This window comes from Terrapene carolina, unplaced genomic scaffold (genome assembly GCF_002925995.2).
Source record: "Terrapene carolina triunguis isolate 2854851 unplaced genomic scaffold, T_m_triunguis-2.0 Scaffold88, whole genome shotgun sequence".
Taxonomy (NCBI): domain Eukaryota; kingdom Metazoa; phylum Chordata; order Testudines; family Emydidae; genus Terrapene; species Terrapene triunguis.
Window position 1 is genome coordinate 2,455,334 of NW_020664439.1, and position 70,675 is coordinate 2,526,008.

At 44.3% G+C, this 70,675-nt stretch overlaps 2 protein-coding genes and 2 non-coding genes across 7 annotated transcripts; all 4 read left to right on the plus strand.

The window, feature by feature from the left end:
- The first annotated feature begins 5,901 nt into the window (after window positions 1-5,901).
- Window positions 5,902-30,995, plus strand: ATG16L1 (autophagy related 16 like 1). 4 transcript variants are annotated; one of them, XM_024216819.3, is made up of 20 exons: window positions 5,902-5,965; window positions 6,525-6,674; window positions 7,664-7,757; window positions 11,698-11,803; window positions 12,421-12,494; window positions 12,700-12,951; window positions 13,556-13,621; window positions 16,361-16,447; window positions 16,947-17,003; window positions 17,198-17,245; window positions 17,969-18,071; window positions 19,065-19,170; window positions 19,588-19,658; window positions 22,192-22,263; window positions 25,036-25,156; window positions 26,030-26,135; window positions 26,969-27,118; window positions 27,532-27,579; window positions 29,572-29,673; window positions 30,074-30,995. In XM_024216819.3, exons 2-20 carry the CDS (start codon window positions 6,560-6,562, stop codon window positions 30,165-30,167), a joined length of 1,872 nt encoding a protein of 623 aa, XP_024072587.1. In that variant the 5' UTR covers window positions 5,902-5,965; window positions 6,525-6,559; the 3' UTR covers window positions 30,168-30,995. The 4 variants fall into 4 exon arrangements, with proteins under 4 accessions (XP_024072587.1, XP_029766954.1, XP_024072588.1 ...); XM_029911094.1 differs by lacking the exon at window positions 5,902-5,965 and having other exon boundaries at window positions 5,972-6,674; XM_024216820.3 differs by lacking the exons at window positions 5,902-5,965; window positions 17,198-17,245 and having other exon boundaries at window positions 6,462-6,674.
- LOC112118510 lies at window positions 18,382-18,656 on the plus strand. The gene has a single exon (XR_002909057.1).
- Window positions 20,495-20,761, plus strand: LOC112118509. The gene has a single exon (XR_002909056.1).
- Window positions 30,996-35,527: 4,532 nt separating the features above from the next.
- On the plus strand, window positions 35,528-65,733 carry SAG (S-antigen visual arrestin). Its single transcript, XM_026650174.1, has 16 exons — window positions 35,528-35,609; window positions 35,716-35,868; window positions 36,852-37,018; window positions 37,618-37,678; window positions 37,789-37,833; window positions 38,201-38,394; window positions 40,993-41,052; window positions 42,438-42,505; window positions 42,690-42,825; window positions 43,279-43,363; window positions 45,153-45,225; window positions 50,450-50,587; window positions 50,919-50,996; window positions 52,685-52,708; window positions 53,168-53,232; window positions 65,296-65,733. The coding sequence occupies exons 3-16, from the start codon at window positions 36,902-36,904 to the stop codon at window positions 65,499-65,501; spliced, it is 1,350 nt and encodes a 449-aa protein (XP_026505959.1). The 5' UTR covers window positions 35,528-35,609; window positions 35,716-35,868; window positions 36,852-36,901; the 3' UTR covers window positions 65,502-65,733.
- The last annotated feature ends 4,942 nt before the right edge of the window (window positions 65,734-70,675 follow it).

Here is a 70,675-nt window from a genome sequence, read left to right on the forward strand (position 1 = left end):
GGGGGGGAGGGCGGCCAGAGCGCCGGGGGAGGGTGGCGAGCCCGGCCGTGGCCCCGCTCTCCCCGGGGGCCGGAGCGCCGCGCCGCCCCCCTCCAGGTGCCGCCCCAAGCACCAGCTTGGTGGGCTGGTGCCTGGAGCCGGCCCTGGCCTGTTGTTACTGACCCATTCAAAGTCATGTGAGATGGTAGCCATTTTGGGAATGAGGGCTGTGCTTCAGGAGCAGGGAGGAAATGGGAGGAAAGAGAGAGAAGATGTGGCCAGGAAAGAGAAGGGCAGAAGAAACGTATGGAGGGGAGTCTAAAATTATGTCTACTCTACACGCCGTGGGAGTGAGTCCCAGCTTGTGTAGACATACTCAATGAGAGCTGGTGCAAAGATAAATAGGAGTATATCTGCGGTGGCATGGGAAGCGGAGGCACAGTTTAGCCCTGCCAAGTACAAACCCACCTGGACATACATATGTGCCACCGTTGGCCCTACCTGTGCTACCGCAGCTGCACTATTTATACTTGTACTTGTTGAATTAGCGCGAGTATGTGTACACAAGCTGGGATTCACACCCCTAGTTAGCAGTGTAGAGGCAGCCTAAGTGAAGTGAGAGGCACTCCAGCAGAATGGAGAAGAGTGAGAGGGGTCCCCAACACAGCAAAAGGATGAACAAGAGATGGAGGCTCAAGTTGAAATGGGAGAAGCTGGGTGGGAGAAGGTGGTGGATACAGTGCTAGCTTAGACGGAAGGCAGAAAGATAAGATAACCTAAGGAAGCAGGGGGCAGAAGTGCCAATGCATGTAGTTTCTGAGGAAGGGGAAACCTCCCCTATAATAAACCTGTTCAAGGATACACTGCAATGAGTGGCCAAAGCTTTTCCTTCTGCAGGCCACTGAGGCACAGCTTATGCCCAGAAACATGAGCTGCTCCCTCTTGCCTTAGCCTGCAGAGCTGCATGTGTTGTTATAGAATATATGATTATACAGTCCTTTTAAAAGTCACCTGTGGTGCATGCCTCCTCCTGTGGCTACAAGTTCCACAGGCTGACTTGACACTGAGAACATATTTAGATACCCAGTTTTTGCTGTCTGGCTATTAGATTGTAAGCAATTAGATGCAGGGACAGTTGTCATTTGGAATTTGATTGCGCTTTTAGAGGGGGCATTATGCTTCAGGTAGTACATGGGGGTGGCAGGTTTATGACTTTGTAAAGTATAATCCCTCCCTGAGCTTCCTGGAGTATAGGAGAGGTGCGTGGATGGCAACATCTTTTAAATTAGGTTAGGCTGCTGTAGATAGGCATGACCCACCTTGGGTGATGTGCACCACAGGTACACAAAGGGAGCAGTCCCTGCACATTTCTGAACACAGGCACTGTGGCTGGCCTAGAGCAGTACTGCATGGAGGCTCTTTGCAGTACCTGTCCCCTCCCACTGTGAACATGCCCAAAGGACAGGTAGTCTGGCCCATTGTCTTGTTCAGCGCTGTACCTATTCTTAGCACTTGACAAATAGTGCCCCCCCCCCACTCACTCCTCTCCTCCACCTCCCTGCATGAGGGGGCCATGGCCCTCTGTTCCAACGCCCCGGGTCTGTCTCCTCCCCCTGGCAGTTTGCTGTGGAGTTAGGCAGCCTCTGAGAACTACAATGGGATGGGCCCTGCACATGAGTCAGGCGGCCGAATGCCTATCTTCCCCCTGACCCTATTCCTGGATTGCTCTGGGGCTCAGGCAGGAGATATGTGACCCCTAGAGGGAGGCAGCAGTGTGCATGGCCAGAGGCCAAAACATAGGTGCTTGGGAACTTTTACAGCAGAAATTTAAGCACCAAGTGAGTTTAAGCACTACACGGTTGGCAGCAGCCAAGTGGGGGTTTTGTGGATTGCAGTGGCACCTAGATCAGGGGTTAGGCACTTAAGTACCTTGGTGGATCCAGGCCAGGCTCAGGGAATCTTGAGAGACACTCATTTAACCTTTCCTTTTTGGAGCATTCAGCACATAACCCTTCAGCTAGTGTACTGATTTTCAGTAACTATTTGCATGAACTTGTTTCATATGCATTAATCATCTTGCTTAAAAATAAAATGTGAAGGCATGCAAATTACTGAGAGAGTCACAGCAAACAAACTGGGGCACACGCTCCATGACACACATGCACCAGTTATTTATTTCATCCAAACCCCATTAAAGTGTCATGTACTTCTTGGCTTTGCGAAAAAACAACAAAGCCTTTGTTTTGTTCTTGGGGAACCTATTTATGTACACTCTGAATCATGCTTGTTGAAATGTTTGTTTTTTTCCCCCCTACCACCTATTAAAAATTAGAAGTACCAGTAGTTGCTCCAAATGCCTCTGTGCCCTCTCATCACTCACAGATTGCCTGCTGGACAGAATAAGTTTTGTTAATTGTTTCAAATATCCTTATTTTGAGTTTACTTGAATTCCCAACTTTATAAAGCCTGATTCATGCACAGAAGGAATGAAAGCTGAGCAATCTCAAGAAGAATATGCCAAATTTTTTAAAGACTGGGTGACCAAATTTGGAGCCTAAAGAAGGGACCTGATTTTCAGAAGAGCTGAGCATTCAGTAGTCCCTGTTGAAGTCAATTACTTCAGAAGGAGCTGTTCAGTGCTTTTAAATAGTTCACTTTTTTAGGATCCTAAATCTTCACACGTGCTTAACTTGAGGTACTCACATATTGGAAAATCTTGGTCACATTGTGGAATTGCAGTTGTAGGGTCCCTGTTCTCTCAGAGGAGTGGGGGGCCATTATTATAGCACACACTAGCCCTAATCATGGACCAGGAGCCCACTGGGCCAAGTGCTGTACAAACACAGAACAAAAGGATAGTCCCTACCCCAGAGGGACATACATGGGAGTACAAAGAAGCAATGAGACGATAAAAAGCAACAGAGGGTCCTGTGGCATCTTTAAGACTAACAGAAGACTTCTGTTAGTCTTAAAGGTGCCACAGGACCCTCTGTTGCTTTTTACAGATTCAGACTAACACGGCTACCTCTCTGATAATGAGACGATAATAGTCAGCATGATAGGCACACCAGCCCCCTAACTGCTCTCAGTCTTACCATGGTTTCCAAGGATATGGAAGGGAAAAGTGTGAGCTACCACCAGCCTCCTCTATGATCCTGTTGAAATGGCAGATAATCCTGTTACTTTCTGTATATACAGCCCTGTGTTGTGGTTTGTCTGTGGCTTCCTGCCATAAACATGCAGTGTCTGGCAGTGGGCAGTGTTGTGATAATTGGGCCTATAATTTTACCCTATTTGTGAGTGCAATTGTGGAGTATATGAAAGATCATAAAATGTTACAATACTTCCTATTTACATTTATTATTATAAGTCAAGTTGCTTTCAGTAATGAACATTACGAACAGGTGCGAGAACCAGATAGAGAGATTAAGTTAGTCCAAAAAAAAAAAAAAGGCCACATTAATATAATTCAAGGACTATGTTGAAATAATGCCTGGTAAAAACAGAAGATGGGGAATCAGAAATTAATGAACCAAAATTGGTGTGATGGATATTAGGCCTGACTGGTGGACAAAATAATGAGAGGATGGGCTATTTCATCCACCATTTTCTTTGTGAGTCCTTAAAGAGAAAGACTGGGGGTGGGAACTACAGAACAGATAGAATCATAGAATATCAAGGTTAGAAGGGACCTCAGGAGGTCATCTAGTCCAACCTGCTACTCAAAGCAGGACCAATCCCCAGACAGATTTTTGCCCCAGATCCCTAAATGGCCCCCTCAAGGATTGAGCTCATAACCCTGGGTTTAGCAGGCCAATGCTCAAACCACTGAGCTATCCCTCCCCCGAAAGGCTTCTGGAGTGAGCTTCACCATTGCTTGGGACCCTGAGCCGCCTTCATTCTAATCCTGAGAGAGCATGACCAGACCGGACCAGAGAGACCTGGCCACCTGTGATGAAATGGGACCAGACTTTAATAACAACATTTCCAACTCATCCCAATTAACTTCTTTTCCCCAAAAAGGCAGTTATTACTATGTTTGAAATAATCTAAGAGACTGTCAAACAAGGGTGTTTTCCTTTTAAAAACTCTCTCCAGCTGAAGGGAAATGGAGCAAGAAATGTTAAAATGGAAACGTTACTTAATGCTTCACATTTCAAATGCTTTAACTGTTTTTCTTTCTTTTCTGTATCTTTAATAAACATTTTAAAAGATTTTTGATGGTGTATTTGACATGGTACAAAACAGGCTGAGGTCTCTGTATACCAAACCCGACCTTGTTTAATGTTGGACAGGAACTGGATTATGTTAATATCTGTGCCCAACAGAAGCCACTCCAGCATAGATGACCCATGCCATCTCCTCTGTACTTCATTCTAGCTTCTTTTCCATCAGAGCTCTTTATTGCATGACAGAAGTAGCTTCTTTCTCCTCCAACATCAGCTATCCACTCTCACCTAGCCAGGTCCATACTAGAAAGGCTTTGCCAGTATACCTATAGCTGCAAACCCTCCCAGTGGAGATGCAGCTTATAGCAGCAAAAAAGTGCTTTTGGTTGGAGAGCTGATACTGGTTCCCCCAGCGAAATGAGTTAGTCGAACGATATAACTATGCCTGCACTATGAGGATCACTAAGGCTATGTCTACACCAGAGGTTCTCAAACTGTGGTGCGTGGACCAGCTCCATTTAGGTGGTCCACAGATATTTCCTTCTAAGGTGCACGCCTGGGCGGCCGCACACAGGAGAATAAAGGGCCACCCACCTAATTAGTGGAGCCACGCAGGTGTGATGTGAGTCCACTAATTCGGTGCCTGGACCCTAGAGAAGACGCACATGTAAGGTGAGGTGGTGGCCCTGGCCGGAATGGGGGTAGCTGGGAGGGGGCAGTGGTGTGAAAAGAGGGGGTGGGGGGAATTTGGAACATGGAGGGCTGCAGTGGCCAGAGAAAGAGGCAACTTTTCCCAGCTCCAGGACTGCAACTGCCAGGGAGAGATGGCCCTCCTTCCTAGCCTCAGCTCTGTGACTACCAGGGCAAAGGAGAGACCCCCCTCCTTCCCAGCCTCAGCTCTGTGACTACCAGGGCGAAGGAGAGACCCCCACTCCTTCCCAGCCTCAGCGACTACCAGGGCAAAGGAGAGACCCCCCCCCTTTCTCCCCAGCCCCAGCTCGGGGGCTGCCGCGGCATCGGCAGGGAGGCACATCCATCACATTAGAAAGGCAAGACTACGGATATTAAAATATAAGTTGTGTGCTTTTATTTATAGAACACCAATTCCCCCCTCCACCACCACCACCACCCATCACTCCCCGGCCTCTCCAGCCGAGAGCCTACACGGGCAGAGGGTGCACCACGGACCCGGCCCGTCTTCTCTCCACTGCCACACCCCGACAGCAGGAGGCGGCGAGGCCGGGCCCAGGGTGCGCCCGGAGGGCCTGGTCTGCCCCGCAGGCGCTGCACCGGGCTGAAGGGGTCGGTTGGGCCTGTGCCCAGCCCCGCAGGAAGCAGGCGGGGCGGCTCGTAACGGGCGAACTCTCTATGCAGGTCAAACGCCATCCCCGTTTCTCTGCTGCTTTCCGCGCCACCCCCAAGATGGCAGCGACCTTCCTCTCTTTGTGCCACCTTCAAGATGGCGGGCCGGTGAGAGACCGTCTATCGGTACCGCCTCTAAAATGGCGGCTTGGGGAGGCCCCCGCACTTGCTATTTTGTGCCGAGGTGACCAGCTTGTTCGCCGGATAGCGATTGCGACTCGCCCGCAGCGAGCCCAGTGAAGGCGCCGCCCGTGCTGGCAGAGCCTGCGGTGTCCGCCAGGGCCCTGACTGGAGGCGGCTGCTGTCCGGGTCCGGCAGCGGCGGAGTCAGCTGACAACGGCTTTATTGTGCGACGCGGAGCGCTCAGGCCCCCCGGTGATGTGCGGCTCGGGAGAATGGCGCCGGTGGGGAGCGGCCGAGCGGGACTGTGGCTGTGGCCAGGCTAGGGAGTGGTGGTGAGAGGCCCCCGCCTGTCGGAACTATCCGGGGAGCCGGGCCCTGCCGCTCCCGGCCCGTCCCTAGGCCCCTCCCGAGTCTGTCACTGTCCTCTCCGCTCGCCCTGCTGCCAGGTGCCCTCTGCCCCGCCTAGGCTGTGCGCCCCGCTCCCCCCAGCCTGTCCCCAGGTGCCCCATCTCCCCGCCCTGCTGGTAGCTGACCACTTCCCTCCCCCCCCCCCCGGCTCTGCCCTCTGCTGCCCCGCTCAGACTGTGCGCCCCGCCCTGCTGCCAGCTGCCCCCTCCCTCCCCCAGTCAGTGTGTCCTGCCCTTACTCAACCCCTGCAGTCTGCATTTCCCTTCCCTGCCCGAGTGTGTCTGTGCCCCTGCCCGAGTGTATTCCCTGTTCCCTCCCCACTACAGTGCCCCTGGTCCCGTCTGCGTCTCTCTCTGCCTGTGCGCCCTTCTTCTGGCCCCTCCAGAAACCACGAGGTCCTGAGCACTGGGAAGTCGCAAGACTCTGCGTGCGAGGGTGTTTGTGGCAGGAGTAACTTGCTTAGCCTGGTTCTGCTCAGCTCAGTAGAAAACCGGGACGCTGAGGCCAGTGCTGGTGAGATGACTTCTGGGCTCAGAGCTGCGAGTTTCCCCACGTGGAAACGTCACATTGCAGAGGAGCTGAGGCGCCGGGACCGGCTGCAGAGACAGGCCTTTGAAGAGATCATCCTCCAGTGTAAGTGTGTGTAACGAACCACAGTTTTGCTCTACAACCTCAGTAGCATACTTCTAACCATAGCATTGTTGGTGCCCGCTGCATCCCACAGTTCCCGAAGTTGTTAATGTTATTAGCACCCGAAAATGGCGATATGTTTGAAAACGTTGGGCAACCTTAACCATGATCGTTACTGTTGCACTGCGTATATTGAAAGACGAAAGCACTGGTTTGTTGTTCATGCTTAAGTGTGGTATTTTGCATTTAATATGAGAGACAAGCTGGTTTCAGTTCAGTCCGTCTGCACTGTGGATGGTCTGAGAAGTATCTTTTCATCTTTTAAAGTACTTCCTCTAAGACATTGTTCAGGTATTTGTCGGAGTGAAGCTAGCACTGGTGTTGCCTATACTGACTTTTAGTTGGGGGTGTTAAGTCTCTAGTGTTGGTCTTATCCAATATAGTTGGCTTTTCACTTTGAGCTTGTTTTTTGGCCATCTTTTACCTATAGTTGCAACATGAGCAAATAGAAGCAAATGGCTGGTCCCTAAGTGTTGTGCTACCATGCTAACCCTAACTCGTTACTTTTTTCCCCCCTGTAGTGTAAAATAGTCTTCTAGGGCTGTATTACAAATATTAGAGGGTTGGTTGTGTTCTACAGGCTGCGTTTTGGTTGCCTTTGCCTAGGATGAGTTCAAGGATGGATTCTTCAAACCCATATTCCCATGAGAAGTCCCACATATATCAATAGTAGTACATTTGAGTAAGGACTACTTCTGAATAAAACTTTGCAGAATTGGTCCCTACTGTCTGTTTCTGAGAGGTTATCTAAGCCTGAGTAGGAATAAAACCATTGTCTACCAAAGTCAAAACAGGGTGTTGTATCACAGTGTGACATAGTGTCATATGATGAGTTGGTGTAGGATTAACTACAAGATCCTGAAATCTTATAAATGGGGAAAGCTGGTTTTGCTCCTCACTTGTTTTTTAATTGTACTTTCTTGTCCTGTTAGATAACAAGCTGCTAGAGAAGACTGATCTCCATGCCGTGCTGGCTGATAAGCTGCAAGCAGAAAAGTATGACTTGCAAAACAGACATGAGATCAGGTACTTGAAATTCTTTTTCAATCAAGATGAACATTTCAATCAGCTGTCTCTCATACACTAAAACTTCATGCATATACATCCAGTCTCTGTAGGTTACTACTATAACTTGGAACCAAATATTCCAATAGCTCCTGATAAACCTAGATTAGGTTGTAGACCACTTCATTACAAGGTCTTGCAATTGTTACCCAGTTTAAGTCCATTCTTGTGGAAAGCTATCTTACAAATAGATTTTCAGACAGATAATGGTTTATTTGGTCATTTGTAGCAGCCTCTGTATTTGATACGGCCTAAATTGGACTATTATGCTATTGGACCTATTTGCCCCATAACTTTCATACTACTTCTCACTGTTGGCTTACAATACTACTTCAGTCAGTGACTTTGTCCAATTTCATAAGCGCTGTAGGGAAAGACCAGGTCTGTACTTAAGGTAGAGGTTTTCAAACTTCGTGGCTTCATGGTCTCATGAGTCATGAAGACTTCCATAGGGAGAAAAATGAAGTGGTAGAGTGCATTCTGTTTTCTTCTCCCCTCATCCCTCCCTTCCCCTCTCCTCCTCCCTCCCCCTCCAAGTGCCAAAAAAAGCCAGGTGGCCATTAGCTTCAGAAAGCGTTATTGCTGTAGGAAAAAAACAGATACTGCAGGTGGTGATGGTGCTGATGGTTCTATTTGCATTTCAGTCTGTACTGATCCAATTCCCTAGCATAATGCGACATATAGTTCCATGCGTTGACAGCATGTGAACAGTAACAGATCAGGACTGATATTATTGCAATAAGGGCACATTAGTAGACTTCAATATTCATGACAGTTATAAAGTTGATGTATACAAATTGCTTCACCAGCCAATGAAGTGCAGCTACCTCTAGAGTGGAAAACATGTTGTGTAAAACCACTGTATGCTGTTGAGGATAGGAAATGAATAATACTATGTCCTACATAAACTGCAAGTGAAACATTAGGCAAGTAGAATGTAATTAGTTGAAATAGAATTTGACCGGCATACCACAGGCAAAACATTAAGTAACTAGAATGTAATTACTTGTTAGAAATTGACCAGCACACGGGCTGATAGCCTTATGAAAAATCTCAAAGGTTCTTTGGTGACCATAATATTTAAGGTTGTACAAGTATCTGCTGTGGCAAAAGCTATGTTTGTGGGGATTGTAACAGGCTGCCCTGCCATCTGAAATAGATTCGTAGTTGTGCCATCGATAGCCAACTTTCATTTGTGGGAGGCTATGCCCAACTGAATAATAGTGGGGGTGGGGGAAGGACTACAGTACATATAAACAAAGCCTTAAAAGTAAAATCCTAAGCCTTACTCTGGAAGTGCCCTCAGTATACTCTTGTATATGTTGATAGGGAGTGAATCCCACAGCCATGGGTCTCTGAGAGACTGTCTTTACCTGCCCTAAAGACTTGGGTGGGGAATGGCTGGTTCCACCTGGTAAGTCACAGGATAACAGATGTTCCCTCAGGACTTTTTACACTACCTTTGGACATGCAGATGTCTGGAAATACATTGCTTCCTATTACCATATTGGGCCACTGGGTCAGTGCTACATGGGTAGGAAGAATAAGTTATCAGCACCACTTCCTAAAAACCTAGACCTCCTGTTCTGTTAGTGACCTGGTTTGCGCCTACTTAGCTTGTGAGATCTGATGTAAGAACAACCCAAAGTGGTACGGTTTCAGGCAAAATAGAAATATTTGTTATCGTGTAAACTAAAGTGAGAGAGGGAAGTTCGAGATGACCACATACTAGAGTCCCTCTCGCATTCATTTCCCTTCAGAACACTAATCTGTCACTCTGACTCCTTTCTGATTTTATGGTCTTCAGAGCAGATTAGCTAGGTCGTCCCATCTCTCCTCCTCCTCTCTTTCTTCCCCCCAAGTGCCAAACATAGGATGATTACACAAACAGATACTGCACGTTTCCTTCTTCTACTGCTTAGGGTTACTAGTATGTCTATTTTTTTCTGATTTTCATTGTTTTAGAAAAACTGTTTTTTTTTTTTTTTTTAACTTCTAAAAAAGTTGTTGATTTGCTTGAATTATATCTTTTAAAAATTGACCTCCATGTTCCTGTGTGTGAGCTTCCAAAAAACGTAGGAGATTTTGGTTATAGTGATGGGTAGTGTATTGTTTATATTAGTTTCTACTGGCTCCAAACTGATCAGGACCCCGCTGTGCTGTACAAACAGAATAGGACAGTACCAGTTCCCAAGGAGCTTACAACTTCCATAGAGAAGATAAAGTGTGGGAGAAGAAACAGAGGCACAGAGAGGGCAAATGACTTGCCCATGATGTTACAACAGATCAGTAGCAGATCAGGGAATAGCGCTCAGGTCCCTTGATTCTCAGTCCATTGCCCTATCCCCTGGAACATACTGCCTTCTGGAGAACTCTAGACTCCATCAGCTCCCTCCACAAACCACTTTAAATGCACCCAAACTTGCAGTTTTTGCAGTCCTTGGGGTATTGTATAAAAAACCTCATCTTGCTTCTGTTTTAACCTAAAACCAGGAACTCTTAATATAATAACTGGCTCTAAGTTCTATTTTGTAGGTGATAAGAGAATGAACTCAGTCCCTGGAAAATCAAGGAACTGTGCTGGGAGGAGAGGGTGTTATGGAACTACTTTTCAGTCTATTTTTATAGACTAGCCTGTTAATGGTGGGGTAGGGCCCATAAGTAGAGTGACAACTTGTAAATTAAAAATAATGCAATTAGTAACTGACAGCATTGGGTTTACGGCATGCTGTAAGACTTGTGTTCACCCTAGGTTAGGACTCAACTTGTGTAGCGTCTTATGCACTCCCCAAATCCTCTGAAGAAAAATTAAATGTTTATAAAGTAACAATCGGAACAGGAGAGAAATTGAAAACCTACCATGTACAGGAAAGAGCTAAATTATTTTCATCTAAGATTTAGGAAGAGGCAAAAAGATGGAGGTAAGATATTCTAGATATAAGAAGCTTTAGAAGAAAAAACATTTTCACAAAGAGGTGAGAGTAGGTGGAGGAGACCAGGGTTAAATGAACTAAGGAAGTGGGGAGAGGAAGACAAAGTCTGTGAGGAATAGGTCCAAAGAGGAAGGTTTTGTTGTATAACCTCAAATGCATATGGGAGTCAGTGGAATTCTCGGAATATAAAGACTATGTCAGAAGGCAAGCAGCAGCAACTCTGCATGTCCTGTTTAGGGGGGTGCAAGAAAAGATGAAGGCATTGATGAAGGGGTAGTCAGGGAAATGGTGTCAGGAGGTTATGGTATCTGAAGGCATACAGTTGAGAGAGGAAAAAGTAGAATTACGTGACAGGGATGGGTACAACAACATGACAGGAAAGGTGAGTTCTAGGTCAGGAACGAACCCCTCCACCCCCAGCCCCATGAGAGACAAAGAAACAAAAAACTTTAAGAAACGAACTAAAAGTCTGAGCTGAGGATTATGGAATAGTACTGGAGAGTACTCCTCTTGTCCAAAAGAACAACTTCTGTCCTTAAGACCTGTAGTTGAAGGGAGTTAAGTCACATGTTTGCTCACTTGAGGAAAGCAGTGTGTGTCCCTACTTCTAGGATGCAAAGACCTCAAGTATTTTTTGTATACTTCTTGACAGGGAGTTTCAAGACGGTTATTGAAGGATGCATTTAAATGATGTTTTAAATGTCATGCCTGACTAGGTCTGGCTATTTTAATGGGTGAATAATGGGATGTATAGACAGACTATGAAGAATTTACAAATATGCATGAGACTTCCTTTCATAATAAATTTCAATACAGGGAGGTTGCCTGGAGGGTTTTAAATCTACCTTAATGTCTGAATGTAGTTACACGAATTTGAAATTGCAGGAAATGCTGTTATGAGGCTAACTAGGCAGAGGCTCAGAAGCAATCAACTTCTAGCTTGTGAAATCTCTCCTCTAAAATTCCAGTCCAGGGCATGATGGCACAAGGAATGAAGCTCAATTGCAGGAAATGGCCCAGCTGAGGATTAAACATCAAGAGGAGCTGACAGAGCTGCATAAGAAGCGTGGCGAGGTTAGAAAGTCTTCTTTCATGTATTGTGTGGCCTACTTGTGGCCCTTTGTGAGCATGGTGTCTGTGTGGTAATTCTAAAGCTATTGGATTCTGATCCTGTTTCATTATCTTTGCTATTGTCAAATTTAAACTTCTGATAGGTCTGTTACCCCTTGACACTTCTCAGCAGAATGTTCAACCTGTTCATGTGATTGACGTGTACTATTCATTGTTATAGTTCAAAGGATTTGCTTTTCCTGCATAAATGAATCTTCTGGTTGCTACTTTATTTCAGTGCTTTTTGTGATATTTGAAAAAAGTGAAGATTTCTTCCTCATATTCACCCTCAACGTTTGATATGGCTGTGTCCAAAGAAGCCTTTCTGTCTGACAGGGCTGAGATACTAAGCGATAGTAACAGTGATGACAACTACTCCTAAGTAGTAGACTTCCCAGTCTGATACTGTCTGCTAGTACTGTGTCCAGAACTGTTTGCTATCTTTGAAGAAGAGGAAGTTCTGAAAGATGCATACATTACTTATAAAGTTGGACTGACACTTTCTGACTAGGAGCCAATGAATGGCTGGTGTACAGGTGGCATCCCTGCATTTTTTTTGTAATTATTTTTTCTCTCCCTAGTTGGCCCAGTCAGTGATTGATTTGAATAACCAAATGCAGCAAAAAGACCGGGAGATGCAGATGAATGAAGCAAAGTGAGTAGGAGCAATTTCTTCTTTGTGATATAGGGCATGAGACCCAGATTTTTGGTCAGGTGTTTTTGTATTACAGTAGTGCCTAGGAGCCCAGTCATGGACTAGGACCCTGTTGTGCTAGGCACAGTACAAACACAGATCAAAAAGATGGTCTCTGCCCCAAAGAGTGTTTTTCATTGTGTTACTTATGCTGTTGCTCTTCCAGGATTGCAGAATACATGCAAAAGATCTCTGAGCTGGAAACAGAGTGCCAGGAACTGCGCAGCAAGCTGCAAGAACTTGAGCGAGCCAATCAAACACTGAAGGATGAGTATGATGCTCTCCAGATCACCTTCACTGCCCTAGAAGAGAAACTGAGGAAAACTACTGAAGACAACCAAGAGCTGGTCACACGTTGGATGGCAGAGAAGGCTCAGGAAGCTAATCGGCTCAATGCAGAGAATGAGAAGGACTCGAGGTGAGATGTTGACCATATATTTGGTAAAATAAGTGTGGTTTGAGTACGCCAGCCCTCGAGGGACCATTGTCTTCTAGAGTCTTCGGTCTACTCTGAAAACCTAGACATCCAAGGCAGAAAAGATTCTGGAACTTCATGTTCATCCTGTGGGGCTAGCAAAGTAAAGTATATTCTCCGGGGCTTTGTCTAATTGTAAATAACTAAAGTAATGACTTTTCCACTATTTCCTCAGGAAACTATTCTAGTCTAACAGATCAAACAGCTGGAATCTGTCTTCTGATTTTACCATGGTTGTATCAGATATGGTTACTCCTAGTTTTACCCCCTTCGGCTAACCTAAACAATTTCTTCATTTTCTGTATCCCGTTAACTTAGTTGCTTTTTGATCAAGCAATGCATTAATTTGAATCAGTTCCTCGTAACTTTTGGTTAACAGCCATGCAAGCAGTCTTCAAAGTGTGCTCTTTCCAAATGCAGCTTACATACTTGCCTCCTTGGCATGTGATGCCTATGTGTTAGCATCATATAATCTCACTAGATTTCTTTGTTGACATATCATTATAAGGTTGTGCTTATGTAAAGAACTTTGTTTTTTCCCCTCCAGGAGGCGACAAGCCAAGTTGCAGAAAGAGCTAGCAGAAGCTGCCAAGGAACCGCTGCCAGTTGAACAGTAAGTAACCCTGATTTCAGGCAGTAGAGGTGTGCTAAAACCTGAGGTCTGGGAAATAAATCTGTTCTGTTTCTCCTGTCCGGTGTGAAAGGTGTCTCTTCTCATCACCATGCATGAATGTATTCTTATTAGGGCTGTCAAGCGATTAAACAATAATAGAATACCATTTATTTAAATATTTTGGATGTTTTCTACATTTTCAAATATATTGATTTCAATTACAATACAGAATACAAAGTGTACAGTGCTTACTTTATATTTTTTATTACAAATATTTGCACTGTAAAAATACAAAAGAAATAGTATTTTTCAATTCACCTAATACAAGTATTGCAATGCAATCTCTTTATCATGAAAGCTGAACTTACAAATGTAGAATTATGTACAAAAATTAACTGCATTCAAAAATAAAACAATGTAAAACTGTAGAGCCTACACGTCCACTCAGGCCTACTTCAGCCAATCACTCAGACAAACAAGTTTGATTACAATTTGCAGGAGATAATGCAGCCTGCTTCTTGTTTACAGTGTCACCAGAAAGTGAGAACAGGTGTTCGGATGGCACTGTTGTAGCCAGCGTCCCAAGACATTTACGTGCCAGATGCGCTAAAGATTCATATGTCCCTTCATGCTTCAACCACCATTCCGGAGGGCATACGTCCATGCCAATGATGGGTTCTGCTCGATAATGATCCAAAGCAGAGCGGACCGATGCATGTTCATTTTCATCATCTGAGTCAGATACCACCGGCAGAAGGTTGATTTTCTTTTTTGGTGTTTCAGGTTCTGTAGTTTCCGCATCTGAGTGTTGCTCTTTTAAAACTTCTCAAAACATATGCCATGCCTCATCCCTCTCAGATTTTGGATAGCACTTCAGATTCTTAAACCTTGGGTCGAGTGCTGTAGCTATTTTTAGAAATCTCACATTGGTACCTTCTTTGCGTTTTGTCAAATCTGCAGTGAAAGTGTTCTTAAAACAAACATGTGCTGGGTCAACATCCAAGACTGCTATAACATTAAATATATGGCAGAATGTGGGTAAAACAGAACAGGAGACATACAATTCTCCCCCAAGGAGTTCAGTCACAAATTAACAAAAAAAAAAAAAATTTTTTTTTTTTTTTTAATGAGCATCATTATCATGGAAGCATGTCCTCTGGAATGGTGGCCGAAGCATGAAGGGTCATAAGAATGTGTAGCATATCTGGCACGTAAATACCTTGCAACGCCGGCTACAAAAGTGCCATGTGAATGCCTGTTCTCAATTTCAGGTGACATTGTAAATAAGAAGCAGGCAGCAGTATCTCCCGTCAATGTAAACAAACTTATTTGTCTTGGCGATTGGCTGAACAAGTAGTAGGACTGAGTGGACTTGTAGGCTCTAAAGCAGGGGTCGGCAACCTTTCAGAAGTGGTGTGCTGAGTCTTCATTTAATCACTCTAATTTAAGGTTTCGCGTGCCAGTAATACATTTTAACGTTTTTAAAAGGTCTTTTTCTATAAGTCTATAATATATAACTAAACTATTGTATGTAAAGTAAATAAGTTTTTTAAAATGTTTAAGAAGCTTCATTTAAAATTAAATTAAAATGCAGAGCCCCCCAGACCGGTGGCTAAGACCCGGGCAGTGTGAGTGCCATTGAAAATCAGCTTGCATGCCGCCTTCGGCACGCGTGCCATAGGTTGCCTACCTCTGCTCTAAAGTTTTACATTGTTTTGTTTTTGAGTGCAGTTATGTAACCAAAAAAATCCCTACATTTGTAAATTATACTTTCACGATAAAGAGATTGCAGTACAGTATTTGTATGAGGTGAATTGAAAAATACTATTTCTTTTGTTTCATTTTTACAGTGCAAATATTTGTAATAAAAATAATATAAAGTGAGCACTGTACACTTTGTATTCTGTGCTGTAATAGAAATCAATATATTTGAAAATGTAGAAAAACATCAATATTAAATGTCAGTTGGTATTCTATTAACAGTGTGATTAATCACGATTAATTTTTTTAATTGCGATTAATTTTTTTGAGTTAATTGCGTGAGTTAACTGTGATTAATCGAAAGCCCTAATTTTTATAGAGAATTAGGGTAAATTGCATTTTTATCTTCAGTAATTGTGATAGAGGAGTGTTAAAACTTGAAAAGTCAGTTTAAAATCAGAAATATGCAGTAAATTTCCTTATTTGTATGTTTATAGAATGAGGAACTCTGCTGTGACTAAGAATATTAACTCAAGTTTGAAAGTCCTAAGACAGGTTCATTCAGTGAATCTGCACTCGTATCTCAACAGAATACAATTTCTGTGATGCAGTGCCTTTGGCAGTTGGAATAGTTATCTTGATCCGGGAGTGGGGACCACTGGAGACACTTATGTTTGGAAAAAGTTGGGACTACATGCAACAGTATAATAGGGTTTCATGTGAGAGCAGAGATTGTACAGATTGGAAAAATAGTATCAATTACTTCTGTGCTGGAATGGATTTATGCCTAGATTCTGCTTTGCTTGCTCACTTACTGCCTTAAGTATGAAGTGCTCATACCTCTGTAAGTTACCAGATAGGTAATATGCAGATTAACTTTAAACCAATATGGAAACCGGAGAGGGTGTGTATGGTGGGAATATTCGTTCACTTTATTGCTGAATAGAGTCGCTGCCTTTGGGGTTTGGCAAAGGGAGTTGATTACAATGGGCCTTATTTGGCTGATTCAAAAGGAGGCATGTTCCCATACTTCTCCAGGGATGATGATATTGAAGTGCTTGTGGATGAAACTTCTGACCCAGCTGAAGAGACTTCCCCAGTGCGAGCTGTCAGCCGGACATCCAGGTATGTAGACTGATATTCCTGTACCTTTTTAAGGTGCCTTTTGAAATGTCAATATAACCTACGAATGGGTAGCAGTTAATGAAAACTGTTGAAAAGCTACTTAACTCCCTTCCCCCGTAGACTTAACACACACATTTCTTACTACAACACAGCAGCAAGGGTGGGTGGAGTTATATGAACAGTCTCCAACTGCGAGAATAGGGGTCAATGAGTGTTTGACAAGTCTAAACAGCGTTTCAAATTGCATAAACCCAATGAAGACAGTCCTTTCTCAAAGTTTTATAAAGTCCTTAACCTCACCCCGTTATATATTCCAAGCTGTTATTAATGGTGACCTGCATGTGCTGCTGCTCCTGCTCCCGTGGGGTCTTCCCTCCTGAGCTTGGGCTGAAATGGAAAGCATCTTTTCCCAGATACCTGGTGTTGTGAACTGTATTTATTGATCTTCATTTGAACAATCTGTTCATAAGGCTTAAACCTGTCCTCCCCTCCTCTTTAGTAAGCGACTGTCCCAGCCAGCTGGAGGCCTTCTGGACTCTATCACTAATATTTTTGGGTAGGTTAGAACACCTTCACCTTTTCTTGTTTTTATATATTGGTTTCAACGTACACCAGAATTTCAGTGATGTAAGGAATACAGATGTCATAATGTCAGCCTTTCTTCTAGTTTCTGCTTTTTTTCTTTTTGTTCTCCTCAACTTCCTGTTTCTTCCATCTTGCCGTATGCTGACCTCTGACCTTTCCCTCCAGTCTGTCTGAGTCTTCCCTTTTGGGACATCACTCTTCTGATGCTGCCAGGTGAAAACATTATCCACTCTTAGTCCAGCATGTGAATATATGACACTGAAGTAACGTGGAACCCAGCTTCACTACCCTGATTAGGCTTCAGATGTTCATAACACTGGCTAGAAACTTTCCAGTTAGCGATTCAGGCAGTCTTTCTGAGTGGAGCAGTATGTGGATTTGGTTCTTTTTAATGACAGTGCTGTAGTCAGCACCTCATTAGTTGGGGTCTCTTCCCCAGTGACTGTGCTGTAGTCAGACCCTCTAAGTGGAGTCCTGCATTAGGTGGAAGGTCTTTCTGTAAGACAGTGTTGGAGTTCGGGCTTTCAAATGGGGTACTCCACTGGCTGGGATCTTCTCAGAGCACAGTAGTGCAGTATAAACTAGACACAATGGTGGGGTTGCAGTCTGTCCCTCTAAACTCATTGTGATGTTTACATTGTTTGACTCCTTAGTACAAGAAAAGATGACTGCTCAAACATTAGGCTGGCAGTGAATTTGATAGTGTGGGAGCAAACTAAGGTTAAGCTAGGTAAGAGAAGGTGCAGGCATGAACTGATGTAATCTGATAAAATGCAGTCCGGAAAGGAGGGGGGAAAGAATGAAGTAAGGATTTTGGCCCCATCTCTCATCCACCCCACAGTTATAGTCGGGCTCATCCAGGTCTGTGCCTGCCATTTTGAGAGGAACTGCGTCCACTCTTCTATTTAACGTATTTTTCTTTGTGTCCCATCGCAGGAGGCGCTCTCTGTCCTCATTTCCCGCTCCCCAGGAAAATGTAGATGTGCATCCAGGTTCCAGTAAAGAAGTGAGAGTGCCCACTACTGCAGTGTATGTCTTTGTAAGTATATCCAGGAACTAGAAGTTTCTTCAGACTCTTCTTGCCTAAGAAGAGGAGAATTTGATCTTTGAGTAGCAAATGCTGTCTGGGATAATATGGCTCTGCTTGTTTAAACTGCTCCAGGTAATGTTTTAAATCTAGAAGATGACTCATGAATTGGAAAGGCAGCTAGGTCCATTTAGTCCGTATTGACTTTACTCTCAGCCTAGATATCCACCTAAAACAAAAATTCACTCAGGTGCATGCATCCTTCACACTTTTAATGTTCCTTCTTTTGTGGTCATAGTTAAGTTAATGTATGTCTTGCTGAGGTCAATGATGACTAGTAAAAGGTCTGAGTGCACAAAAGAATCACACTCCCATTACCCTTTCAGCTCCCAACAGTCTCTCTTTGTCCCATCGTGCTATAGCAGTGCTGTGATTGGGGGAGAGGCTGCTGACAATTTAGGATAAGTTCAGTGCCTGTTATCCACAGTGTAAGGAAGCATGGCCCTGAATGTCATCCAACAGAACCAATTAAGGAGTTTAGGGTGTGGGGTGTCTTGATTTGTGGTGTGTGTGATCTCAAGTTTTCAAGCTGAGACCTCTTGTGTATGTTATGGAATGGTGAGGCCATTTTTGAGTCTGAGTCTGTGCAAGGCAACTCTAAATTATTCATTTTATAGCTGGAAAATATTGGAGCAAACTCTTGTGAACCAGTCACTTGCTTTGAATGCTCATGTAATAGAGATGGCTGCTGCACGGCTAAAGAAATCCCAGAGATTTCCTATACTCATTTTAGTACCTTGGTAATCCACCTGAGTTTTTGTGGTATTCTGATTTGTTTAATATAGGCTTTGCTAATTTTATTTAGTATGGGCCTTCTACATATGAAAGATGATCACATTTGGGCTAGATCTACTCTTCAGCAAGCTCTGTATGGGGCTACAGACTGTTTGGTGCTGATGTCGTTTGGGGTGGCTGTGATTGTTTTTTTGCTCTCCCTCCCCCAAGGATGCACATGATGGAGAAGTGAACGCAGTGCAATTCAGTCCTGCTTCCCGGTTACTAGCAACAGGAGGCATGGATCGGAGAGTTAAACTCTGGGAAGTCTTTGGAGGTAAGCTTCTGCTCTGAGTTACTGTGTGAAGTGACATAGGCCAAAAAGAATACTTTGTGTCTTGTACCAAATTTAGAATCCCATACAGCTGGCTCGTGCAAAATGGATTTTCTCCTAAAGTTTTAACTCAGTTGCTGGTGTTTTTAAGTTGAGCATGCAGTTCTGCAGTTCCAGACAAACACTATATAAGTGTGAAGCAGTTATGTTAGATCAGCTGAAATACTACTCAGAACTGGGGAGTAAAGCCAGGCTCAAGCAAACTGATCAAAAGCCAGTGCCACTATGAAATTCGTTTTTGTTTTGCTGTGGTAATTGTCCCAGTGTGTTGGCCAAATGGAACTAACACAGAAGTTCAAATCTTTCCCCCAATTTGTATCCGCTCCAATCCATTGCTTAATTGTTTCTTTCTGCATACAGACAGGTGCGAGCTGAAAAGTTCTCTCTCTGGCAGTAACGCAGGGATTACAAGTATCGAATTTGACAGTGCTGTGAGTATTTGTGTAATACCCATAGTCTGTGTTTGGGGAGAAATTAATTGCAGTAGCTTGTGCTTAGCTACCAATTTCACCCATATGCTTTGAAATACATCCCCAAAGAAACAAGTTAAAATACTTGTAGGAATACCTGACAAACATTTTAAAATACTGTACAAAACTTTTTTATACAGTAGGCTGAACTCTAGTTTCAAAGGGACACTTCAGTGAATTAAGCGTAACCAAATTAAGGCCACTATATTATGAATAGGGGTATGTCTACACTTAAAACACTATAGCAGCACTGCTCCAGCGCTTCAGCATAGACAGACACAACAGCAACGGGAGGGGTTCTCCCATTGCTGTAGTTAATCCACCTCCTCGGGAGGCAGTAGCTAAGTCAATGGAAGAATTGTTCTGTCTACACCGTTGGATCATCATAGCTTTGTCTCGAGGTGTTGATTTTTCACACTCCTTAGAATCATAGCTATGCCAATGTAAGTTCCCAGTGTAGACCAGGCCTAGGAATATCCACATGGGTTTAATGCAGTTTAATTTATCCACTTCAAATTCACACCTGTAGGTAATTTGGATTAACTTTCCTGTGTGTCATTTCTCTCTCCCCCACATGCCCATAAGCTCTGATCTGCACTTAACTGGATTTTGTGTATCTTCTGAAAAGTGATCTGGGCTATTGGGAATTTTAAAATGAGCTAGGTCTTACCCAAACTATGAATTTCCACTGCTGCCTTATAAGCTCCTTGAAACTACTAGAGTTGTATACATCTGTTCCTGTTGTATGCACTGAGAAATTTTTATAACTTGGTGGTGAGGATTAGATGTCTCACTGAGGTCTGTGATGAATAGTAAAAGGTCTGACTGCCTGAAGGATTGCACTTCCATTACCCTTTCAACTCCCAGCAATTTCTCACCCATCATACCCCAGCACTGCTGTGACTGGGGGAGTGTTTGCTGACAAATGGTGATGTGTTCAGTTCATGTTCCCTAGAGCATCACAGGCACAATTCTGATCTGCATCCAACAGAACCAGTCAAAGGAGTAAGGGGTTTTGGAGGTGCATATCTGGGTACATGATCTCAAACTTTCTTGCTGAGACCTCTTTCACCATGTATGAACTGACGCCAAGCCTGAAACCATCTTTACAGCTTAGCATTTCTATGCTTTCACATTACTGATACACCTCCAAAAACATCTTACGTTGGTCTTCACCAGTTCACTAGAGCCCTCAAACTGTGGGGCACTCCCTCCCCCCCCCCCCCCGGAGGGTGCAGAGGAATGTCAAGGGGGGCGCAGCAGGCCACGGAGGGAGTGCATGCCATGCAGCCTCGCTCTGCCCCCAGTTCTGCTGCGGCCCCAGTCCCAGACGCTAAAAGTCTGGTTACCCACAGTAACCGGTCTCCACCCCTGGAGGGTGGGAAGAGCAGCAGCAGCAGCAGTTGCTGCTGCGGGAGTCTGGAGGAGCACTTGGGTGGCTACTGTGAGCGAGGTACCAGCAGCTTTCTCCTCCTGCCCTGAGTGCAGCTCCCCCTCCCTTGCCCCACTCACACACCCCCATCCCTGGAGTGTGGCTCCCCCTCCCCGTCATGCCCCACTAAACCCTCGCCCTGACTCCCGGGGGGTGGCGGTGTGGACTGGGCAAGGGGGGGTTATGATTGAGAAAGTTTGGGGACCACTGCACTAGAGGATTGGCTGGTGTTGCTAACCTGCCTGGAGAAACTTGTTCTGATGTAAGTGGCTTGATCACACAGCAGATCTTGTCAGTTAAAATGGATGCATTCTGGGTTCCATGATATTTTTTCTGAATCAGTGAGTCACCTGAAACTGACAGGCACAAGCCTTGTCCTTGTGGGATTTTTCTTGAGAAATAACTTTGCCATACAGTGTCTTGAAATAGGAGCTCTGTCTAGAGTGACAGGAAGGAGCCACCACCCTCAGGATACTGTGTATCCATTTGTCCATCTCCTGACCAGACCTTACTTAGTTTTTACTACCTCTGTTGAGAACCCTGTAGATGGGAGTGAAATTGACAAGAATCAGGCCAGTCTAACTCTGCAGTTTGGGTCAGCTAGACCTAACAGCAGAGGCAGATGCTGGAGCTATTTGTGGGGAAGGAGAGCCAAAAAATAGAGGCTGGATAAAGGCAGACTAGTAGAAAATCCCACCACCCTTGCAGCAGCAAGGAGGTTATGAGTAGAAATGGGCTGGAAAGAATGTCCCTCCCTTCCAGCACTGTGGCCACTATTCCTTTCATAGCCAATTGTTTTGGGAATCTGTGGACATGGCTCATGAAAAAATTACATCTTTGTTAAAAATGTCTTGAAAATCTTCTTCCTCATCCAAACTTAATTGCTGCCTTCCTCCCCCAGTTGTTTTCATAGCAGTATGGCAGTAAAGTGAACCCTGTGGATTGTTAGTTCTAATGATTATCCCATAGTATTGAGACTTTCTGGAAATACTTGCTGGGTGTAGTAGTTTACTTCTCCCAGTCACTGTGGGAAATTGCCTTAAATCCCTTCTGTTTCCACAGGGCTCTTATCTCTTAGCTGCTTCAAATGACTTCGCCAGCAGAATCTGGACTGTAGATGACTATCGATTACGGGTGAGTCTCCTGCAGAAGGGAAGCAATGTATAGGCTGTTTCTGCCCAGTATTCCCATTTATGTTCTTATGAAGGACACTGGAAAATTGTGGATTCCACTGTTTTAGGATCTTGCTAAAGTTTTTTTTTGCTCTCTTGCAAAACATTAATTGAATTTTTATCCCTTTTTAATTGAAAAGAGCCTTTACAACATAACCTGATGTGCAACCCTGGCCTCTGCACATAGCCTCACAGAAACCTCTCCAGATAAATAGCGACCAAATATATGAACTTTCCTTCCTTCCTCTGCACATAGGCAGTATTAACTTTGAACCATTTAAATGTTAAGAAACAGCAGTCTTAAGGACCCAAAGGCTGTAGCAGGGTTCAGGGTTTTAGTTAAAACACAGTTCTGTTTCCTAGAATAGATGCATTTTAACTGAGTAGGGGCCAGCCTGGGTCCCTGGCTCAATTGTTGGAGTAGACAAGCCCTGAAGCACTAATCTCTAATCAGGATACTTAACAAAATACTAATATCTTGCTCATGTTCTTCCTCCACCTCTTCAGAGTGAACTCTTTGGCCCTTATCCAAGGAAGGACATGCCTGTGATCTACGTAGGCTGAAAAGAGGTCTCTTCTCTTAGCAGAGGCTTCACTTATTCCTGCTCCTGGACATGATCCTTGTTCTTGAATTTTTATTTTAGGAATATTTCACCAAGCATTATTTGGCATGCTGACTCTAACCCAAGATATGTTTAGTTGCTCTTACAAGCTGTTGCGTGCACAATCTGGCATGAAGCATTTTGGAATGGTCAGGCCTGTTCCCTTTCTGCCACAGAAGCTCTACAGTCATTTCTGCACTGGTTAGCCTCCCACACCCTTCAGGCATTAGAAGTGAACTTGAATCTCTCTCTTTGCCCCATGTTGCATTATTTGATCTGTTGCATGAGTGATTTTTTTAGCTCTGTAGATCTTCAGCATTTCATGTAGTGGTCTAAAGTACACCTACAATATAATTCACTTGATTGCTTTTAATATGAAGATATTTATCTCCAGAATGTTAGATCTTGTATGGGAAACCTTCCAGAATGTGTCAAAATCTTCTGCAGGTTTAGATTGGCCCCAAAATCCTACCATCAGTTAAAAACAAAGGTGTATAACAGTTTAATAGATCATCATTAAGGAGATGATTCTGTCATGAAGGTCATGGATTTCGTGACTTTCTGGGAACTCCATGACTACTTCTGTGCCAGGCCTGGAGCAGCTGTCAGTCCCAGGGCTGCTGGCCAGTGACCGGCACAGTGGCTGGGCTTGGGTCAGCCCCTGTGGGGCTGGAGCGGCAGGGGTTGGAGCAGCTGCAAGCCCTGACAGCACTCTGTTTGTTGTGTTCCTCCCCCTTCCCCCCCCCCCGAGTATTTGTAGTAAAAGTCAGGTACAGGTTGTTGGCTTCTGTGAATTTTTGTTTATTACCCATGACTTGTCCCTGACTTTTACTAAAAATACCAGTGACATAATCTTAACCTTAATCATCATTAACTTTTGTGTGAAAAGTCCCCATGCAAAATTCCCCTCAGTCTTCAGAAGATCTTTCTGCAATTTTCCAGTGTGCCTAATGACTTCTGGCTTTGGGTCAGTACCATCACTGCTCACTGAGCTAATACAGTACATTGAATTCCTTGTCTGAATGGGTTTGGTGCATGGATTTATCATCCCTTGTATGTGCATTGAGGGAAGTTGAGTTGATTTAATATTAAATTCTGCATCAAGCTACCTATTTATAAACAACTATTCACTTGTTAATGGCAGTGCAGGAAGGGTGGTAATGGAATATTCTCCAAGGTTATAAAGATCCTCTCTATCCATTAAATTGTGGTATCCAGAGATTAACTGTCACGTTGCAACCATTGAGACATTCCATGACTTTTGGGTTTTAGTGCTGTGCAATAATTTTTCAGTTCCTCAGACTCTGCTCCTGTTTCATTTCCATTTTTAAGTCTTCTAGTGGTTCTATAGTCCATGTAGCAGTGTGCAAGTTAGAAGTTCAGTGACTAACAGTAGAAGGTTTGATTTTTGGCAAGGATTGCTCTCTGATCACTTTCCCTGTTCCCGGCAGCCTATTCCCTCATGCTACATTAGTTCTGTGATTGGCAAATAAGTATCTAATAATTTGTGATAATTGTATTTCATGTTCCAACGGGCCCTGATTGTAGTTGGCATCAGACAGAAACAGTCATGGGAATCTGCTGATGGGAGCAACTCTGGAATCTCTGGAGATCTCAGGCTTTCAAGCTGAGACTTCAGAGTTAACATTGGATCCCTTTTTGCTGTACTTGACACCATAATTCCAACTCTTACTATGCTTTAGTCTATACCCTGGTCTCTCCTTTAAGACTTTTGTAGTTACCATCTTTCCAGCTGAGGTTACTAGGGGTGGTAGAAAAGAGTCATAGATTTCAAAAGAACTACTCCTTAACTAGCCAAAGGAGTTGCAAATGAGGGAGAGAGTATCTCCTACCCAGAGGCTGAGTATGCTGCCTCTGCAGTACTCTCGGCACTTGCTGAGTCACGGAGATGCAGACTGGGAATCAAAGCTACATTCTGTTTAACCAGAATGGAAAGGTGGGCTCTTTTTTGTGATCCATGCCTCTAGTCACACATTAGACTAAGGTGGGAGGCTTTGAATCAAAGACTTTGTCCCCCATTAAGGTGCTGAATGGCAAGATCAGAGCCATGAGGACAGGAAGCAATTGTAGCTGAAACTGTCATTTACACCATGTAAATCTTCTCTCCTCAGCACACACTGACAGGCCACAGTGGGAAGGTTCTGTCAGCCAAGTTCTTGCTGGATAATGCACGCATCGTGTCAGGGAGTCATGACCGGACCCTCAAGCTCTGGGACCTGCGCAGCAAAGTTTGTAAGGAAACCATTTCCACCCCAGCACCAACGCCCTTTTGTCTTTTGCACACCTCTTATTCTCTTTCGTGGTTGTCCAAAAAGCAGAAAATTGCAGCCATACTGCTTTTTGATGATGATCTGATCTTCGGTATTGCAAGCTAAGCAGAGTCTGGCCTGGCTGTTACCTGGATGGGAAACCTAAGAGAAGACCATATGCTACAGTGAAAAGCATTGCTGATTGAGTGGGCAACTGCACTCTGTAGACCCTCTTGTCTATCAAACTGTAGAGTGGGTTTCTTATTCTTCTATAGAAACTTGGAGGCAGGTCAGACCTTACAACCCTGGGCTGGTCTTAAGCCCCCTCTTGAAAACCCTACCCACAGTTTCCTGCCTCCAAGTGAAGCAAATCGCAGGATTCAGTTTTTCATAGCAGAAACATTTGTCTTAAAATATGTTCCTGGTTTCTGTAGTACAATTTAGCACAGGGACAGCCTTTCTCCCCCAGTGTCCTACACCCTTGTTTATGTGTAAAGAAAAGCATGTCATGTTCATCTGTGACTTGTTTGACTAATGATGAAGTGGTGGTAAAACAACTGTCTTTGTACAGTTGTAGGGATGTTGGGCATGGTGGTCAAGTGGTTCAGAGGAATAATGTGCAGTTGGGGATTTTGGATCCTCAGTAATCAGTTTCTTCTAAGACAAGGCTCACCTGTCCCCACCCCCCGTGACTCCAAACTCCTCCCAGGGCAGTAGTTTCAATGCAGCTACAGAATTTTGATGTTTGCTGTTCAGTGACTTTTAAATACTGCTATCAACTTGTACAGCACAATGGGAAGGGGACTGTGTTGTTAGTGACTTATCCCGCCTCCCCCTTTTTTCTTTTCTTTTCAAGGTATAAAAACAGTATTTGCAGGATCAAGCTGCAATGATATAGTGTGCACAGAGCAGTGTGTGATGAGTGGACATTTTGACAAGAAGATTCGCTTCTGGGACATCAGGTAAAACTATCCTCTGACACGGGTTAGATTCTCTAGCAACTATTTAATGCTAAAGAACATAAGATGAATCTGTGAATTGTGACCCTCCCATTCTTTGAGTTCTCCATTGCTTGGAGTATTTATTACAGGAATATGAGGAAGTCACCAAGGATAATAACCTTTTTGCACATGATAGAACTGCTGTTTTGGTCTCTGAGCTATTAGTAGCATGTTGTGTTATATATTGACAGCAGATTAGCCCCTGAGTAAAGAAATATCTTGCATTGTTCTCTCTCTCTCTTTCTGGCTAGTTTTAAGTATCCCTAGCTGGTTCTGAAGGAAGTTCTGAACAGTCCTTGGTTAGGGACAAAATATCCACAATGTGACACTTTAGTTAGGAAATAAGAAAAATGTGGAAGTGGATAATGAACAAATAGTGGATACCTAGTCTCCTATCCCCATGCACTGGGGCAAGTCTAGGGATACAGATTTTGATGCTCATGTGACAGGATCTACTCCTAAGGGAATTCTGTGCTTAAAAAATAAAAAAATCTGCATATTTTATTTGTCAATAAATAAATGTGAAGGCTCCAGCATGGCAGTGGAGAGCACAGGCTGCACGGATGTGAGAGATCACCCTGCTCTGGGCACCCGAAATGATGCGCCTGTGCTGCTGGGGAGGAGCACTTGACCCCCTTGCGGTTTCCTTTTGCTTCCCCGTCAGAGTCATTTTTCTGCGGGGAAGCAAAGAAATCTGCGGGGGACGGGAATTCTGGTTGCACATAGTGGCACAGTATTCCTTCAGGAGTAAGGATCCTTGATACTCAGTTACCCATGCTGTTTTCTGTCTTCAGGACTGAGAGCATAGTGCAGGAGCTGGAACTGTTTGGGAGGATCACTGCTTTAGACCTGAACCCAGAGAGAACAGAGCTCTTGACCTGTTCCCGAGATGATCTGCTGAAGATAATTGATTTGCGAGTCAATGCTGTCAAACAGACTTTCAGGTGAGTGTGATCCCAGTAAGGTATATGGCAGGTGACTGGATTCTGTGGCATAATTGTAACTTTGGTGTTACCCTTGTCTTTTGTGAATGAAACCTTCCTATTAGTCCCTCAGTGGGGAAGTGAAAGCCTTTGGAGCCATGTCTCTGATGATGTAGTTTGCACATTATCCATGGTTTGACAACAAAGATCTATTTTGTCAAGGTTTTGCCTCCACTTCTTTGAAGGAGACAGCTTGTCCCCCTCACTGGGGAGAAAAATCCTACAAATTAGGTTGGAAAGAGAGAATGTTAAACAGAATGTAGAATTTATCCCAGTCAATGCAATAATCTTCATTTAGTCCTTGAGGAGGAACTGGCTTTCCCGAGATTCATATTAGAGGAACCTAACAACTACCTGATTCCAACTTGTTTCAGTGCCCAGGGATTCAAATGCGGATCTGACTGGACCAGAGTCGTGTTCAGGTAAGAGGCCAAACTGAGGAGACTGGAGTTTGGGATGGGGGAGCGGGGGGCCAGCTATTTGGTTTACTGCAAATTCTGCAGTGACATTTGAGGGAAAAGGTCCAAACCACCATATGCTGTCAAACTAATTACCAGTCGGTAGCATGCATTGATTGCTTCTTGATCACTTGTGCTACAACTCTAAGCTCCACATTTTACAAGCAGTAGGGTAGCCATTAACACTAGTCATAAGACAAAAGGGGACACTTAGCACTGGGCAGTCAGCAAAACTGTTTTCAGACTTGGGTATCTACAATTAGACACCAAAAGAGCTCCCCATTTGTAAAAATCAGGAAAAAGGGAACAGGCAGTGTTCCATATAGTTTGCACACACCCTATATTAAAACAAAGTTAATGTTGGAAAGTCAAGTCTTGAAAAGCAAGAAAATGTCAGAATTAAGATTGTCCATGGAGCCTTTATTTGGCCCCTAGTGCATATTTGTTATGATATCTTATTACAGCCTCCTTCCTCCTTGGGCTTGTCATCCAATCTATCTCCTCCTCTTCCTCCCCATCCCCTTCTAGGCCCCATGTGCCAGTCTCCTGGCTCAGCCAGTTCTTCGTTCTCCCTTCTGCTTTTGAGTCAGGCTACTTCCACCTCCACACTGCCTGGACACCACCAGCAAGGGCATTGAGAGCAAAAGAGGGATAGTCACCTGGCTGTCAGTTCTGGTGCCCAATGTCATAGCAGCTGGGAATAGCAATTGCAGGGAATTCCTGCTCAGCCCCTGTGACCCTGGGCTGGAACGTTCCACTATAGATGGAATCTTCAGAGAATTTAGCTGGCAAGTTCTAACAAGTATCTACTGAGCATCTGTCAACTGCAGTTTTTCAGAGGCTTTAATTTGTCCAAATCTGGGTAGCTTTTCATGGGAACAAGAAAAGGCACATAGCTGAAACCAGGGTGACAACCCTTCCCCTAGACTATATGTCCTTATTCCAAAGCGTGCTGGTGATAGAGCTTCTCAATGAAATGTAAGAATTGTTTTAATATGGAAACATTTTTCTAATATCCTTCTCAAACGATTGAACCATTTTTGCCAAAATTCAGGTAAAAATAGTCAGTCTGGGACAGACACCTGACAAGGAAAACTTCAGCCCAAATGGTTAATGCTTGGTAAAGTTATAAGTAAATGAAAACCGGGACTTTTAACAGGAATTGTTGGGGAACCTTAAGTATAGAAGGTGCTACCAGTTCTGCTGATTTTAAAAAACCACGTTTAGGATTTTTAAATATGACTGACAGGGATTAAATATAAAACTAAAATAGAAAGGTTAAGATCTAAAAAATGGAACAGGTAAGGGTTTTAAGGGTTAAATACTTAAAAAGCTAGGGCTAAATTTAGTGTGTATAGACATGGCTTATCCTAGCCATTTTGCTTAGGTTTAGGCTTCAACCTTCCCCATCGCCTCCTTTTTTTTCCCTTGTAGATTACAAGCTTTTTGGGGCAGGAACTGTTTTATGTGTTTAAGGTGCCTACCACACAGGAGCCCTATTTCTCTTCAGGGCCTTTGGCTGCTATTATGATGGACTTTTTTAGGTGCCTAATGTTAGGAATCGAATAGAATAATATACCTAGCTTATATAGCACATTTTATTCATTGATCTCAAAGTGCTTTACAAAGGAGGTAAGCATCGTTATCCCCATCTGAGGCACAGAAGTGAAGTGACTTGCCAAGGTCACCCTTTTGGCCTAAGTAGATTTAACAAGAACCAACGTCTATCTTTTAAATGCCAGCCACCTGACTGTTACATCATCACGTGATATGGAAACTTCTTGATCTTGCTAATCAGTGTTAATAAGAGCTGGTGAAACTTTAATATTTGCTAGTGCAGACCACTAATGTCAGTTTGCTTGTTTTGGAAACATTAAAGATTAGCGTGGGTACAAAAGCTGCTAACTTCAAAATAAATTATTTTTTCTATTCTGCATCTAATATGTGTTTCAATAGCCCTGACGGTAGCTATGTGGCAGGTGGTTCAGCTGATGGGGTCCTGTACATCTGGAATGTGCTCACTGGGAAAGTGGAGAGAACTCTTGCAAAGCATCACAGGTGAGATAGGAAGCTCGCGGACTAAACTGGTGCAGGGTCTGAGCTGTGGCTCACATAGGACCTGTGGTGAGGAGAGGTGGGATTGCAAATGCGGAGTTCCATTCCCATACCAGTGTGCATGGGTTATTTATATGCAGCTTCTCTGGATTCATAGCAATAACCGGTAAAGTGGGAATTATGGCTATGAAATTTGTGCTTTGTTGTCGGATTGCTTGTTCACAATCAGGGCATTAAATATAATATACTCCGAATATCCCTGGGAGGCTGTTACAAATGCAGGTATCATAAATAAGATCTGAGAATGAATAAGCTTTGGAAATTATGGAGTTTAATTTCTCCTGTCCTAAATGCTGCTGTGAAATTAGAATCTCTTCTAAATTGACACCTGGCTTCCTTTCAGCTCCTCTATCAATGCAGTGGCATGGTCACCAGCCGGTGCCCATGTGGTCAGTGTGGACAAAGGAAACAAGGCTGTCCTGTGGTCTGAATTTTGATTGGAAGGAGATGAAAGACAGTTTCAAATGTCTCTCACTGGGAGGATGCCGGTCCAGGGCTGGACAGAATGGAGGCCCAAGGCTAGATTCATCCTTCATGCATTTGGGCTTCATCCAATGGGCTTCGCTTCTCAGAGGAGAGCTCTAATGAGGCAATCAAGGACGAGGAGCTGGAGGCGTAGAGCCCTTTACTGCCTATAAGCGTGTTGCTGGCCCTCAGGCTCAGCAAAGGGTCAGCTGATTTGGATGGCGAATACTACTAGTCATGCCTTGACATGCAGTTTCTATGCACTGGATGGAGCCGAAGGTACTAGCCAGATTCCCTCACTGGACAGCTGTGCCAAATACCCTATTATACAAATGTATGTACAGCACTTCTGACTTGGACGTGTTGGAAAGGCGTTTACCATGTATTCTGACCTAATGCATGTCCTGTTTCCTGTGTTCTGTTCCCATGGAGTAGCTTAGGCATGGGCTATGGGCATTCTGAAACATGGACAGAGTGGGTCCTAGTCAGTCTATAAAGTGATGGAACAGCTGTAAACTAATTTAAATGTTTCTGTTGCTCTGGCAGTTCTGCCCCCTGTGGTGTTGGCTGAGTTTGGGGCTTCTCCAATTCTGACATGGTCTCTCTGGCAGTTTGTAATCTGAGAACTCCCTGCATCATTTTGATCTGTATTTCAGGGAACTGTCCATTCTTCAGGGATGATGCATCTTTGTTAAAACTCCCTCCAATAGCTCCTGTAGCAGAAGTACCAAAAAGTGGGGAAAGGAGAATTTTAATTCGAACCAATCTATTTCCTTTTTGTTGGCGCGAGGGGAAGGGGAGGGGAGGTGTAACATCTGCAGTGGGAGTGGTGGTGCTGCTGTGATGAGGAATATATCCATACCAAGACTTCCAGTACCAGAAAATAAATGTATAGTCTCTTCTGCTGTCCATCCGTCCTTCTCTATTGGAGGCTGTTGGTGGAGCACGGGGGAGCAATGGGATTCAATCCTGAATGTAATGCTCTAATGCTGGCAATCCCTGGCCACTTGCCCCCTTTCTGAGCACATGTGCAATATTCTCCTTTGTGCTTGAGCCCTTCCTGTGCCATCGAACAGGGTTTACACCCTGTATCCTCAGGCAACTAAATATGTGAGGTGGTTGGAGGAGAACTAACTGTGATGTTTTGTAACTTTTATCCAGCCAAACTTTTCCACCTCAAATGGGCCTCAAGATAAGTCACCAGCGTTCTGTCGCCTTTTTATTTGCACTTTATTTTGCTTCCTTCCTGAGCTTGTTTTCTAAGGAAGTGTTTTGATGGATTAGGAAAGAGGGTTGTTCCTAGGATAGAGGTCTTTCTCTAACCCAGCCTTTCTTTCAGACAACTTCTGCAGAGGGGAGTTGAGAGTATACAGGGCAAAACTTTTATTTATTCAGCTGCCCATCAGAACTTGATTGTAAATAAACCTGTGTTCTGCTTTTAAAACCCACAACGTTTCTCCTCATTTGTTTGTGTTTGTTCTTGTCCTGAAAGAAAGGGAAACCGATATCAAGTTTCTTCTTTCCCCTCATTAGTCCATTGAAATGGCAAAGTTAGATTTGGGTCTGGTGGTGGTGGGGTACTTGACAGCATAGTTACCGACTCGCAGGTGCTCTGGGGCTCAAGCACTCATGAGGGAAAAAAATAGGGGGTGTTCAGCAACCACCAGTCACAGCTGTTGGGCAGGACCTCAGGAGGGGGGCTGGAGGGGATGGGGGGGGGCCGGGGGGAGGGGGTTGGGACCTTGGGGCGGAGTGGGGGTGGAGCACCCACCAGGAAAAAAGTCAGTGCCTGTGTTTGACAGATATGTCCAGTGGGTATCCATTGTCCTAGAGCCAAATTTACCTTGTCTCGTATCAAGAATGTGGTCATGAAACTGAAGTTAAAGGAGCCAGTGTCACATTGTTTAAAGCTTCTAGCATTGGGGACTCTGGCCCACGTTTTGAGACTTGAAAGGTTGATGTATACTTGGATGTGTGGGATGAATTATTGAATTCAAGAACTCCCCATCAATTACTAGTTTCTCAGTCACTTTCTGCCGTGAAATGTCTGTTCCTCCCTTATTGCTTGGACTGTTACGTTGCCTCTCAGTCTCCCAACACAATCTTAAAAATGTGGTATAAAGACTGTCTATACACCGAACACTAAAGTAACTCCCTGTGCCAACACTGGAGTAATGGAGCAAAGCCTTCACCTCCTTTGGTTATATTGGACAAACTATTTGTACAGTTAAGAAGCTTCCTTGGCCAATCACCTCCTGTTTTGGTGTGGCAGAAACTCAGCTGATGGTCCTGACTCCCAAAGGCAGAGCAAAGATGACAAAAACAGAGTTGCAGTTCTACTGACAATTAAGTTAAAAGCCCCTTTGGATTTTAGAGGCACATTTTTCTTTCAGTCTGTTGTCTGCTCCCTGAAGCTTCCTGCAGTAAAGTGTGCATCTCCAGGTCCTTCTAAGATGGCACCTGCCCAGTGCCCTGCTGACCTCAGGGGTATTGCAGATAAAGCAGATCGCTAAGTGATGAGTCAGTGGGATGAAAGATTACCAGGGGATTAACTCTACCCTTTAAGAATTGCAGGCTGTGGTGGGGAGGATCAGGAAGGGTTTAAGAGGTTATAATTTAAATTGGCATATTTGTATTTTTATACAACATAAACAGTAATCTGGGTTTGAGGTTCTAATGCCAGAAAATGTTTTGCTTGTTGAATACTACTAAGCAAATTAACATCGAACCCATATAAAAACAAGAGGTAAGAATAGGTCAAAACGTCTAAAAATATACGTTGTTTATGAGAAAGGTATGCATCTGTAAATCAAGTGACCAACTCCACTCTTCTGCATTCTCCCGTATGTGCAAGTCCTGTTTAACTAGTTGAGGTCGTACCTCTGCTTTCTATATTGTGTGCACTCCGCTATCTTCCAAACAACTGCTATTTCCAAAGAAGCCAAGAATTCTAGTCCAGTGAAGCAGAAGTGACAGAGACAGTGACTGCTAATAGCCTCTCGCATCAGCTATACTTTCAGTTAACTCAGGAACAGAGAATTTTCCCTTGCTTTTCATTTTAGGGGGATCCTTAGTGGATTTTTCACTATTCTTACTACAGTGGCTTTAAAGAGCAGGATATAGTGGGGTCCACTTTGCTTTCTTGGAGAAATTTGTCATCTTCCAATTCAGACTCTGAAGACCAGGGAGGAGCCATTTCACATTCCTCTGACAAGGCAGCTGCAGCTTTCTGGAGTCCTTTTGGAGGCTTAATGTCCTTACTCTTACCTCTCTATTTGGGAGTCTGTGTCCAAGGGGAAACTGACTATGGACCCAATCGGGAAAGGAAAAAAATGTATATGAAATGGGAACTGCCATCAACAAAGAACAACTCCCCTAGTCTGTATCCCATTGCTGTAATGCCATGCTAGAAGAGGCAGCGTCTTCAGTAGAAGTAACTGGGAGCGGGGGAGGTGAAGAGAATCTTGAGTGGCAGAGTTGCTGGAAAGGGGGGGAAATTGGGTCCTCCTGTCACCGGGATTAGTCGATACCTCTGCTTGCCTTGCCTTGATCATCCTCTTTAGCAAGAAGCAGAGGAGCCTGATGGGGTTCTGTAGGATTCTTGTTCTGCCTCCTTGCCAGGAGGGGATGACTGAAGTCTATGGTGCCCTCTTCCCCAAGAGCCTTGTGGTGGAGGCAGCAGAGGAGAAAGGGAGAGAACAAAGTGAAGTACTTGCTGTTGAGAGTTGCCTGGTTCTCTGCCTCTGTTCTAGAAGGTGAGAGTGTCTTCCCAGAGGTTCTGACTGCAGACTGGTGTTGCACTCCACCTGAAATGAGCCCACAGGCTCTGAGAAACACTGCAGGAACAGAGCTACCAGCGAAGCCCACTCATCCCCATCTGGTTGAATAGGCTTTTCTGGAGGGTAGTTGCCTCTGCAGCTCAAGCTTGAGTGAAATATGTCTGCTCTGGCAAGGGCAAAGTGTCCAGCTTTAAACAGAAACTAATAGCAGAATAGCTGCATGCCACATACCACGCCACCGGAAATAAACAGCCGTCTCTGCCTTAATGGCATAGTTATGGGAGATTGTCTCCCTGGAATAGCTCTCTTCTCTCTTCAGACATACATGCTCCTAGAAGTATGGGGGAAGGGTGGAACCACCTCAGAGCTGTTCCTAAAATGTCCATCATTTCAGTAGTGCTCAGAGGCCTCATTCAGCATCAGGGCCTTGTGCTAGCTACTCCACAAAAGTAAATGAAGGCCCTATCTCTGTTGTAAAGGGCTGGTGATCATTTCTCCCCCCCCACTCCCCACAGTGCTGACCAGGGAAGCTCTCAACAAGAGTAGCTTGCTCCCAGCCTGTTCTGTGACAGAGTGGTGAGTGCTAGACCTGGGGGAACACCTCTGGTCTCTGCCTTATAAATGTTTGCTCAAATAAAAATGGAATTGGCTTCACCTGGGAAGGCGGGGCAGGGGGAAGGTACATTTTTACTTTCCCCAAATATTCTCATCAAGTTCTTATGGACAGGAGGGGTGGGATTTTTCAAAAGCATCTAAAGGATTTAGTGGCATAATCCCATGTAAACCTCTTGGGCACTTGTGAAAATCCCACCTGTGGATGTTTGCAGCAGCTACTAACTCTAAGCAAATGTGGGTGAATAGTCACAAAAGCAAACTTTGACCTTTTGAGTGGTTACTGGAACGCGGATTGCAAGAGTTTAATTCAGTTGGGGAATGGAAAGAATACCAGGGGATCTCTCCAGTGAAAACTAACATGTCCCACCAAAGTATCAAACACAGCTGCTTTTGAAATGTTTACAAGCCATGAATTACCCACAAATTATTGTGTGAACAAAATCAAATTGAAATTCAAGAAAAGCAAAAGCTATTTTCAGACCATTCATGAGCGGAAAGAAGCTAAATTGATCAAATTGCTCGTCTCTATTGTACATCTTTAAACATGTATTGAGTATGTGTAATTTCCTTTTTATAAACTAATTGAAGAAAACAGTGAGCGGGCCACCAACATAAACTATTTGTACAATGTGCCTGAGGGTGTCAGTGGCACAACAATAGATAAGCTTTGTGTTAACTCTACAGTTTATCGATTGTGGAAATAACATATCTATCTATTGCAACTCTTAGAATAGCGTGTATTTATAGAGACTTGTTCTAATGCTTGCAAATTCAACGTCTCACAAATAGTTCTTTGTTTAGCTCCTTATTAGGCTGCATGATTTGCAGCCCCAATAGAAAAAGAGATGGAGAAAGAGCTTTAGAATAAAGCTGCTTTCCATAACCCTCCTGCTCCATATAAATCTGTACTGTCTTTACACCCGAGGAATCTGGGAGGACAGCACTGTAGAATCTTGAAGATCTGGGGTCTCTTAAGTAATACCCAGCACTGCTGACCTAGCAGATCTGTTCTTAATCCAGGTACAACATTTGCTGCTCGAAGGGGATTAGTTCTTGTAAATATGGGCAGTAAGAACTAGAAACTCATTTTCAATTCGGGCTACAAATTGCCCTCCTTTTTCACCAGCAGGCTAGTGAGTCACTCCCACAGACAGGGGAACATCTGCAGGACCTGTCTGTCTGGAAAATTCACCTTTGTTCAGTGGTTTAGGAGGAGTTCTCAGCTTGCTCAGGGAACTTTCTCCTCTGGTGTCTGCTGTGGAATTTGGAGCACTGCAAGGTATTTAAAGATACTGCTATTTCTTTCCCTAGTTTCCTCTTTCTCAAATCCTCTGGCTCACGTGTTCCATCAAGGAATTCCATACTGGTCTTGGAAAAGGTGCTCCAACTTTGGCAAAGGGGGGGAATGTTTTCATTTTTCTCTTTAATCCTGGCCTTTCAAAATACTTCCTTCAGTGAACTGATTCCAAAGGTGAAGTGAAGGACCAGCTTTTTCTAGGAGGGAGTCAGAAACTAATTTCTGAGTGTCTGTGTTGTCTAAGTTCCTAATAAATGTCATGCCGTATTGTAAAGATTGATAAGGTAACATAAGAAGCAGAAGTGGTTGAAAAATAGATGAAATCAGTAAGCATTTTCATTGTCTTCTGTAATGCTTAGTTTAATTTTCAAATGGATATTTTTGAAACTGAACTTTTTGAGGAGTTGAAAGCTTTACATTTTTGAAATAATCCTATCACGTGACTAAGCTGATCAATCAAAATAGGCAATGCCGAAAAAGGGAAACCGAACCCAACCATGCACCCACAGAACAATCAAAAGGCTAAATAGTTTTGCTTTGAATTTTCTAACAAACTTTTGAAAAATGGAAACTTTGTTTTTGTTTTTTGTTTTTAAATTCCAGTCTGGGTTAAAAGGTCAAATTAAAAAAAAAAAAATCTCATCAGGAGTTTGGCCTGCCTCTGCTTGCACTTATTTATCTTACTCTCCCCTCCCCCACCCCCAACCCAAAGCCATCTGTGAGAATTTAGCTTCGTAACTCCCATTGGTAGCTTGAAAATTGAACTTTGTATTAACTTTGGAAGCTTAAATGAAAAAGGAAAGGGTAAAATAAAAGGCAACCATCCCCCCCCAGCACCAGAGTTGACTTGAGTTTTCAGAGGGAATAGTCTGTTTTAATGCACTACATTGGTTGGTTAAGATTTTTGGATCCTATTCAACATAACTATAATCTCATTCATCATCTCTTCTTGACACTTGTCCAAGGATCTCTTGCTGCAGGAAGGCTTTGTTCTTTCCCAGTCTCCCACCCATCCATGGAAATGAGCTGTGCTGAGTCTCATAAGGTGGCTACTCTTTCCTCAATTTCTCTGAAGAACACCAGTCCCCCTCAATCACATGTTGTCTACAAGAAGATGTCCCGTGATAAGGCTGTAAGTAGCACAGTAATTGGCATACATACCCATCAGTTTGAGCCATGGGTGCACAGGGCCACGGCCTCACTTACCTGGGGATTTATTTATGGGACACTTGTCTTCACCCCACTTCTTTTGAAAATAATTTGATTTATACTCAGCCAACCGCTAGGGCGTGGTGTTATGTTACAGAATTGAGAAAGTGGACTACTTGCATGTTAACATAATGACCAGTCTTAGATAGGATGGCAATGCCTCTCCCCATCACCTCATTGGATGTGTCTCTGTTGGCTGCCCAAACATCTAAATCAAGGCTGACTCGCCGTCTTTCCAATTCGAGGCAAAAGTCCTTCACTGTACAGCTCCTGTGCCGCAGACACAAGGAATTGTGTGGTGCTTTTGGAGTTCAGTCCTGCAACATGCTGAGCCCTCTACCCTGATCCAGTTAAATACTGAAGCTCATGAATAGTCCTGATGATTTCAACGGGAACTACTCATGTGCTTAACTTTTTAAAGCATATGCTTAAAAGTTATTTTGCTCAATTGGGCTAGAGTGCTCTTGGCAGGATTGATGCCCTGGCTCGTCTTGCCCCATCTGCATTGCCTCCTTCCTACAGGTGACTATCTATCTGGGAAAACGAGACTTCATTGATCACATAGATGGCGTGGAACCTGTAGGTAAGTCCAGACACAAGCTCTTCTTACAGGTTTCTTTGACTTAATAAACCCAAATTATTTTTTTCTCCATACTGCTTAATATTTACTCTTTTCTATTTCTTTCTGTCTAGATGGTGTCTTGTTAGTGGATCCCGAGATCGTCAAGGGAAAGAAGGGTTTGATGTTTTAAATGATTTCAGAGAATGCTAGCTCTTCAGTGATCTCTCACTGCAAAGCAAGGATCTCTCCTGCTTTCAGGGCTCTAGTTGTCTTATGCAAAATTAACCCCATCCTGGTGAGAGAACCTCCGGTCATTGGACATGCTGTTTGAATATGGTCCAAGGCTTCAGTCTCATTACAAAACAAACTTAAGATCTTCACTATATTATGAATTGGAACCAGGTCCGGGGCGGAGGGGAGATACAACAGTGTTGTAACTGTCTTCCTGGACTCTGTAATTGTAACACAGATGGTCTCTAAGTCTCAGAATCTCTGAATTGGCTGCTCACTAAATGTATAATTTACTGTGTATGTTCTTTCCAGTGTATGTGACTCTGACCTGTGCTTTCCGGTATGGCCAAGAAGACATTGATGTGATGGGTCTGACCTTCCGAAAGGATCTTTTTTTCTCTAGGATACAGTTGTACCCACCAGTGGAAAAACGGGAATCTCTCTCCCAATTGCAGGAATGTCTGATGAAGAAGCTGGGGAACAATGCTTACCCCTTTGTTTTAACAGTAAGTCCCTCATATGAGCCTCTGACCCACTTCTTCTTGACCCTTATTATCCAGCCTGTCAGCACTCCATGATAATCTGAAGAGGAGATTAATAATTAATCCAATGTTACCTAAAACTCTAACCTTGAGTCAGAGGTTAGATGGCACCATTATTTACCACCCCAAGTGTGCTAGGGATTTAACAAACTGGAGGGATAATCCCGCACAGAAAAATTCCTTATAAAGGGAACCATAACAATTTTATGACAACAGAAGCCCTTAATGTTTCCACCTCTGTCTCTCGCTCCCCTATTGCCAGAGTATTTGCTTATACTACTGCCTTGTGAACTCATGAGGCTGTCTATGCCTTGAGTTTTGGAATTGATTTGCAAAAAACTCTACATTTTGCTGGAATAATTATTAAAATGAGTTAATACAATTATTGCTTATATTTGGGTAGCACCCAAAAGCCCAGCTGGGTTTAGTGGCCTCATAATGCTTGGCACTGTATAAGCACAGATCAGAGACAGCCCCTGGGGCTTACAGTCTAAAGACACACATGGCCAAGAGTAGGGGATGTGGATACAACACAGAAGCAAATGAATCTGGTGGCAAATTGGCCCTGCTTTATTAGTTACATTTATTGCAAATATTTTACTGGGGTGGGATATGAGAGAGAGAAAGGAAAGAAGGGAAGTGACCGCTTGATACCTGCGTGGCTATGGGCAGCAGGCTGGATTTTGTATGTTCTGCAGCAGACCTGCATCTTGAGGGGTATGAAAGAAGGTAAGGAAGTGGCTGCACTGATTTTAGTGGGGAGCTTTTCCTGTGCATAAGGGGCAGCATATGAAATAGGATGAGATGTTCAAAGAAGTTGGCTGGTGGAGGAAAAGGCTGGGAATGCTTAGAGAGGGAGGGCAAGGGTTGGCAGTGCGATAGGTTTCTAGTTCTGCGAAGTGGGGTCAGACTGAGTTATGAAGAAGTTACAAGAAGTTTGTATTTGATGTGGAGGTGAGTCAGAGGCGGGCCTCGGAGGGCTGATGTGATCAGAGCGACTAGCCAAGAAGGCGACCTTAGCAGCAGCATTCTGAATAGAGTTGAGGGGAGCAGAGGGGCAGTAATCCATGCCAGAAAGGAGAAGGCTGCAGTAGTCAGGATGTGAAGTGATGTGGGCTTCGACAAGAGTTTTGGCTGTGGGGACAAGAGAAGGGGCTGGAGTTTGGAGATGCTGTGTGGAGAAAGCAGTTGGATGTAGAGATGGCCTGAACGTCGCTCAGGTGAGAGAGCAGAGTCGAAGGTGACACCCAGGTTACAGGCCTCAGTGGCAGTCAGATACTTAACCTGGCTGCTACCACTTCTGTGGCCATTTTTCAGGATGCCCAGCTCCTTCCTTCTGCCCAGTCTGTCGGCACCTCTACCCCAGCCTTTGTCCTCCCATCTGCTATCTCCCAAAACACCGTTGCTAGCCTGCTCCCAAGCTTCCTCATGCACATCTGGCCCAGAGACTCATGAAGTCCCCTCAGAATGTCGCTGTGCAAATCTTTTAGCAGCCTGTCTAGGTGCTTATACTGGCGCCTGTCACTGTATCATCAGAACATCTTAGATACCACTTTGATAGGTGCTATAGAAAACACTAACATGAGTAGATCTACAGCCCGTATGTCTGCTTCCTCTTCCTGCCCCAGAGACATCCCATCCCCTTCACTCTGCCTTAGAGACCATAGTATCTAGTAGGATCCAGATTTAGAATCTGCCATATACTAATACTGTAGCAAATAGGCTTTCAATTGACTCTGCAAAGTCTAGGCTTGTGACATGTCTCCTAACCAGTCAGGTACAAAATGGAGACCTCCACCAAGCTCAGACTGTTGGGATTTCTAGAGTGGTAGAACTCCACAAGTCTCTCTTCCAGGTCATGTCATTCCAGCAGGGCAGAGCTGGAGCCTTTCATCACAAGCTCACATCCTGCCCAGGCCAGAAGCGACCGAGTGCTCTTTCTCTGCTGACTGTTCTAGTGATCTCAGTCCAGTTCCCCATGGACAGATGTCCTCAAACACTATCCTTGGCCTCGTTAGTTCAGTCTCTGTGCCCATGTGACCATTATGTGAATCGGCTATCTTTCACTCACTCCCCTGAAAGGGAAGCAGAATGATCTCCTGGGTAGGGCACTGGACTGGAAGTCAGGAGTCCTGGGTTCTAATCCTGGGGCTCTGCTACCAACTTGTTGTCTGACTTTAGGCAGTCATTTCCCCTCTCTGGTCCTGTTTCTCCTCCCACCCTTTGTCTTGTCTATTTAAATTAGAAGTTCCTGCCCCAAGGAGCTTACATGTGTACAGTGCCTAGAACACTGAGACCTCTCTCTCATCTGGGCTCTCTAGGCACTACTGGAATACAATTAACAATGTCAGTGGTCCCTCCAGTGCCTGGTTGGGGCACTTAGGCAGAACAGTGTGGGGAAGCTTGCCTTGATGCTGCCCAGGCTGCTCTTTTATGGAGAACTAACGGGCTGTGCTGTCTCAGGCTGTCACTCGTGCACCTTTCACGAGCACTGTATCATGTTAGGAGCAATACAGTTGGGGATCTGGATAATTTTTCTTTTTTTTTTTTTTTTCTCCTCAGTTTCCAGACTATCTGCCCTGTTCAGTCTCCCTGCAACCAGCCCCTTGTGATGTTGGGAAGGTGAGACCAACAGGGTTTCATATATTCAGTACTTCTACTGAGGAAGAAATTCACAGGAAAGAGCAAGAGATGCATATCTGGTTCAAATATTTTGAGAGCAAGAGCTAGGTAATACAGAAGTTAATGTACTTTCCATCACCGGAGATGTGGCATAGTGCCATCTTGTGAACCACCGAACAGGAAATAAGCTAGAAAGTGGGATGGAGTCAGAGGCATTTTGAGTATCCAGTCTCATTTAGTAACCGATAAATAGCAACATAACAGTTGGGGGGGGAAAGCATTTCACTGAAACCTGAGACTCCATTTCCTTCAGAATACTACAGGAGATGTGGGTTGGCCACAAATGAAATAAGTGTCGTGATGTCAGACAAGCTTATATTAAATATTCACTCACATCACAGATGCTCACACTCAAGTGTCTGAAACCTAATGCCTTTTTTTAAGACCAAGTGCCAAGATCTCCCATTAATTTAAAGCATATGTGGAAAGAACTTGTGTTACATGTTTGGGTAAAAAAAAATTTAAAAAACAGGTTAAGAGTAACTAGGTAACAAGAGCTGTTACTCAAGGATAATGCATTTTAAAATATTGGATATTTGTCCAAACAACTAGACTGGACTTATGAAAAAGTGATGCAGAAGGTGTTGGGCAGACACTGGAGATTAGCCAAAGGGTTTAGCAAAAGTATTTTAGCAAAAGGTTTCACAAATCTTTAAAGAGAGAACCAAATGGGGCTTGGCCACATGTACCTTAGAAGCAGTGTCCAATATGCACATGATCCTGCAGGGACAACAGTCAGCTCTGTCTGATTGCAAAGAGTTATTCTTAGACTCCAAGTGGCGAAAAAGGAAGGTTCAATCGGTAAAGGAATTCCACATCTCAGGTGCTGATGTTAGTCATTTTAGAAATACGGGACAGGCTGGCTAATCTTTAAGAAACATGGGGCATGTTGCTCAGAGTGAGTCTATAGCACTTGCCTCACAAGAAAACATAATAGGCTTGGAAGTGTCAGTTGCAGGGCCGGCTCCAGGGTTTTGGCCGCCCCAAGCAGCCAAACAAACAAACAAACAAAAAGCGCGATCGCGATCTGCGGCGACAATTCGGCGGGAGGTCCTTTGCTCCGAGCGGGAATGAGGGACCATCCGCCGAATTGCCGCCAAACAGCTGGACGTGCCACCCCTCTCCGAAGTGGCCGTCCCAAGCACCTGCTTGGTAAGCTGGTGCCTGGAGCCGGCCCTGGTCAGTTGTCAAGTTCAGGAATAAGATTTTCCAAACCCTGGGTATTACACCTGCAGAGTTCCTTGTATAGGAAGGCTGCTAACCACTTAACAAATTTCACAGCTTCCCTCTCTCTCTCTCTCTCTCTCTCTCTCTCTCTCTGGCAGTGCTGCGGGGTGGACTTTGAGGTGAAAGCTTTCTGTACAGAGAATGTGGAAGAGCGAATTCCCAAAAGGTAACAGAATGTGTGTGGAATCAGGACAGTCCCTTGGAGCTCGTTCAGCTCTGCTCTGGGTATCTGTGTTCAGATCCTTCCATCGGAAACGTTCCGAAAGGGATGTGAATGCAGGTGAACAACCACTCCAGTGAAATAGGAGGTTCTGCTCTGTGTAATTTCAGTTCTGTTTGCTGCTCCTCAGGAACTTTGTGCGCCTGTTGATCCGTAAAGTACAGTATGCCCCAGAAGAACCAGGACCCCAGCCTCAAGCTGAGACCACCTGGCAGTTTTTCATGTCCAGCAAGCCACTGCACCTGAGAGCACGTCTGAGTAAAGAGGTGAGCAGTCTGCTCCAGAGAGCTCCATCTGCTCATTGCTCAGACGCAAATACCTGCTTCGCTGCCCCAAGACCACCTCCCTGAGACGTTCGCGCCTGGATTCAGTTTGTTCTGACTTGCCCTAACATTCAAGTGCTCGGACACCATTTCTCGCAGTAGCTGCTGTTGGCAGTAGCCAGGAATGGAGTGCGTGAGCTCCCTCACTGGTGCTCTGCTACACAGTTCAATAGTGACTGACTACTGAAGTCAGTGGAAAGACTCCCATTGGCTTCAGTGGGCTTCGGGTCAGGCTGTAGGAGCTGAGGGTGTTTGTACCTGGAGTAGTTGATGCCCTCTCATCAGTCCACAGGGGTTTCTGTTGCAAATGGCTGGGACTAGCATTGTATTTTTTAAATTGTACAAGCCCTTCTGCTGGGTTGTGTGCCATGTGCTGAGCCCATCTGACTCTTCCAGGTGTTTTACCATGGCGAGCCCATTCCTGTCACTGTCACCGTGACCAACAATACAGAGAAAACAGTGAAGAAGATAAGAGTGCTGGGTGCGTTTTTACTGTTGTCCTTAATCCCATGGGAGCTACGCAGGGTGGGTTTGTGTTTCATCCTGTCGTCAGATCTGGAACCTATTAGTGTCCCTCACTTAAACAGACCGGGGTCACCCTGCTCCATTCCATCTCCCTGTCAGTGTCCCTATGCTGCTCCATTGCCTCTGCTGCCCTTCAGGAAATGGGACTCTCCAGAGCTGTCACCCTGTCCCTCCATTGCCCTCTGCTAGGAATTGTGTCTATGACCGCTCTAGATGTGCCTTTTCAAAGTGTGCATGATTTTGCACTGCTTTTCGGTCCATCACTGTTACAAGCGAAATGACAGCTGGCAAGAGAGTTCTCGTTATGGGAGACTGCCCACCTTAGAGTACTGAAGGGGTTCCCCCCTTCTCCCTGAGGAAGGTCAAGGGTAGGGTGTTGGGGTTCAGTTCCAGTACTGCCTGGCTTTAATTTGTATTATGGTAACACTTAAAGGCCACAACTAAGATTAAACCCCCATTGTATTAGGCCATCTACAAACACCTAGTGAGAGAGAGACAAAGGATAGGAGGGGAAACCGAGGCACCAGGAGGGCAAATGACTTGCCCAGTGCCAGGCAATGGGTCGGTGGCAGAGCTGGCAGTAGAAAGCAGGTCTCCAGAGTCCCAGTCCAGTGCTTTAAAGCATGCTGCCTCCTGTGTGGGAAGATGATGGTCTTAAATATGTGAGATGCAGAGTTTGAGTGAGCAGCAGGACACTTGGTAGTTGTCAATGAGGAATTGTCATTGAATGTGGTTATTTCTAGTGGTTCTGTAGAGATCAGTTCTGGGCTTGGCACTGTTCAATGTTTTTATCAGTGATCTGGAAGTATATATAACATCACTGCTGATAAAATTTGCAGACGACACACAGGTTGGCAGAATGGTAAATGACAGGGCAGTCCTACAGAGTGACTTGGTAAGCTGGGCCATTCAAACAAAATGTGTTTTCATACAGACAAATGCCAGGTCGCTCATCAAGGAACAAAGAATTCAGGCCATACCTACAGAATAGGGGACTATATCCAGGGAAGCAGTGATTCTGTAAAGGAGTTTAGGGGTCATAGTGGACAAGCAACTCAGCGTGATCTCCCAGTGCGATACTGCAGCAAAAAGGATGAATCCAATCCTTGGCTATATAAACGGGATGAGTGAGTAGGAGGAGGGTGGTGGTGATACCCCTGCATACAGCACTGGGGAGACTGATACTGGAACACTGCATCCAGTTCTGGTGTCACATTTTAAAGAGGATGTTGAAAAATTGGGGAGGGTGCAGAAGATAGACACAAATGATATGAGGGCTGGGTAGAAAATGCCTTACAGTGAAAGACTTAAAGAACTCAATCTGTTTGTTATCCAAAAGATCAAGAGGGGATTGATTGTGATCTCCACAGGGAGAAAATACCATTTGTCTAAAGCCAGACAAATTCAAATTAGAAATAAGGTGTAAATTTTTACCACTGAGGATGATTAACCATTGGAACAAACTACCAAGGGAAATGGTGGATTCTCCATCTTTTGATGGCTTCGGGACCCTGTACCTTTCTGGAAGATGTGTTTAGTCAAACACACGTTATTGAACTCAATGTGGGGGTAACTGGGTAAAATTCTAGAGCTTGTGTTATACAGGAGGTCGTGAATTGTATGGGCTGTAACTGCTGTCCCTGTTTGTTCCTTCTTGAGAAGGGCAGTTATTTACATTGTTTATATGCTGTGTCTGTATAATTGATTCTGTCCCCTCACTCCTGTTTTTGTTCTTTCTCTCTCAGTGGAGCAAGTTGCCAATGTGGTTTTGTACTCGAGTGACTATTACACGAAGGCGGTAGCAATGGAGGAGGTGCAGTGAGTATCTGATTGTCCTGCTTTCCCTTCCCTACCCTGATCAGTCATTTCCTTCACTCCCCTTTTAAGTACCTTCTCTCACCAGAAATTAAAGGCTCTCAGCTATGGTCTGGAGCTAGTTTCCTGGTGCAACCCTGCCCTGCCACACCTCAGACTAAGGGGATGCTGACAGAGGTAAGCTATCATGTTTTTGATGATCAATCCCATTCTCTCTCTCTCCACCCCATGCCCCGGATGAAAACAGTTCATTTGATACACGGAGAATTCTCTTGCCATCTGTAATTTCGTTTGAAACAAGGGAAAAGACATGAGATGGGGGTCCATCTAGCCCAGTATCCTGTCTTCCGACAGTAGCCAATGCCAGGTGCTTCAGAGGGAATGAACAGAACAGGTAATCAAGTGACCAATCCCCAGCTTCTGGCAAACAGAAGTGAGGGACACTCAGAGCATGGGGTTGCATCCCTGCCCATCCTGGCTAATAGCCATCGATGGACCTATCCTCCAGGAACTTCTCTAGTTCTTTTTTGAACCCTGTTATAGTTTTGGCCTTCACAACATCTCCTGGCAACGAGTTCCATAGGTTGACTGTGATAGGAGCATAAATCCATCCCATCTATCTTTAAAGGAGTTTCAAAATGATGACTTGTAATTGTCACCCCAGGCTATGGCTGGCTTACAGAGCACTCTTCTGAGAGTCACAACATTATGCCACATCCTGCACTGAAACTGCCAGACAATCCCATTCAAGGGGGCTATTTTATTTTATTAAATTAGTTATAGGCTTTCAAAACTGTGGGGCACATCCCCAAAATACCTGCTTAACTGAATAACTTTAATCGAGCCTTCAGAATTGAGTGTCAGGTCAATGAAACGCATCTCTTAAAATAGCAGTCTGTATATATTTACCCGGTTTTCAATGTGTAGTTAAGATCACAGTAGCTGTGTAGCTATTATTAGTGAGTGAGACTTTATTAGACCAACAATTGAGTAATAACATACTAGCCTGAGCTAACCATAAAACAGTCCCTTCTAGTGGTGGGTGAGTTGATTCTGCCTTTGGTTATGAATACAGTTCCCAGAGAGGGCAAAAATGGGCCCACAGCTGCTACGTATGTTGAGCTGTACCTTTGTTTTTGATTCCGTATCCATTATTTTTATATCTGTTGTTTAAAAGAAAACCCACCATGTTCGTGTCTTTTACATAATTTTAAAATCCCCAAACCTAACGATCTGCATCAAGTCCACCAGTGTATCCTTGCCAGATTGCCCAGATAAAGTAACCAACTGGATTCTGGCACACAGCCTGCTGACCTACCTAAATGCCAGTCCTTGGCCTGCTGCCCGCTCATCAAGTGCTTGACTGGGAAAAAATGAGCTTTGCAGTCCTGAGTTAGTCTGTTTTGTGTAGACTGGAGCACTAACACATGAGTCGTGTAATGCTCCAGGCTGTAAGCCTAAATGGTCTATTCAGTAATGTAGAAGGGGTTGGTGTCAAAGGGATAGAGGGCTGAGTAATTAAAGAGAAAAGCAGAGTTGTTGTCTTATCGATTTGATCTGAGATTAAGTACTGTAACTTATTTTGCTGATATTCCATTCACACTGGGAGTTTATTTGTGGTTTCTTGACATGATTGTGAGACTTAAGAAACTCGGTTTACTTTACTTATCCAATAGGTGACTTGTTGCTGGCCTACATGGGGAGCGGTAGAAGGATCTCTAGTCTAGCTGAAAACCCACGGCAGAGAGTTTGAGTCTGGGTCGACTGACTCAGACTAGTGCTACAGGGCTAAAAATAGCAGCGTAGACATTCCAACTCAGGCTGGAGCCTGGGATATGAACCCACCCCCCTCACCAGGTTTCAGAGCCTGGGTTCCAGCGCAAGTGGGAATGACTACACTGCTATTTTTAGCCCCATAGCGCAAGTCTGTGAGACCGAGTTAGTTGACCCAGACGCAGACTAAGACTAACGCTGCAGGGTTTTTGTGGTTTTGTTTTTGCAGTGTAGACGTACCCACTGGTCCACAAATTGCAATGGCTGGAAGTGGAAGCTAAACAAATTCAGGCTAGAAATAAAGATGTGAAATTTTAACAATGAGGGTAACTAACCCTTGGAACAATTTACCAAGGAGGGTGGAGGATCTTCCTTCGCCTGAAGTCTTTAAATCAAGACTGGATGTGTTTCTAAAAGATATGGGGTAGTGCAACCAGAAATCAAGGGCTTGAAAATTAATTGGATGAAATTGAATGTCCTTTGTGTGGCAGGAGATCAGACTAGATCATAATGGTCCCTTCTGGCCTTAATGCATGAAAACCAGTTACATGATTATGGTATTGAAACCACTTGCTCCATTTTCAGGAATGCTTTGAAGTTTGCTTTGCTAGTATGGTCAGGGCCTGGCCTGAAATGTTGGATTTTCTGCTCTTGGTTGTAGATCAAGCCAGACATAGCTTTGTTTTTAAGGCCTTTTTTTTTCCCCCTGGAAAGTACTGAACAGTTTCATAGATTCATGGATTCTAGGACTGGAAGGGACCTCGAGAGGTCATCGAGTCCAGTCCCCTGCCCTCATGGCAGGACCAAATACTGTCTAGACCATCCCTGATAGACATTTATCTAACCTACTCTTAAATATCTCCAGAGATGGAGATTCCACAACCTCCCTAGGCAATTTATTCCAGTGTTTAACCACCCTGACAGTTAGGAACTTTTTCCTAATGTCCAACCTAAATCTCCCTTGCTGCAGTTTAAGCCCATTGCTGCTGCTTCTATCCTTAGAGGCTAATGTGAACAAGTTTTCTTCCTCCTCCTTATGACACCCTTTTAGATACCTGAAAACTGCTATCATGTCCCCTCTCAGTCTTCTCTTTTCCAAACTAAACAAACCCAATTCTTTCAGCCTTCCTTCATAGGTCATGTTCTCAAGACCTTTAATCATTCTTGTTGCTCTTCACTGTACTCTCTCCAATTTCTCCACATCTTTCTTGAAATGCGGTGCCCAGAACTGGACACAATACTCCAGTTGAGGCCTAACCAGCGCAGAGTAGAGCGGAAGAATGACTTCTCGTATCTTGCTCACAACACACCTGTTAATACATCCCAGAATCATGTTTGCTTTTTTTGCAACAGCATCACATTGTTGACTCATATTTAGCTTGTGGACCACTATAACCCCTAGATCCCTTTCTGCCGTACTCCTTCCTAGACAGTCTCTTCCCATTTAGTATGTGTGAAACTGATTGTTCCTTCCTAAGTGGAGCACTTTGCATTTGTCTTTGTTAAACTTCATCCTGTTTACCTCAGACCATTTCTCCAATTTGTCCAGATCATTTTGAATTATGACCCTGTCTTCCAAAGCAGTTGCAATCCCTCCCAGTTTGGTATCATCTGCAAACTTAATAAGAGTACTTTCTATGCCAATATCTAAGTCGTTGATGAAGATATTGAACAGAGCCGGTCCCAAAACAGATCCCTGCGGAACCCCACTTGTTATACCTTTCCAGCAGGATTGGGAACCATTAATAACTACACTCTGAGTACGGTTATTGAGCCAGTTATGCACCCACCTTATAGTAGCCCCATCTAAATTGTATTTGCCTAGTTTATCGATAAGAATATCATGCGAGACCGTATCAAATGCCTTACTAAAGTCTAGGTATACCACATCCACCGCTTCTCCCTTATCCACAAGACTCATTATCCTATCAAAGAAAGCTATCAGATTGGTTTGACACGATTTGTTCTTTACAAATCCATGCTGGCTATTCCCTATCACCTAACCACCTTCCGAGTGTTTGCAGATGATTTCCTTAATTACTTGCTCCATTATCTTCCCTGACACAGAAGTTAAACTAACTGGTCTGTAGTTTCCTGGGTTGTTTTTATTTCCCTTTTTATAGATGGGCACTATATTTGCCCTTTTCCAGTCTTCTGGAATCTCTCCCGTCTCCCATGATTTTCCAAAGATAATAGCTAGAGGCTCAGATACCTCCTCTATTAGCTCCTTGAGTATTCTAGGATGCATTTCATCAGGCCCTGGGGACTTGCAGACATCTAACTTTTCTAAGTGATTTTTAACTTGTTCTTTTTTTATTTTATCTTCTAAACCTACCCCCTTCCCATTAGTATTCACTATGTTAGGCATTCCTTCAGACTTCTCGGTGAAGACCGAAACAAAGAAGTCATTAAGCATCTCTGCCATTTCCAAGTTTCCTGTTACTGTTTCTCCCCCCTCACTGAGCAGTGGGCCTACCCTGTCCTTGGTCTTCCTCTTGCTTCTAATGTATTGATAAAAAGTCGTCTTGTTTCCCTTTATTCCTGTAGCTAGTTTGAGCTCATTTTGTGCCTTTGCCTTTCTAATCTTGCCCCTGCATTCCTGTGTTGTTTGCCTATATTCATCCTTTGTAATCTGTCCTAGTTTCCATTTTTATATGACTCCTTTTTATTTTTTAGGTCATGCAAAATCTCGTGGTTAAGCCAAGGTGGTCTTTTGCCACATTTTCTATCTTTCCTACCCAGCGGAATAGCTTGCTTTGGGGCCCTTAATAGTGTCCCTTTGAAAAACTGCCAACTCTCCTGAGTTGTTTTTCCCCTCAGTCTTGATTCCCATGGGACCTTACCTATCAGCTCTCTGAGCTTACCAAAATCTGCCTTCCTGAAACCCATTGTCTCTATTTTGCTGTACTCCCTTCTACCCTTCCTTAGAATTGCAAACTCTGATTTCATGATCACTTTCACCCAAGCTGCCTTCCACTTTCAAATTATCAACGAGTTCCTCCTTATTTGTTAAAATCAAGTCTAGAACAGCTTCCCCCCAGTAGGTTTTTCAACCTTCTGAAATAAAAAGTTGTCTGCAATGCAATCCAAGAACTTATTGGATAGTCTGTGCCCCGCTGTGTTATTTTCCCAACATATATCTGGATAGTTGAAGTCCCCCATCATCACCAAATCTTGGGCTTTGGATGATTTTGTTAGTTGTTTAAAAAAAGCCTCATCCACCTCTTCCACCTGGTTAGGTGGCCTGTAGTAGACTCCTAGCATGACATCACCCTTGTTTTTTACCCCTTTTAGCCTAACCCAGAGACCCTCAACATTTCTGTCTCCTATGTCCATCTCCACCTCAGTTGGTGCCCGGCTCTGCAATCTGTTCTGAAATTCCCATAACCAGATCTGTACTTAAACTGAATGTGTTTCTCTCTCCTCTCTCCCCGACCCACCAATCCACTCCAAGGGAGAAAGTGCAGCCAAATAGTACCATCACCAAGACATTGATACTTCTGCCCTTGCTGGCAAATAACCGTGAGAAACGGGGCATAGCACTCGATGGAAAGTTAAAGGATGAAGACACCAACTTGGCTTCCAGTACCATGTGAGTCCTATTCTGAAGGGTACCAACTGATAGAGAGTATCAGAGGAAGGGAGGGTAGAGAGAGAATATCCTATAATATCACATTCAGTTTTGCGTACAGGTCAAGTTGGAAGAGTGACTTATATTCATTCAGGCTGGGATCTGTTTCACCTTGGTATGCCCCCCAGGATATATTTCCAGGTGTGGAAGGGTATCGGCTGTCCCAAAGTCTCTCAATATGTTTAATCCCTGAGAATGGGATGTGCTCACTTGGCAGCTTGACTCTAGCCATCTGCTAATAGTGCACTGTGTAGTTCTCACGCTGTTTGTTTTTTCTTTTTCTTCCCTGTAGTATTAAGGATGGGATAGACAAGACAGTGCTGGGGATTCTGGTTGCCTACAAGGTGAAGGTGAAACTCATTGTCTCAGGGTAAGAGCAATACACCTGGTATTTGTATAGAATAGAGATGGAAAATGTGCCCATTTTGTAGAATACCCAGTACAGTCCATAGTTAGGAGAAAGGGGGTGCAGTTTAGAACATGCTGACTTGAGATTGGAAGCCTCTAGGCAATGTCATCTCACTTGGCCAGCCCTAAATTCTCCCCAATCTGTAAGGGGAGTACCTTCCTCAGATGCTAGATGCCCCTGCAGCTCAATTCTGAGTGTAGCCTCCTCTATGATTTTGAAAATGTGTTGTTTTTTACGCTGTAAGAGTGCAAATAGAGCTTCAATCAAAAATGTATCTACAAGTCCTCACTTGCCTACTGCACAAGGCTGAGATGCACACCCCTGGGCCCAAACATGCTGTGGTCCAGACCTTCTACCCACTGAGCTTACTGGGAAATGCTGGTGTCATCCCCCACTACTTAGTTCCATGGCGGAAGTTCAGCTTCCTGATATCACTGGCAATATGGAAGGGGACAAGAATAATTCTCAGCTGGTGGGAAGTGTTGATTTGCACTTGCATTCAGCATCACCGGATTCTCTGTGTCTCTATCCTCTTATAATCTAAAACAGGGTCAATGGTTTGGTGTGTAGTTATGATAAAATAACTATTGTCTTGCATGGTCTCCTGGCTTGTGTTTTGATCCATCCTGTGGATTTAGGGGGCAGCCGTGAATGGAGCCATGTGAACATTTGCTGTTTGAGGTTCAGAACCCCCTTCCCTTCCCCATCCATAGGATGGATTTGACAAAGTAACACTTATACATAAGTATCACCTAATCTGATTCTTTACAGTCTGATTTCTTATTCTTGCTTGCTTAATTTTTTGGAGCAGAGATGTTTATATTTGAGCATTGCATTGTGCTGGAGAAGAGAGAAAAGTCATGGGGGTGTTTGGGGAAAGGGCCAATGGGAATTGAATTCAGTGGAGATGCTGCTATAACTCAGTGGTTCATAAACTCATCGAACTACTAAAGATCTGATGGACAACTCTCCTCCCAGCCTCCAATTCCAAATCCCATCTCCCCTTTCCTAGAGCACTTGATTATACCAAAAAAAAAAAAAAAAAAAAATACTGAGACCATGTGAAGAAGATGAGGAAAATGAACTCACTGTAATATAATGGGATGAGGCTTCCTGGTGGTGCCCACTCCACCATTTGTATGTGCTTTTTCTTTCCCACCCTGGTGAGAGGATTTTATGTTAATATGGAATCTTTCTTCCATGCCTGTAGCCCTTACGGCTCTAATTTCTCTAGCTCACTTTGGTTCACTCATGTGTTTGTTACCCCAAATTTTGGTGTCCTCTGCGGAATTGATCATAGCTGAATTTACACAGAAGAAACACCCAGCAAAGATAGACATTAAGTAACAATGCAGGGTGCGGAGATGGGCTTCGGGTTTCTCTAATTTTATTGGCCTAAAGAACCTCTTGAAAGCCTTAGGATCCTGGATTGTGCTCCAGTGAGCAGGAAATATCTGTGTGGAAGCCTTTCAGATGGACCACCTGGAAGTGCTCCGGACCATCAGAACCCCACCGTCAGAGAGCCATTGTGCTAGATGACTGAAGAGAGAATAGGGCATGGGTGGTTAGCTGGAGGCTTTGTCCTTTTTGGATGTATTCATGGAGCAAAGACCCCATTACAAGCACTTTTTGTTTTTCTGTTTACCTAGCATGCTGGGAGATCTCACCTCCAGGTAAAGCTGCTACATTTTCTGCCTTTCCAAACCACACAATCATGGCCATGACACTTTGCCTCCTATCCCCACCCCCCACATAAATTAAAAACCCCTTAACCTGTTAGGTCAAAGGACTCTGAATACTCCAGTGTGATAAAAATGTCCATGCTTTAGTTATGTGCATGGTCTCTAGAGCGGAGCAAAACAAGTAATTTAGGATTAAGCGCAAGCCTTGTGCTAGAACCGATGGTAGAAGACAGCAATGGCTGCAGTTGGGTTTTGAGCGAGCAAATCTGAACTTGGTAGTTTTGGTTTTTGTGAGGACAGGGAACTTTGAATGTAGCTGAGTTTTAGGGATGGGTGGAACTGGACTTCACATCTAGTAGACACGGGTAGATCGTACTGGGGAGGTGTAGCTTGACTGGAACAGGAGTTAATGGGCATGTAGGTATGATGCATTCTCTTCTCTCCCCAAAGTGAAGTCAACACAGAGCTGCCATTCCGTCTCATGCACCCCAAGCCTGAGGAACCGAACATAAGAGGTCAGTAATGCCACATTCCATGCTTTCACTACTTACACCATGTGTTGCAGTCTCTTGCATATTATGATGCTCGCTATGAATGCCTTGATTCCTGCTGTAGGGGAAACCTCAAAATAACATCAGAACAGCCATACTGGGTCAGACAAATGGTCCATCTAGCCCAGTATCCTGTCTTCAGGGCTGGCGCTTCCACTAGGCGACCCTAGGCGGTCGTCTAGGGCGGCAGGATTTGGGGGGCAGCATTTTGCCGCCCTCAGCGGAAATTCGGCGGCGGGGGGTCCTTCCGCTCCGGATCTTCGGTGGAAATTTGGCGGCGGGTCCTTCACTTGCTCCGGGATCCGCCGCTGAAGTGCCCCGAAGACACGGAGCGAAAGGACCCCCGCCGCCGAAGACCCCAGGCCCCCTGAATGCTCAGAGGAGGAGCGCTGCAGCCTAGGGCAGCAAAAACCCTGGCGCCACTCCTGCCTGTCTTCCCACAGTGGCCAGTGCCCAATGCTTCAGGGGGAATGAACAGAAGAGGGCTGTTAATGAGTGATTCAATCTCTGTTGTCCAGTCTCCAAAAGTAATAACAAAATGTTTTTTAAGTACATCAGAAGCAGGAAGCTTGCTAAACAACCAGTGGGGCCCCTTGATGATCGAGATACAAAAGGAGCGCTTAAAGACGATAAAGTCATTGCGGAGAAACTAAATGGATTCTTTGCTTCAGTCTTCACTGCTGAGGATGTTAGGGAGATTCCCAAACCTGAGCTGGCTTTTGTAGGTGACAAATCTGAGGAACTGTCACGGATTGAAGTGTCACGAGAGGAGGTTTTGGAATTAATTGATAAACTTAACATTTAACAAGTCACCGGGACCAGATGGCATTCACCCAAGAGTTCTGAAAGAACTCAAATGTGAAGTTGCGGAACTGTTAACTAAGGTTTGTAACCTGTCCTTTAAATCAGCTTCTGTACCCAATGACTGGAAGTTAGCTAATGTAATGCCAGTATTTAAAAAGGGCTCTAGAGGTGATCCCGGCAATTACAGACCGGTAAGTCTAACGTCTGTACCGGGCAAATTAGTTGAAACAATAGTTAAGAATAAAATTGTCCGACACATGCTCAACAGTTTATGTTTTTCTAATAGTCAACGTGGTTTCTGTAAAGGGAAATCGTGTCTTACTAATCTATTAGAATTCTTTGAAGGGATCAACAAACATGTGGACAAGGGGGATCCAGTGGACATAGTGTACTTAGATTTCTAGAAAGCCTTTGACAAGGTCCCTCACCAAAGGCTCTTATGTAAATTAAGCTGCCATGGGATAAAAGGGAAGGTCCTTTCATGGATTGAGAACTGGTTAAAAGACAGGGAACAAAGGGTAGGAATTAATGGTAAATTCTCAGAATGGAGAGGGGTAACTAGCGGTGTTCCCCAAGGGTCAGTCCTCGGACCGATCCTATTCAACTTATTCATAAATGATCTGGAGAAAGGGGTAAACAGTGAGGTGGCAAAGTTTGCAGATGATACTAAACTGCTCAAGATAGTTAAGACCAAAGCAGACTGTGAAGAACTTCAAAAAGATCTCACAAAACTAAGTGATTGGGCAACAAAATGGCAAATGAAATTTAATGTGGATAAATGTAAAGTAATGCACATTGGAAAAAATAACCCCAACTATACATACAATATGATGGGGGCTAATTTAGCTACAACAAGTCAAGAAAAAGATCTTGGAGTCATCGTGGATAGTTCTCTGAAAATGTCCACGCAGTGTGCAGAGGCGGTCAAAAAAGCAAACAGGATGTTAGGAATCATTAAAAAGGGGATAGATAATAAGACTGAGAATATATTATTGCCCTTATATAAATCGATGGTACGCCCTCATCTCAAATACTGCGTACAGATGTGGTCGTCTCATCTCAAAAAAGATATACTGGCACTAGAAAAGGTTCAGAAAAGGGCAACTAAAATGATTAAGGGTTTGGAACGGGTCCCATATGAGGAGAGATTAAAGAGGCTAGGACTCTTCAGCTTGGAAAAGAGGAGACTAAGGGGGGATATGATAGAGGTATATAAAATCATGAGTGATGTGGAGAAAGTGGATAAGGAAAAGTTATTTACTTATTCCCATAATACAAGAACTAGGGGTCATCAAATGAAATTAATAGGCAGCAGGTTTAAAACAAATAAAAGGAAGTTCTTCTTCATGCAGCGCACAGTCAACTTGTGGAACTCCTTACCTGAGGAGGTTGTGAAGGCTAGGACTATAACAGAGTTTAAAAGAGAACTGGATAAATTCATGGAGGTTAAGTCCATTAATGGCTATTAGCCACGATGGGTAAGGAATGGTGTCCCTAGCCTCTGTTTGTCAGAGGGTGGAGATGGATGGCAGGAGAGAGATCACTTGATCATTACCTGTTAGGTTCACTCCCTCTGGAGCACCTGGCATTGGCCACTGTCGGTAGACAGGATACTGGGCTAGATGGACCTTTGGTCTGACCCAGTATGGCCTTTCTTATGTTCTTATGTCCCAGCTTCTGGCAGTCAGAGGTTTAGGGACACCCAGAGCATGGGTTTATGTCCGTGACTATCTTGGCTAATAGCCATTGATGGACCTACCCTCCGTAAACGTATCTAATTCTTTTTTGAACCCAGTTATGCTTTTGGCTTCACAACATCCCCCTGACAATAAGTTCCACAAGTTGACTGTGCGTTGGGTGAAGAAATACTTCCTGGTTTGTTTTTAAACCTGATGCCTTTGATTTCATTGGTTGATCCCTGGTTCTTGTGTCAAGGGATGGGGTAAATTACACGTCCCTATTCATTTTCTCCACATCAGTCATGATTTTATAGACCTCTATCATATTAAACCCCTCCTCCCCCAGCAGAAGAATCTCCTCCTGAGCAGGGAAGAGACCTGAACTGAGTTTGCTGTGCCAGATAACCTCAAAACATATGTAATGGGCAGGTGGGTGCTGAGGTAATATTATGTTAAACTCTATTATTCCCACCCTATTTCCTGCACTTCAGTTTTACCTTTTTGCTGCAGCACATGTCAGAGTTCTGTCTCTTCCAAAATGTTCGGAAAGCATTACACAGAGTTAAATCTCAGGGCTATTGTATGTAAAACCTTGAATATAGTTAACAGTCCCTAGTCAGCTTCAAAGAAAGAGAGCATCATACAGTTTCTTAGTAATCAAACACTTAATACACACAAACATTGTAAATAGCATTTGGAATAACTATGAATAACTTTTAAACAAAAGCTATGAGATAGTAAAAATACTTGCGCTTTGGTATCTAATATCTAGCTCTTATATAGCACTTTTCGACAGTAGACAAACTTCTCCATTTTGTTACTTTTACACATTTAAATGCAAGATTTCAATATTTACAAAACACTTACAATTCTCTGTTTTTAACCTGCACACACAAACACCTCCCCTCTGATTTTCTTTCAGACATGATTTCTCAGGCTTTATCGTATGGCCATAATATATAGTGTGTGTGTCACCTGGACTCTTCAGAGCTTGAGAAGAAGGGCAGTCTCTCTCTGCTTTCCAAATGTGTGTCAGCCTTGTCAGCAAACAAGTCTGGGATTCTTATAGCTAGCAAAATTCCAGTCCTTGGATTAATAGTTGACTGGTTTCAGTTGCTGGTAAAACAGAAATCTGTAGCCTGTATCCAGAGTGGTACAAGCCCTCAAAGCAGACACCATCTCTTGGTCAATTAGCTACTGAGTCCCCAGGGCTGTCTTCAACTACTGTATTTATAACCTTTCCCCCATGAGCTCTGACTGGCTCAGCTCTCAGATGGTGCATATGTGAGGAACCTGCAAGGCTGCTTGTCCTAAATGGAACCTTCCTAATGGGCGCCGACTTCCCCTCTTTCCCCTGGGTGCTCGGCCCCCACTCTGCCCCTAGCCCCGCCCCCACTCCACCCCTTCCATGAGGCCCCACCCCCATTCCAACCCCTTCCCCAAAGTCCCCGCCCCAACTCTGCCCCCTCCCTGCCCCATTCCAACTCCTTCCCCAAATCCCTGCCCCGGCCCCACCTCCTCCCCTGAGCGTGCCATGTTCCCACTCTTCCCTCCCCCACCCCCGAGCGTGCTAACGCTGCCAAACAGTTATTTGGCAGCGGCCGGGCGGGAAGCACTGGGAGGTAGGCGAAGGAGCGGAGACACGGCATGCTCGGGGGGGAGGAGGAGGTGGGGCAGGGGAGCAGGGGAGCTTGGCTGCCAGTGGGTGCAGAGCACCCACTAATTTTTCCCCATGGGTGCTCCAGCCCCAGAGCACCCACTGAGTCGGTGCCTATGCGAGGCCTCTTATGCCACTTCAGAAACAGGTACTGAGCCTATCTAATAACTGACACACCTTATTGCTAGATGTTTCTAGGCCCTTCTAGCTGAGTTGCCCTGCCTTCTGCATGTGTGCAGAGACAGTATTCAAAGAAAAATTCCTTGCTTCTCCACTGCTTCTCTCCCTGTCTTTGGGCCCGCAAAATAAATAAATTAAATGCCCAAAGCTAAAGCACGGCATTATGTGCAATCCTGTTGTGCCCAAGAACATAGCTATTGCTCTTTGGGATGGAGCGAGAACTACAGGACAAGTTTAGCAAAGAGGTGATGCCAAGTCAAATGAGCAAACCAACCCTGATGTACCGAAAGGAAAGGGTCAGAGGGGACAAAAGGGAAGGGTTCTGTAGAGATGGGCATTTTGTCCTAAACTGTAACCCCCACTTGAAAGGGACAGACATCGATCCTGTCTTCTTTAATCTGCTTTGAATTAGAGGAGGACACTGGTACCGAGAGAGAGAAAACACAAATCAGGGCACAGACTAAACGTCCTATCCATGTTAATTTTGCCCTTGTTAGGAAGTGAAACTCAGTTCCAGCTAACATGGCTCTGGATAGGGTGTAATGTTTTCATAGAGCTGTTCAAGGCTGGGTAGTGACCTGGTCTAAAAAGAGTAATCTAATTTTTTAAAACATATTTGTATTAAAGCCATGCCCGGCCAAGGCAGCCAGCACGCCGCGAACTGAAGGAATTTCTAAAACTGTTTGTCATACTAGATTTCCCTTTGATGGGAATCTTAAACTGCACGACAGAGAAGGAAAAATGCCACACCAAATTCGTAGGCAGAACTATAACTAGCGAGACACCTAGTGGCCATAAAGTATATGGCAGGATATGCTGAATAAATAAGACAGCGGAGCTCAATATTCTAACTCCATGATAAGAAGTTGAGCCACCAAATCAAAACAAAAAACTAAAGCATTTGAACTAAATGCTTGCTCCATAGCAGTGTTAAGGAGACACATGGCTCCACAAATATATGAGAAACACCAGACTCTAAGCTTCGCACATTGACTTCAGGGGAGGGAATGAGTAACAAACGGTTTGTTACTCCTCAAGCAAGCAGATTAAAGAAGACAGTGTTGCCAACTGTTGTGACTTTATCATCATGAGTGTTGTCATGTTTTGGAGTCTTTCTTAGAAGCCTCAATGGCTGGAATCAAGAGCGCATGAGAATCTCACCTTTCATTTACAATATTTCTAACTCTCATGGCTGCAGAGAAAAGCTTGAAAATATTAGCGAGTATAACCTGAGGGCTCAAAGCAGGAGGCAAATCAAAAACCCAAAATCCCATGGATTTTTTTTTTTAATTGCATGATTTTTTGTGTGTGGCATGGTGCGTTTTTTGAACGCTTGCTGTCAGCAAAGCCCTCTTCTACTTCCCCACACTTCAGGCAGATAATTTTGGCAGAAGACTGTAGAGTATCAGGAGAAATGGAGGGCAGGCAGATATCACATCTGAATAGATGCAGAGTGCTTCAAATTAAGACCGCTTCCACATTTGCAAGAAGTTGGCACATACTCTTTCAATGCATGTGTATAAAATATAAAAATAGGGCACCTTCATACACACGTGGAGGGGAGGGGGGGAAGACGTTATAAGGGACATTGTGCCAACATTGTATTTGTAATAAACTTCCTAATTTTGGAAAATTTCCATTGCTGATCACCATTTAAATAGAATATCATACGGGTTTTTAAACTAAAGATTGCTTTACAGAAATCAGAACTATTTTTTCCTTCTCCCCTCTTGATGTTTATAAGGGTCTTTCCAGCAAGGGAGAAACTGATTAACTGTGCAGAGGAAACAGTGGAAATGACTGGAGATCTTCAAGGGTAACATTTTTCAAGTGTCTAAGTGATTAAGGAGCCAAAGTCTCATTGAAAATTCATAGGATTTTTCAGCTCCAGAGTCATGTAGAGCACAATTTTTGAAAATGTCTGAGTCCCATTGTCTTAGGAGACCCTGAGTCATTTTTGAAAGCAAAACAAAGCTCCTAAATCATCTAGGTACTTTTGCAAACTTCACTCAAATTGCTATCAAATGCACAATGTAAATAAACGGGGTTTGGGGGTGGGAACACTTACTAACTTTTCAGTTCTAGTGACTTCAGTAGATATATTTTCAGACATAATTGTTTGGTTTTTTTTTTTTTTAAGTTCACTATGTTTCTTTAAATTATTCCCCAAAAACATTACCACAACTAAGGGTTTGTCTTCACTGCAGTGTTGGGTCAAGATATAACTTGTGTTACCCCTAACCCGCTTCCTGTCCACAAATACATCTGTAGCTCGAATTAAAGGGTGCTTTAAACTCAAGCTAGCTGGCCCGTCTGGGTGTGAGCTGAAGTTTCAGTGTTGCTGATGTTCAAGCTAATAATGTAGTGACCAGCTACAGGCTCCAGCTACTGTTTGCACAACTCCTCAGATACTAATCCAATTGCTTTGTGTAGCTTGCCTGTCCTTTTGCAGTGTGGCCACTCTTACTTGAGCTAGGCTAACTTGACTGTACTGATTCAGGCTAGGTGTTGCAGTGAAGATGAGCCCTAAGTGTAACAAACAGTGAGCACATCTGTATGTATACCATGGCTAACATTGGGAATCAAATCTGATTTGTTGCAAAATAGCACTCTAGATGGACTTGCACTCCTGTGGACGCAGATACTTGGGATTAGTTTATCTGACTAGGAGAGTGTAATACTTCGTCCTACTGTGCATGAGCTTTGGGCCTGATCCCAGCAAAGATACTTCTTTCTTGATACCTAATTGTTACTCCTGTAATTCAAATAGAATGGGAATTGAAGATTACAGGTTTGATTGATGCAGACAGCTGTGGTGTTTGTTTGGAGCTACAGTTCATTACATAAGCATGTGTGCGCACGTGCCCTCATGTTCAAACATTCAGCAACCTAACAATGGAAGTAGGCCTGGTGCCTCTATGGGAAAATGCTAATGCCAGAGCCATGGGGTCTTCCTCTTACTTCAATCCAGTCTCAGCCAGAGTATAGATCTGTTTTTTTTCTTGGCCTTAAAAAGGATACATTGGAAATTCAGGATTGCAAAACATCCCTCTCAAACGCTTCACCACCACATCCTCTTACCAAAGATGCAGCCCATATATCATTTGCTAAATCACAGTCCTCTCTAACAGTTCATTTTTAGGTTATCATACAGATGAAAATAGTAGATTTTCTATAACTTAATAACAGGACAGACTCGCCAATAATTGTGTGGGGAACCCTAAAAGCAGTTAATTGGGGAAAGAAATGCCTTCACTTCAAAAAAGTAAACACAATGAACAAAATAAAGTCCCTTTGAAACCTGCATAGCAGATTTAGAAACACAACATGAGTGTGTTTTAGGGTCCCAGAATAGAGAATAAAACCTACCAAATTAAGATGGTAAACTGAAAATCTTTCCAGATCCTGCAGTTTCTGGCTTCCTGTATTATCTCTAGTCACTATTCCTGTTAGTGATTTCGTGCTTTTGATTTGTGATAGTGATTCCACCAGTTTTTCACTGAACTCTGAGAAAAAAGATGTGCTTCATTAGTTCCAAATTAGATGTTATTTCATTAAGTGGATCAAAAGTTAATTGCAGAGACTGAGCTGCAGCAAACAGTGTTTAGGGAATCTAGAAGCACCAGGAGATAGACTCAGGCTACGTCTTCACTACGGGGGGGGGGAGGTCGATTTAAGATATGCAAATTCAGCTACGCGAATAGCGTAGCTGAATTCGACGTATCGCAGCCGACTTACCCCGCTGTAAGGACGGTGGCAAAATCGACCTCCGCGGCTTCCCGTCGAGGGCGCTTACTCCCACCTCCGCTGGTGGAGTAAGAGCGTTGATTCGGGGATCGACTGTCGCGTCCCGACGAGACGCGATAATTCGATCCCTGAGAGGTCGATTTCTACCCGCCGATTCAGGCGGGTAGTGTAGACCTAGCCTAATTCTTTTAGCTGATTGTGCAACCTCTAAGAGGGATAGATAAATGCATTTATGTGTGGGGACTTTGAGATCAGTTGTTGTCCTCATCTTTTCTGTTCCCTTCATTATTGCTGATGAGCTAAAAGTTACCAATTGTCTGTTATGCCTCCCTACTTACTTTGCTGTCTCGTTTTTTTGGGGGGGGAGGGGGGGAAGGGCGGGATGCAATTGAGAAACAGGAAGGAGATCATATTATAAAGCCAAAAATATAGTGGGATTAAAATGCCAGGGGAGAAAACTATATTAAGATACCCTCAGTGGGCTGGGCTAAGCTAATTCCACCTCTGTTTCTCCCCCTGCCCCATCACCACCCAAAAAACTCACCCAGGATTATACAGGGTCAGAGTAAATAGAATGTATCCAGTATCAGCATGTTTATTTGTGCAGGGATGAATTGAGCCTAGGGAATCTCAAACATAGTGTGAAGCAGAGGAAGCAGTCGAGGGTTTGGTCTCTTTCTCTCACCACATTTTCTACTGGTCTATGCTGGCACAGCTCCATTTAAATAAATGGAGCTGTGCTGAGTTGCATCAGCAGATTTTGTCCCTTAAATGTGTTTATAAATGATACAGTGCTGTTTTGAAAGTTAAAAGCTTATATCGGAAGTGTAGGGCTATTGCTAACTATTCTCTCCTTTTTTATTTCTATGCCTGGGGGACGGACAGGAACGGATTACTACCTTTCCTTTCTCAGATTTCTGTATAGTCTCAGTGCCTTGGATTTCTCATACAGTGTGTACACATTGGTTGCATCTCTTTAAACCTTATTTCATACCTGTAATATACTTAGCTACATAGTAACTTTTCAAAAATTACTAAAATTGAAAAAAATATCAGTAAACATGCTCCGCCACCTCCCCCCAAGAACTAGGAGAGGATAAAAATCAGGCTTATAATAGAAATTACCATCTGTCCCAACTTTAATTCTATAGATTTATTGCTCTGATTGCACAATGCAAGCTTATAGCACCATGTGATGAAATACTATTTTTTGTCCTGCGAGACAACTCCCCCCACCCGCCTCAAATCTGAAAGGCCGAGTTGTAGTTATTTAGATGTTGGATTGTTGCAAGAAATTGCATAGCCTTGTTCAGGCTCTTGAGAACTTTAGCTACATGATAATTGTACATGAACTAAGAGGCTAAGAATGACATTGCATCGGCGCAAGAATCTGGCCCAAGCCCTGCTAGTGTGTGTTGGCCTTTAGCAAATGAGCCTGTAGGAAGGAAAGGCTGCTTTAAGCTAAAATTAGTATAATTGCGTCTTTCGGAGCATAATCTTACCTAGCAGTGTGTCATGGGTGTTATGGTGCTGCATATAGCACAGTACCTACCTATGTAACTCGTCTCCTGACAATCTCTAAATCTGACTAAAACCCCTGCCTGTTATATAAAATTGACTGCGTACTGCACTTGTGGATACCACTAAGCTTCGCCCACATCAGTGATGTCATCGTTTCCTTAGTAACTATCATACTTCAAATGGGAGAAAAAGCAAAAGACTGTATTTAAAGAAAAAAATTTAACACCACTGATTCAAAAGCAAAACGGTGTGTGATGGCAGTTCTAAAAGTATTGCTCTAAATATTTAATTTCCAACTCATTTCAATTGAGCATGGACCATTGGGTGAGATTCATACATCCCAGATTTCTTAATGGAGTCAATGAGTACAGTAAATGACCCTCTGAGTATGAAATACAAACACAGACCCATGCTTTAAAAAAGGATCCACTAATTTTAGGCGGTTCTGTTTATGGGTGCTGGGTCTGATGCACTTTAAAGGCCTGGTTTTCAGAAGTGCTGAGAATCATCCGTTCATTGACTTCAGCTGGAGTTGTGGGTGCTTAACACCACTGGGAGTCAAGAGCTCAGTGTCCTGAGTTGGCACCAAGTTACTAAGACACCCAGAATCAGACACTGACCACTTCTGGGACAGTCTGGCCTAGCTGGCTGCAGTTAAGCTCGGGGGGATGGGTGGGTGATGCAGCTGTCACTGGGTGAACTAAAGTGACCAGAAAAGCAGACACCCTCCCCTCCCCCCCAAAACAAAACAAAAAAAACCCTCCACCACCACAACACAGTACACTATGCTTAATCACTGCTTTATGGAGAGACCGCTGAAGGCACCAAGTTAGCCAAAGGGAAGCGAGCAGCAATGAATGCTGCCTCATTGGGAAAGCATAGGTTAAAATCCTATCGTGTGAATGCATTCAGCTAGTGCCAAAGGGTTAAGTGTAAGATTTAAGCAAGTGTAAAATTCTGAGCTCTGCACTTTAAAATAAAAGCTGCCAAAGAAAAGAGCTGAAATGGGGTCCCTACCACTTTGTCTTCTGTACAGCGTTTGATTTAATTGACTTACTTCTTCTGGTTCAGGCTGGCTACTTAAATAAGAGTGACAGACCAATTAAGAGGAACACCGTGTCACAAAACAGTATCACCTCTGTTTGGTGCTAATAGGTGAGCCCACAGACGCCTTTCACAGCAGTTGTTCCTAGCAAGCCAGTGTGGGAAGTTCTTTTTTAGCTCCTTAGCCCCTTTGATGTCTGAGCTCTGCTGATGGAATATGTTTCCACTAAGAGCTTTAGTTCCATAATTATACTGGAATAAACTCTCTTATTCCAGACTGAGGGCAGGTCTACACTATGGGGCACAGTCGATCTTAGTTACATAACTCCAGCTACGTGAATAGCTTAGGTTGACTTTTTGCGGTGTCTACACCGCGCTGGGTCAACAAGAGAAACTCTCCCATCGACTTACCTTATGCGTCTCGTTCCGGAGTCGACCGGAGAGCGAGTAGCGGTCGATTTAGCGGGTCTTCAACCCCCGGTGGATCGATCGCCGTGCATTGATTCCCCCAGTAAGTGGAGTCAAGCCCTGAGCGTCCACATGGGGAGTTATGCTGATATAGCTATAGCTATGGTATAGTTACTCTGCTGTAGCTATGCCAGTCAGTTTCCACATGTAAACAGGCCCTAAAGTGATTTAATTTTGCTTCATCCGGGCACCATTATTTTATGCACTGAGATAGAGTTCATGACATAAGGTTTTTCTGGGTTGCTCCTCAAGCTCCAGAAAAAAACACCAGTTCCTAAACAAGTTATCTTTTTGTCTCTTCTTATTTTGTGAGATTCCTGTTTAGCTTTAGAGTAAACTCTATTCTAACCCTCTGCTGTGTCTCCTCTTTCCTTTTTTATGCGTGCTGGTAATTACAGTGATGGAGAGGTATGAAGCTTCTTTTTAATATTGTCCCGCTGGTCATTCTAGCTCCTGGTGAATTAACGCATCTGAAATTCCCCTAGTCTTGTCCAGAACCGTAATGTAGAATGAGCAAGATGAGACCGGTTCCACAGGCTAATTCTAGTAGTCTGTAAAGGCCCTTCCTGTTTCCAAGCTGTCCAGCTGGAGATGATGCTATTCAGCAGGGAAGGACATGTTACAGCATTTAGTAAACTTCCATGGCTACTATCCTGACTGGTGTAGAAAACACCTGCTGACTGCTGTCCCAGCTGGCTCAACAGGGCTGGGTTGTAGGCATGTGATCCAAAGCCCATTGAAGTCAATGGAAAGACACCATTGATTTCAGGGGGCTTTGGTTCAGGACTTAAGACACCACTGGTGAAGTGAGAGGGCACTGCATGTAAGGGGAAGAGAGAAGTGACGATGAAGGGCTCCCAGTGGAAAACTGAGCTCAGTATAAAGGGGGTATGCCGTTTTGAAAGGCCTGTCTTTCCTTCATTTCAGTGCCCAGGATGAAGACCTGGTATTTGAGGAGTTTTCTCGTCAACAGCTGCAACATTTGGATGAAGATGAGAATAAGGCTGTTTCTCCAAATGATGAGTGATTTGGAGAACAGGCTTCTGGAGGAGCTACGGGGTCTGATGGTAGTTACAAACACGTTAGGATGTAGTTTTTTGTTTGTATTAAACTGCCAGGTCTTGCTGTCGTAATGTGATATCTCTAGGTGCGCTGTCAGCAGCAGGGATCAAACTCTGGAGCAGTGGATCTAAAAGCATGATCCTCTCCTGCCTGGACTAAAAGACCTGGCTTTGTTAGCCAAAGGATGTAGCAGACTCAAACCTCTGTGGTTCAGCCACTAGAGATGAACAGAGAGGATAATGAGTCAATGTTTATTTACGATGCTACCAAATAAAAAGGTTATTAAAGCCAAGCTGATGATGATTTTGTAGCGTCTGAATTTTCTCCTAGTTTGCTTAGCTTAATGTTAGATCAAAGAGCCACTGACTCAAAAGTTCTAGTTAATTAAGTTCTGGTGATCTTGACCAACAAACTCCTTGTGTAATCTGAGCAAGGGGAGGAATGGTTTGAAGGGTTACCTAGCCAGCCCTTGGTGATGTGCTAGAGCCCCTCAATGGCTTACAAGAAGCTGCTGTTTGTTTTTCTTTTGATCACTTTTGCATCTAAATTCTGTCAAGGTCATTGAATAAGATTTGCATTGAGAGTCCAGCCCCTGCCATAAAGCATGCAGTTTACTTCCCTTTCTGAAGGACTGCAATCTAGCACTAGCAAAATCTGATAATGTTTTGTGATCTCATGATCGTTGCTTCAATCCTGTTTTTTTTTTTTTTCCCCAGTGGTTCTCAGCCAGAGCTTTGTCTCTAGTCAGCAGTATATTTTGCAAAACTTATTCTGCGCTGCTTGTAATGCTGTGCTACACTGCTCATTTAACAAGGTGGAAAACAGCCACCTTAGTAAAGATGGATGAGCAATCTGCATTGTGCATTAAACCGAAGGTTTTACCCCATTAACCAAAACTCCTGCACACAAACAGGAATTGCCGTAACAGATCAGACCAGGGTTTCATGTAGTCCAGTACCGTGTCCGACAGTGGCTAATATTGGATGCTTCTGAGGTAGGTGCAATAAAACCCAAAAGCTGGACAATTATGTAATAATTTTTCCCATGGGCAGGTTTCTTCCCAACATCCATCTGTTAGAGACTGGCTTGTGTGCCCTAAAGCGTGAGTGTTTATGTTCTTCCAAACTTTGGATTTTTTTAAAGATACTATCTATTGTTTCTCTGCATGTTCTCATTATCCAGGTAACTGTCTAAACTTTTCTTGAATCTTGCTGAGCTCTTGACCTCAGTGATTCCTTGAGGCAATGAGTTCCACTGGCTAACTGCTGTGTGTGTGTGTGTGTGTGTATGTATGTGTGTGTATATATATATATATATGAATATGAGAGAGGGAAAAAAAAATATCCTTTTTGGTTCTAAATATGGTGCCTGTCAATTTAATCAAATGTCATTGTACCAGGGTGACTTGCCCCATTAAGAGCTCGAGGCTGGGGCCACCTAACCCCAGTTACTAAGAGAGCACACATGAGCAGGGGTTACCTGATTCCACTGTAAAGAGCAGCAAGAAGAAGCCAGGCTCTAGTCCTGCACTGGGAGAGTGAGTTTGTTCCCAGGAAGAACAGAGTGTGGATAGAAGCTGCTGAAGTGAGTGGGGGTCAGCAGAGAAACCTGGGGCATGAGACACAAGCCCGGAAATGGACTTGAGAACTTTGTTGAATGTTTTGTTAATTTAACAAACCAGAACCCAAGAAGGGCTATGAAGGGACAAAAGGGTTTGTGATTTACTGAAAAAGCCCCTTGAAGGGGGAAACTGAGGCAAGGGGACTTCCCAGAGGCTAGGTGGGAGGTGCTTGGGAGACCACCCAATGACAGTCCCTAATTTAATTTCTCCCTCCATCATGTCCTGCATGGTGATCTCAAATTCACTAATATGAATCTGTGCTTCCTACTCCAGGCATGGGAAGATGCGATTAAGCAGTTTCTTATCTGGGTCTTAGTTCAGCTAACAGGAGAGGACCCTGTGGAACAGCAGTGGAAACAGGGACACAGAGGCTGTTGAAGTCCTTTTCCTCACCAATGGGCAGTATTTTTCTTGAAAGCCAGCTCTGAGTAGGTGTCATTCTCAACCTGATCCAAATACACTGCGCAGCTGGATGAGGTCAAAGTTGCCCTCTTCCTCGGTTGGGCTTTCTATGGTAATGATAACAGAACATAAACCTCCACCTCAGCTTTCTCCCCAGCCAGGCTGTTCTTAGGGCTTCCTATGTGGCCTCCTTACATCTTCCCTTAGTTCCTTGAGCAGAGGCTGCTGCCATTGCTCATCTGGATTCTGGTGGAGTTAACAAGCCCATTTATCACAATAACTCACAAAAGATCTGAGCAGCTTTATGCAGGGTTCTAATGTTCCCTAACAGGGTGCGTTAAAAGAAGAGCCTGGGTACTCCCTCTACCCCAATCAAAGTAGGTCCACACTGCATGCTGCTTCTGATGGCAGGTAGCTCACATATGCGTATAGCTCTCTAGCACGGGTATAAATAGCAGTGTAGCTGTGAGGCATGGCTTAGGGTAGTAAAGACATGCCTGAAGGATGGGGGTGTGTGAGTATGTACCATATATGCTCTCTGCTTGCCCAAGCCAGGCCTCCCCATCTGCACTGCTATTAGCAGTGTAGCGTCCTGTTGCAAGAGACTTCCCTCCCCCTAGGAAAAGACTTCCCAGTGGGGAAAGGCTCTGACAGTGGGGAGAAGCTGAAACCTTTCCCTGCTGCTTTCCCCCTGCTGGAACCTTTCCCTGACGCATGCAGTTACACACTGCAGAGTGGGCACAGCCTGCTTTTCACTGTGCCATGTAGCTACACTTACCCTGTGCGCTGCCACCAGCGGTATGCAGTGTAGACATAGCTTCAGAGAGAACTATCTGGTTTGTCATTGCTGAGACTTAGGTTTCTGTGCCTCAGTTAAGGCACCAAAACCAGTCAAAAAACCAAAGCCAGCCATGTCTAGGCTATGACATACCCCAACCATATTAATGCACCTGTGTAACACTGCATTTTAATTTATTTTACTCCATTTTGTCACAACTGTGTTTATCTTTATCAAAGTTGGTGTGATGGGTTCCCCCCATGGTGCCACCTGGAAGTGGGGTACCACTGAGCCCTCTGACCCACCAGCCTGGCTCCCTCTCACACTGTGCTGCTGTGACATTCTGCAAACCTACTCCTGGTCTTACACTCCACCAGCATACACACAGTCAGGGATACGCCCAACTGCACTTACATGCAGGCTCGCTAAACAGCCACTGCATGTGAACCAATAATAGAGAGGCTACAGCCACAATAACAACCAGCCTAGGATCCCAGAGCCATACTGTCCTGCCCTGGTCCAAACCCCAACCAGTATGAATTTATTATCCAGTTCGCCTCCCCCTCCGTGTGGAGAGGAAATGCAACAGTCCCTCTGAGCTAAGATTCCCACGCACTTCACTCCAAACTCACTGGTTTAGATCAAAACATAAAACAAATGTATTAACTACAAAAGATAGCAAACAGATCAAAGCAGATTCCCTAGTAAATAAACAAAAATGAAAACTAAGTCTACCACACTAGTTAAGTGGTTCTCAACCTATTTATCACTGTGGGCTGCATATGCAGCTGTGTGTGTTATGTGGGCCGCATCTACACAATATATATACTACTTGTATGGCGTTGAGGATGTCACATGGGCTGCACATGGGTGCTGTTTGGGCCACAAGTGGCCCACTGGCTGTAGGTTGAGAACCACTGCACTAGCTATATTGAATATGAACTAGCAGTTTCTCACTCTGAGAAATGGTACAAGCAGGCTGCAGATTCTTAAGGCACAAGCTACACTTGTTTTGCAGCTTGGAATCCCCAGGTGTTTCATACACAGGCTAGAAATCTCTTTAGCCTGGGTCCAGCACTTCTCCCCGTTCAGTCTTTGTTCCTCAGGTGTTTCCAGGAGTCTTCTTGTGTGGGGAGTGAAGAACCCAGATAATGTCACTCCCTGCCTTATGTAACTTTAGCATATGGCAGGAACCCTTTGTTTCAAAACTTAGTTCCCAGACCAGTTTGTGGAAAAACACTAAAATCCCAAGATGGAATCCAGAATCGTGTGGCCTGGTCACATGTCCTTGTAGAGTCATAGCAGCTATTACTTACAGGCTATCTGGGGTGTTCTCAGGAAGGCTCACCAGGTGGGAGATAAGCTTCTCATTGCCCTGAATAGGTCCTTCTCAACCATCTATCTAGATTGAAAGCATCTTGTCTACTGAGCATTACCCAGGTGTAACTACATTTGAAGTACAGATACATAGTCGGTATTTGTAACATCAGATACAAAAATGATACATGCATACAAATTAGGATAACCCTATTCAGCAAATCATAACTTTTCCAATGACACCTTACATGACCCATCTTGCATAATGTGCATCATAATAATGCCATAATTATATAATAATATCACTATGAAGACTATGGGGTGCAGTGTCACAGTTGGGTCAAGTGGAAGAGTGATCAATATCCTTTTCTAAGTTTTGCATGTTTTGCTACTAACAGACACATCACTACCCATTTTCTATTGTTCACTGGTAGATTTAATTCCTCTACTGATTTCAACACGGATCTTTGGAGAGGGTCAGATTTTTGTATTCAGAAATGTGGAAAGGCTTTTTTATTTATTCCTCTAGTACAGCGTTTCTCAAACTGGGGTCTGTGGACCCCATACTCCAGGGAGTCTGCTGGCCCTGCTGATCAACTCCCACTCCTCCCTCCCAGTGCCTCCTGCATGCCAGGGAACAGCTGTTCAGTGGCATGCGGGAGGCGCTGGGAGGGATGGGGAGGAGTGGGGATGGGGCACGCTCTGGGGAGGGGGCAGAATCATGTCTGGGGCCACTGGCCCTGATGATCAACTTCTCCCCCTCCCTCCCTCAATTCCTCCCACTCCCTCCCAGTGCCTCCTGCACGCTGGGAGAACAGCTGTTCAGCGGCGTGCGGGAGGCACTGGGAGGAGTGGGGATGGTGCATGCTTGGGGGAGGGTTGGAATCATATCTGGGGCCACTGGCCCCGCTAATCAACTCCTCCCTCTCCCTCCCAGTCAGGGCCGGTGCAAGGAAGTTTCATGCCCTAGGCGAAACTTCCACCTTGCGCCACCCCCACACCCAGCTAACTCCACCCCCTCATGGCAGCTAACCACGCCCCTCCCACCAGAGGAGCCCCCCCGCAGCAGTTACCCCCCCTCTGCAGCTAACCCCACCCGGGGAGCCCCCCTCCACGGCAGCTAACCC

Coding starts and splice junctions, on each gene's coding strand:
- SAG (XM_026650174.1), top strand. CDS start 36,902: ATGGAAATGAGCTGTGCTGAGTCTCATAAGGTGGCTACTCTTTCCTCA. Junction 37,019..37,617: donor AGATGTCCCGTGATAAGGCT/GTAAGTAGCACA, acceptor TCCTTCCTACAG/GTGACTATCTATCTGGGAAA. Junction 37,679..37,788: donor AGATGGCGTGGAACCTGTAG/GTAAGTCCAGAC, acceptor CTTTCTGTCTAG/ATGGTGTCTTGTTAGTGGAT.
- ATG16L1 (XM_024216819.3), top strand. CDS start 6,560: ATGACTTCTGGGCTCAGAGCTGCGAGTTTCCCCACGTGGAAACGTCAC. Junction 7,758..11,697: donor CAAAACAGACATGAGATCAG/GTACTTGAAATT, acceptor CTAAAATTCCAG/TCCAGGGCATGATGGCACAA. Junction 19,171..19,587: donor ACTCTGGGAAGTCTTTGGAG/GTAAGCTTCTGC, acceptor TTCTGCATACAG/ACAGGTGCGAGCTGAAAAGT.